Source organism: Pterocles gutturalis, unplaced genomic scaffold (assembly GCF_000699245.1).
Source record: "Pterocles gutturalis isolate BGI_N339 unplaced genomic scaffold, ASM69924v1 scaffold4382, whole genome shotgun sequence".
In the NCBI taxonomy this organism is placed as follows: Eukaryota; Metazoa; Chordata; class Aves; order Pterocliformes; family Pteroclidae; genus Pterocles; species Pterocles gutturalis.
The window spans coordinates 1-72,089 of record NW_010107715.1 but is presented as its reverse complement, the minus strand read 5'-3'; the positions used below and the strand labels follow the sequence as shown (position 1 = coordinate 72,089).

At 39.6% G+C, this 72,089-nt stretch overlaps 2 protein-coding genes across 2 annotated transcripts in view; one reads left to right on the top strand and one right to left on the bottom strand.

The window, feature by feature from the left end:
• The window catches only part of SULF1 (sulfatase 1), a 63,293-nt gene extending 33,338 nt beyond the window's left edge, over positions 1-29,955 (top strand). Inside the window, exons 8-20 of the mRNA XM_010088193.1 lie at positions 1-27; positions 272-328; positions 1,307-1,436; positions 14,768-14,984; positions 17,923-18,169; positions 19,950-20,046; positions 20,132-20,226; positions 20,640-20,705; positions 21,178-21,350; positions 22,759-22,901; positions 23,006-23,129; positions 24,025-24,058; positions 29,097-29,955. The exon at positions 1-27 is cut by the window's left edge and continues 102 nt beyond it. Of these exons, the coding sequence (XP_010086495.1) occupies positions 1-27; positions 272-328; positions 1,307-1,436; positions 14,768-14,984; positions 17,923-18,169; positions 19,950-20,046; positions 20,132-20,226; positions 20,640-20,705; positions 21,178-21,350; positions 22,759-22,901; positions 23,006-23,129; positions 24,025-24,058; positions 29,097-29,127 (1,441 nt within the window). The 3' untranslated portion in view covers positions 29,128-29,955. The remainder of the gene's footprint in view (positions 28-271; positions 329-1,306; positions 1,437-14,767; positions 14,985-17,922; positions 18,170-19,949; positions 20,047-20,131; positions 20,227-20,639; positions 20,706-21,177; positions 21,351-22,758; positions 22,902-23,005; positions 23,130-24,024; positions 24,059-29,096) is intronic.
• A 12,844-nt stretch (positions 29,956-42,799) lies between these two features.
• SLCO5A1 (solute carrier organic anion transporter family, member 5A1) lies at positions 42,800-68,193 on the bottom strand (the record flags this gene model as incomplete). The annotated part of the gene is made up of 6 exons (XM_010088194.1): positions 42,800-43,429; positions 44,674-44,738; positions 47,235-47,476; positions 50,720-50,879; positions 63,487-63,685; positions 67,968-68,193. Coding segments are annotated over 6 exons (1,338 nt in total), but the record flags the coding sequence as incomplete, so codon positions are not given.
• Between the last annotated feature and the right edge of the window lie 3,896 nt (positions 68,194-72,089).

Genomic DNA, 72,089 nt, shown 5'->3' with positions numbered 1-72,089 from the left:
TCTGGACTTGGAGAGACCAGGAAACAGGTGGGTCTCAACATCTTTTTCTTAGCCAGTTCAGAAACAAACACCTGAGTAAATCAACAACTGAGTGGAAAAAGCGATTCTGTGAAAATGGACTGTGTCATGCTGAAGACCACAGCTTTCACATTTGAAGAGTCTCTTGAGTAGCATATCTATAAAATAAGCAGAGGTGTTTTTTAAAAAATAAGTTATTAACACTAGTGCTATACATGGGTGCCAGCAATAAATATTACTGTTTTGCTTTCAGGTTTCGAACAAACAAGAAGACCAAAATTTGGCGTGACACATTTCTGGTGGAAAGAGGGTAATTATTAGGGGTGAGAGAGTTTTGGGACACCCTGCCTGCTGGGAACACTCTCTTGTACATACTTTCCTTTCTTCTCCCTCCTCTTCCTTTTTATGGTCAGCAAAGTAGTAAATTTTGCAAACAAACTTACAGGCCTGACTTGTTTCCTAGTTTCCCACCACTGGGTTTGCAAAATTCTGTGGTCCCAAATCCCTCCCTCTGAAGAAATTCGAAAGCATGCTTTTCTGGCAACTCTTCTACCCTGTATCTCCTCTTTCTCTAACGTTGTACTTCTGACCACTTATGTCATCATCTGACTCATTTTCTTTCCAAATCTCTGTTTCAAATCCAGCTGTGCAGAATCCTCTTATCAACTGATTTTGTATTTTCCATCACATATTGGGAGCATAGCTAAAAAGAGACTTACATGTAAATAAGATTTGTGACTATAAGTGCTTCTGTTTTCACTGGTACCTCTTTACACCCTCTCATCTTGACAATTACAGCTGTGAAAATTTAATCTGGGTAAAAATTTTACAGCAATTTCCTTGTGGCATTTTATGTCTTTACACATTATGGAAATCTTGTGTGCTGTAGTACAAAACAGTGCGTATAAGACATATTGTAATGCATAAGATATAGCCCAGCTAGTGCTGAATGAGTATGGAATCCCTGTAGTCTCTTCAGCTGGGCTTTTCAGTACTCCTTCCGCATGTTTTGCTTTGTGAAAGATACATTTACGTATGAATGGCGCTGAACTGTATCAGTTAGACATATTTCAGCAGCCCTTACTTCCCTTTGGGTAATTTCCAGCAAATCACCTGAGCCTTTTTTTCACTTCATGACCTACATTGAAGCTCAATAACAGAAATGTGAGGATTTTTTTCCCCTGGGAAGACATTAAATCTTCAAGTAGCTTTGCTTTTCTAGTTGAATTCATCATCTCCAGATTTTAGAAGAATGTGTCTAAAATATTCAACTTTATTTTTTTTAAAGCAAATTTCTACGCAAGAAGGAGGAACCCAACAAAACCACCCAGCAGTCTAATCAACTACCAAAATATGAGAGAGTAAAAGAATTATGCCAACAAGCAAGATACCAGACAGCCTGTGAACAACCAGGACAGGTAGGCCACAAGCAACTGCAGTCCTCTAGGTGGAACAGGGAAATACCTATCTTTCACTATGGGTGAAAAGAATTTGAAGAATATGGCATTTGGAATAGACCATTATTCTGAATATCTCCAGAGCAAAGAAAGCCAGGTGGTAATTGCTCTAAGACATGGTCCAATTTAAGGTGTTGGAGGGCTGGTCCTTAGTTTTCTGTCTCAGTACGGGGCTTATGGTAAAACTCTCGTGCTCAAATATAACATGAAATTACTACTTTTTATTTGATTCAGTGTATTGCTAAATACGCAATGTAATTCAATGATAATTATTAATAAGGGAGAGCTCTTTTTAAACAGTGAAAGCTTATACTCACTGGGCTAATTCAGAATTACTGAAGCAAACTGGTTAGTCCTATGGTTACACATGATTATGATTTTGTTTGCTGGGATGAACAACTGGACGACACACTTGGTAATCATCGTGCTTTATTACTTATTGAAACACCTTTAACAGAAGGGTCTCATTGCTCTGAAACACTTGCTGTTTAAGGTCACTGTAAGGATTCAGACAGTGATGACCATACCCAAGGGCTACTTTTTCTTCTCATAGCCTTAATGATTTCCATATAACGCCTGACTCTGACACAAAGGTCTAATTGCCTGATCATAGAAGCAGAAGTTACTGCACCCCTGACTAGTATGCTTACACCTGCAGCTCTGTAGTGCATATACAGGGAGGGAGCTAAATTAAGAAAAAGTGAGTCTGACTCCAAGTTCTCTTCAATCCATTCTGAATTAATGCTATACTTACAACAACATATGAAAATGAATTTACTGGAGAAGTGCGTAAGAGAGCTGTATGCCTTCCTACTGACACCATCTCCAACCAGGCACATGCTGGGGGCCCCAGGCAGCGGCTCACGCCTGCCCTGCTGTCCTCTCCCTCCGTCTCCGTCCCCACACACCTTCCATGAGGAGTGTGAGGTGATTTCTCCCAGGCATGCGCTTGTGCCTTTCCCTCAGAAGTTTTCTCAGACCGCTGCAGCCGGCTGTAGGCCTGGTGCCGAAATATTGGTAAGCTGTTTTGAACGGGGGCATAAAGCCTTCACTGTGCTCCTCTTCCATCTGCAGCCACCCATGGTGCTTTGCCCAGGGCAGGTAAAGCTTTGCGCAGCAAATTGGAGGATGCTGGGGAGAGCTCACTCACTTAGAGAAACGCTCCATCCCTACCTTTCCCCTTCTCATTCATTAAGGCATAATGTTGCAGTAAATCTCGATTATTCCCAGATTGGACTGGAATATGTTTTGGCTGGCACATCCCTGGTCAGGTCCTCTGCCACAGCTCTCACCTCACCGTGCTCCTTAAACACGGACGCTTTTGAAGGGATATACACAATATCACAATCTCACCCAAGGGCAAAGTTTTCAGGAGTTCAAACAGTGCCATTGTAAACAGAGATTAAATTTGAAAAACTGAATCTTTTTATGAAAGCTAAAGGAGATCAATGGAATAATTTAGACTGCTGGACGCTAAAGTTTTTAGTTTTAAAATACCAAAATATTTTCTTTGCAATTATTTCTTATATTTACTACTTCTTATGCCAAAATCCAGGTTTGGAATTATTTTACATTTCTAAATGTGAATAGAAAAGGTTAAGTGTCCTGACCAGATATCACACCTCTGAAGCAGTAGGAAACCCTGCTCACAGCCCTATTCCCAGCCCACTGCGGTAGAATTGTCTTTCCATCCCGTATTGGTGAATCCTGTTTGATCAAAGGGCAGAGGGATTTGAGCCGGCAAGAAGCCTATGAAAACCATGGTGTTCAATAGCAGCTTTCCCACCTACAAATTCCCTCTGAGGTCCTTTAAATGCAGAAGATATGTCAGCTCCAGCAGCCATCCCTCATGGCTGAATGAAGGATGGTGCTGAAGTGACCTTTTGATACTTCTAACATCCTGAAGGCTTCTTGCAGGCATGCTGAAGTTAAATGTGCCAGCAGAAACTTCCCATCAGAAAGAGCAAGAGCAATTTCTCTCTTAGGGATGGGCTACATGCGGTGCTCACAGGGAAGTCAACGTAGATCAGGAAGGGTGTGAACTTAAAGAGCGACATTGGAAATAACATGAACATCAGCGAGGCATTGCAATATGAGTGTATATATATAATATATAATACATAAGTGTCCGCAAGATTATTTCCATGTAGAAAAGTTCTTAAAGAAAATTAAAAGTTAATAGGCCAAATAATTTTACCTTAGCCTGGAGGGTTTCCAATGTGCAATTTGAGGCATCATAGTTTAATATGAGGTTCCTCCAGCAGATTTCCCCTAGTCATTTTGCACATCTTGGAAAAGAGAAAGAGAAGGTATTATTATGTGGGTCTTAACTTTGTTTTATCTTTTGAGATTAGTATCTTTAATTTAAATTATGTAGGTGCATATATAGAAAAAATCTTATTTTTAATTATGATGGTTTATAATACTTCCTACATTTACTCTAGTGGGTTGCAGTTAACATCAATTAAATTAAAATTGCCTTCACAGAATGAGTGACTGCTGACAGATTTTTAAATAATGAAATTACTGGTCTGTGGGAAGTTGCTGCTAAATGTCTGGAACTAAGAATAAGCATTTGGTGAGTTAATACACCAATGTACTGTCAAGTACATTTAGAGCTTGTTCTTCATTTTAATTTACTTTAGTCAATATCTAGTTCATTTGAAACAGAGAACCCAACTGGGAGTTGAAAAAGAGAAAAATTGTTTTTCCTGTATTAAAATGAGGTGTGATCCTGAGACCTGCTAGTTCCAAAATCTCCAAGGATGTGGTACTCAGGAAAATAATTGCTTCAGATTATTTTCTATTTAATAAGAAATGTCTACATAAAAAAAAAAAAAAAAGAAGAAGAAAAAAAACAAAGAACCTGTCACAGTAAAGACACTTTTTTTAATTAAAAGTTTCAAAATTTCAATTTTTTCTATGTTCAATGTCTATCTGAAAGTAGGTAAACATAAAGAAATTGGGAAAAAAAAGGAAAATACTAAATATCTGTATAGTTTCTATAGTTATTCCATAATTTTTTTAAGTTCTAAATGACTGTTTCATTAAGAAAAAATTGTTGTAAAATGCATAAGCAAAATTAAGTTAAACTACTTTCACAATGATTTTTTTTTCTAATTTAAATTTTTTAGCACTGTTGACAGATTGCATCGCTTTCATTGTAGATCACCCTCCCATTGCTATTTTTCCATAATCCCCTTTATGGGAGGACAGTTTCCAAAAGTTCACTCACCTCCTTGAGAACATATCTGAAATGAGATGTGCACAACTGCATGGATATGTTCACTTTTGAGTTATGTGCAGCCAGTCATTAACTTGGGTCATCAGTGAGCCCTTGCGGAGGAGAGGACTGTGCCTGCTGAGCTGCATTAGCAAGAGCACAGCTAACAGGTCATGGGAAGTGAGTACTCGCCTCTCCTTGGTGCTTGTGGGTTGCAGATGGAGTGCTGCATTCAGGGTGCGACCTCCCTTAGCAGAGGGACTTTGGTAAGCTGGAGCAAGTCCAGTGGAGGACACCAGAGATGGCGAGGAAGTACTGAGGAGGGACAGAGTTTTGTTTATCTGGGAGAACTGAAGGCAAAGGGGAAATCTAATTGTTTCCTTCAACTAACTAATGGCTAATTAGAGAGAAGACAGACCCAGGCACTTCTTGGAGGTGCACAGCAAAATGGCTATCAGCAAAAGACAAGCTGCAGCAAGGGAAAGTCTGACCAGGTGTGTGGAAAAAAATGTTACAGTAAGAGTGATTCAGCACTGGAGCCCAAAGAGGCTGTGGAAGGTCCATCCAGGGATACTTTCAAAACCTAATAATGTTGTTCCTACTTTGAGGAGGAGGTTGGTCTAAATTACCTCCAGATGTTTCTTCCAGCAGTTGCACATGCTCTTATTTTTTTGCTTGCTTAATAACTGGACTTGAGGATTTCATGTTTTCTTCTTCTTTGTAACTTGGGAAGTGCTGTTAATTTTGTCTGTCTTGTGAGCTATAGGTCACCTGCCCATATCATATTTGGATACAGAATACATTTTGGCTCCCACCCTGACCCAGCTGTTGACCTGTGTTACCCACAGCACAACCAGTCCCATCACACCCAGGTTCACTCCCCCTGCAAAGGGAGCAGTTGTGGGGTGGGCTCTCTGCTCACATTTGGGACTTGGGTCGGGGTAGAAGTTTCATTTGCAGTCCCTCCTTCACATCCCGGAGAACACTGAAAGAAATTACGATGGGAACCAGAGCTTTCCTTCATAGTTTGTATGCCAAATTTGTCACCAGTTTATGTGGTGTAACTTACTGAGGTCACCTGATGGAGCCCAGTTGGTTTAGTAGTGACTATTGATGGGTTTTAGCACTTAAATGGTTTGCAGGGGGTTTTTTTGTATTTCACTGATACATATTTCCCCTCTCAGCTTTACTGTACTAAGGTACACTTATAGAAATATCTATTCATCTGCAACATTTCTACCCCTGCTGTTGTTTTAAAATGGGAAACAATCAGTGAAAACTTTTAAGTAAAACTTTGTTAAGTTTCCAATAGAGCAGAAATAATAGCGTGTGAACAAATGTTTCTCTGGATTAATACAACCTTATCATGACATAAATCTCCTCTCAGATTTCCACTGAAATAACCTGAGATGAGAATATATGTTAGTTCAGGAGGTTTAGAGACAAGCTGCTCTTAAATCCTCTGGCAGGTTATTTTTGTTGAACTCACTCCATCTTCTCACCCATGAAATTCTTCTGGATACTTAGCAAATATCAAATAAAGCATGTTAACTGTTTTTTAATTTATACTCCTTCTTTCTCTCTTCCCTTACCTAAATGTGTAAAGAATGAGTCGAGTTAATTCATAAGTATTTATTCTTTTTCTCTCCACCAGTCTGAGTCAGGAATTTTCCTGAGGCATAATTTTGACTTCTGGGACTTAACACTGTTTCCCAGATACCAGTTACCTTTTGAGGTCTTGTGAGTGATAGGTGGGGTGTCTCCAGTGTACTGTTTAATCCATTATTTATAATCAGCATCAAATCCATAGCCAAACATGCATTTTTATCCTCTTACAAAAATTACACAAACCACAACCTTATTTTAAAATATTCCAAACAGAGGAAAAAAAAACCCCACTCTCCCAAAATGAGGACTGTGAAGCTTTGTGTTTATAATTTCAGCTCTTAGGTTGGATGACTCAGCAACCAAACCCAGACACAGGTCTGTTTATTTTATGGGCATACATCTCCTACCATCTACTTGGCACTACCTGCCAGTTTGTGAACAGCAAAGGTCTGAAACTTGTAAAGATCTGTGGTCTGCTGCCAGCTCCAATGAGCACTGACAGTGGGCAGAATGGAAAAATGCATCGTGCTGCTCATGTTTGTATGATGTGCGTGCCCATGAACTCAAACCGAGCTAGACAGGTACAATGCCATAGCCTCTAACCTTCCTTGTGTTTTTTTTTTTTTTTTTCATGCACCTCAGCTTCAGAGATGCAAAATACTGTGTTTCCTTCTGTAGAAGTGTATCCCAAAACCTCCCTAAAGAAATAATGTTCCCTTTGGAGAAGACGCCTGATGACTGTACAGGGAGATTTTAGCTAGATTAGGTCTCAACGTATTTTACGGTGATTTAAGGCTTTGCAGGTAGTCACTGGAGACATGTTGCTGAATCCAAGCATCAGCTCTGTGGTAAATGTGCAAGGTTCTTCTGGCTCTGATCCAAAAAGCATGTTATGTAGTCTATACGTATGTCTTATTCCTCACTTATCCTCTGCCATTTAAAAATCTAGCCTAAGAATTTAATTTTATTGTTCATGTTTATATTTATCATGTTATCACACCAGCATTGAGTTGAAAGCATGTCTATTTGTAATGCTAAAAGAACACTTGCCATCAATCAGCTTACAGATAATATTGTAAAGGAAATTAGAATAGGGCTTTTAGGTGTAGTCTGGTTTGGCTCAAGTATCTATGTTCTCATAAAATAAATATCACAGACCATACATTTGCAAAGGTCAGCTTTATGACCAGCTGTGGAGTACGAATAAAAACACATAAGCCGGTAAGAGCTGGCCAGAAGTGTCAGATGGCTGGCCAGCCACTGACAGCCAGACCCCAAGCACCCACTAAAACCCAACTAAAATTATGATATGACACATAAACATCACTCATGGATCCTCCTGGTTTCGGAACAACCTCCTTATGCTTGTAGGAGTAGAAAGGCACTGGTGATGAGCATGCAAGAGTACATTAACCTATTGCTATTCCATATGCTGCTTCCTGCCTCAGCTTATCTTTCTCCATTTTTTATCATGTTGCACTTATTCAGAGTTTCTTAAGGCATGCCTAAATCGAGGTATTAGCAGCTCAACCAGCATAGATCACTACAAGAAAGAAAAGACTTTTTCATAGTAGTAGCACCATTTCTTTCTGTTTAAAGCAGTGACAACTCATCCCCATCAACCTGTTTTACCAGAACATTGATTCAAAGCTGGCTCTTCTTTGCCATTTACCCATCAAGACCACTTTTTCTTAGTCATAATTCAGCAGAGTATCTGTACGCAGGCTTAAATGGAAGCATATGTGTTTGGGACCAGTCACGTGCTTAAAACTAAGTATGTACTTCAGTGCTTTTGCAAACAGCTCTTGCAGCTATTGCTCACTTTAGACCCTGCAGAGTCATCCATCATGGCTGACGGAAACATGCCTGCAACTTTGTTGCTCGAGAATTCATAGGAATTGCCAGGAATTATGATAGTCCTTGTTAAAATACCACTCTGTTGATGAGTTAAAACCAAATATGAAGATAAGTTCCTTATCTCTAAAAATAAGCCTTCAAAGCATGGTATTTCATATTTCAGCCTAAATATTTCACATTTAAGCCTAAATATTTAAGTTTCCTGTTAAACAGAGGGCAGCTCTTTCTAGATTTGACAATTCTTCAAACCTAAGCAATTCTTAATCTGGAGTACCAGCTCTATTCTGGATAAAAACTAGGAAGATCACTGGTTTCACCTCTTTCAGTGCATGACTGTGTTCAGCCTTTTTACCACCATCTGATCAGTGTTGTCTAACAGAAAGACTTTTTGGTAGAATGGCACCTTAAAAAACAATTTCATGTACCAAAAATTTTTAGGCAGAAAACATAGATTGTGTAAGAATAATTTTTAGCACTTTCTGTAGTAATCCTTTGAGGTTCACTTTTTCAGAGTTTCCATTTTAAAATGTCCAGTGAAATATAGTATAGACTAAGTCGTCTGCAAATTAAATGTGTATGACCCACTAGTAATGGATTATTGTCCATATTTCTATTTATAACTGAAAGACTAAATTCATCCTTTTCATTGGCTCCTATTTGCTTGCACCTGAGAGTGAACACTTATTACATTTATTGGATAATAACAGATGTCTGCTGATGTTGAGCTGTAACTACACACAAGCTAATAGATTTGGTAGAGAATGCCATGGAGGTGAAATACTTGATGTCACGACCTAAGTGCCTACACTTCTAGAGCTGACAATGCAGTCCATGCATTTTTTATAAACTAGAGAACTGCTATAACTGTGACACTTAAAATCAATCTTGTCTGCACATCAAGAGTGCAAAATTGTGTGGTCTATGCTATTTTCACTTTCTCCCATTTTTTAAACACTGTAAAGTAACTCAAAATTGGCGATTTTCATACAGTTATTTCTGTTATATAGCGATTAATTTCTTCATTCTTTTTTCCCTCCAGTTCTGTCCCTGTGCATTTAATTGAATGTATTTCTAAAGTCTGTCATACATTTCCCCCTATATTACATCAGTTCCTACAGGAGAAATTGCTTCCCTATCTGTTGAACCACTGGCCATTGTACTTTTCAGGAACACTTTCTCGGGGGTAAGGCAAAATATAAATAACCACCTTTGAATATATTCATGTCGGTAGACTCGGGAGCTGTGCATGATTCAATAGAAGGTGGTCCAGTTATGAGGGAGTGGTGTAAAAATTGGGATCTGCCCTTATGGTTAGCATCAACCTAGTTCCAAAATGAAGGAGGTGATTTTTGTTACACAAAAATGCAGCAATTCCAAATTCCTGGGTAAACCAGCACACCATCCCTGTTAAACAGCTGCGCTTGCATGCAATATTCAGTACTACTGAGATGTAACAACACAGTTTAATATTTCTATGAGCATTTAGGAGCCTCAGTCAGGACCAGGGTTCATGACTGCTCTCTGGGAATGCGTAGAGGACATGGCCTTAGCCCATAAACATTTCTCAGTATTCAGGTCCAGTTCGGCAGAAATAAACTGCTGCTGCTCTGTACTGCTTACCAAAGCCAGCTAATTACAGGGCAGTTTTCAATATGTTGTGTTACATGGCCTCTTTGAATGGCATAGAGAAAGCAAAAACAAGACTCAATTCTTATTGTGGTAGCACAGCCCTAAACTGGACTCCTTTACCAGTATTATCACGTCAGGTCCCCTGACACTCACCCAGACCTGGTTACTGCTGATAGAGGAAAATAGAACACACATACACAGCCTGTGACGGTATTTTCATCTAAACTGGTTTCAAATTTAGATCATACATTTCAAAACAGGAAAAAAGGGAAATGAGATCTTGAGGACATGTTTAAATTCATGAAGTCTTCCCTTTCATGCTGTATTTTAACATTCCCTAGGCTGAGCAATAATACTCAACCTCAGTCATGCATTAACAAATGAAAAAGCACCTGTAAAAATATTGTCACTGTGTTATATCTCCGGTTGCATGTTTTTCAGGGTTTCATAGCTTTGTGATAAAATCTGACAAGATATTTAACACTGAATTGTCTACCGCAAATACCGGGTAATTACTTTTCATAGAAATCCTTAGCTTGCCTACTGTTAAGACACCTATCATGAATTGTCTATTTAATTACCCCTTTATATAAGCAACTCTTTCAAAACTGTCACAGTCTATTAATAAAACAAAGTTTATTTGAAATCCTGCTTAAGTAGATATTTACAGTGCAGCACTTCACAAGAATTCACGCCAAAAGTATATTTTTATGCCTTAATTATTTTCAGTAATGAAATAGACTTACTTAATTTTAAGGCTGTGGCGCAAACTGATTAATAACAAAAAAATGAGACCCAAGAGAGTTATGAAATCATTTGCTGTTGTCTTGCACTTGTAGCTCGAAGTTGCAACTGGAGCCATGCCAGTAGCAATGCAAAGCCACCAAGTACAAACAATACCCTTTTAACCAGCCCATTTTCTCCCCTTTGCTTTTGAAATTACTTTATAAGGGCAAACTTCTACCCCCAGAAGAAAATGCATCATGCCAGTGAGATAATCTGAAGAACAGTTCTTGCTGCAGTCCTGCTGCAGTCTGGTGCTTGCCTCCCCACTGAGGAGCAGGCATGTGTACTTATGTGTTTAAACTTATGAGCTTCTGAATGGCAGGATAGGGTAGGGTAGGGTAGGGTAGAGGAGTAGAGAGTAGAGTGGAGTGGAGTGGAGTGGAGTGGAGTGGAGTGGACTAGAAGAATAGAATAGAATAGAATAGAATATAATAGAATAGAATAGAATAGAATAGAATAGTTTGTTTGCAAGGGCCCTACAATGATCATTGAGTCCAACTGCCTGACCCCTTCAGGGCTAACCAAAAGTTAAAGCATATTATTAAGGGCATTGTCCAAATGCCTCTTAAACACTGAAAAGTGTGGGGCACTGACCACCTCTCTAGGAAGCCTATTCCAGTGTTTGACCACCCTCTTGACAAAGAAATGCTTCCTCATATCAAGTCTGAACGTCCACTGGTGCAGCTTTGAACCACTCCCATGTGTCCTACCACGGGATCCTAGGGAGAAGAGTCCAGCACCTCCCTCTCCACTTCTCCTCCTTGGGAAGCTGTAGAGAGCAATGAGGTCACAGCCTCCTTTTCTCTAAACTAGACAAACCCAAAGTCCTTAGCGCTCCTTATCGGATGCTCAGTCCTTTCACACCTTTACCTCTCCTAAGCTGCCTCTGCAATTTGTCAGCCACCACACATGGAGCCAACCAGGGCCCCAAGCGCGTGCGCAGAACAGACCCTTCTCAGTTCAGGGCAGCTGTAAACAAGCAAAACCCCTCGCAGGGGAATAGTCCCACCAGCTTTCAGGTGGGGGGGCTTCAGGACTCTGTTGGTGTGCTTCCCCTCTGAAGTTAAATTGAGGCAGAAGGCAAACTGGAGGTGGGGAGCCGAGGTGAGAGGGAAATAGTTGCTGGAGGGTAGGTGATGAAATGAGATGAAAGAAGGAAAAGATGAGTCACTGACAAGGAAAAAGACCAACACAGGTTAAGTTTCTCAACATGGCTGTAACAATAGAACAGCTTGTTGCAGCCAAATGGCAGGGTCCTGCTTTTCCTCTCCCATTAGAGATTTTTTTTTTTTAATTCTGAGTTAGTCCTCTTTTCTCCTCTTGAGGAGAGAATAAATCAGCACAGGAGTCCCTAGTCAGCATGTAGCCAGAGGCAAGGACTATTCTATATTCCTACGGCAACAGTGAATTGTTAGATCATATTAGGTGTCTTGTGAAATATCACTGTGAGAAGTAAGATAAACATGGGGAAACTAAGAAAACATACACAAATTAAAATTTAATGAAGATGCATTTAGTTTGTGTATGTGCCAATGCTGGATTTTTTTTTATTGATGGAAAAATGGGGATCCAGAAACCAAACCTAATAGTCCTGGACTTCGAAGAATAGTTTGGTATTCATAGCAGGAAGGAAGGTAGAAAACAGGGGAGGGGAAGGGGCAGTGCATCAGTCAGAATCTTCTTTTATGTGCATTAATGCATTTTATAGATCTAAAAATGAGCAGAAGGACCATTATGACTTACTGCATAATGCATGCTCAGTGCCAAATTATGCTGGCATGGGCAGGGATTCAGGAAAGTTAGTCTAAAAATTCCAGCCTAGAATTCCAAAGCATCTTTAAAATTACACTTTTTAAAGTAAAATATATTTTTAAAAATAAGAGGAACATTTAATCCCTGTTTTAAATAGAGAACTCTTATTGGTTTGTACTAGACACAGACAGTCTTGTTTCAATGTTAGTCATAATACTGTTAAAAACTGTCTAAATTGCTATTGAAGCCACTCCTGGAACCTCTTGCTATAATTAATGTTAGACAAAGAGAAGACTTATTTTACTTTAAAATGGTGGTTTTGAGTCTCATTAAAAACTAGTGCCATATGTTTATAAATGTAACACATACCCAATAAACACAGGAAATAGAGTGGTGCAGTCAGCTCTTATCCTGTAACAATCTTCTCTTGCTGCAGTAGGACAAGTGCACATGCTGTTGGAGCATAAAATCCTGCAAAGCTTCATAGCTCTCGGATACCTTTACTTGTAGAAAGTCACTTTGTCACTTGTAGGTGTATGTTTACACTTAAAGTCTGGGCAAGAGTGTAATTTCTCAGGCAGCCATCAGACTTGTGTAAGTCTGTGTCCTTTTACACATGGTTTACTGTTCTGGGATCAGACTCAGGCCAACCCACGCACAAGGTCTCTGAGCATGGGACCCATCTTTTAGCTCAGCCCATGTGTTACCACAGAGAGTGTTCTCACGCTGCTGTGGTTCAGAACCACATCAGCTCACTGCTCAGGTTATCAGATCAGCAAATCTACCTGAGGCTAAGTTTTCTTTCTTCGTTCTTCAGTCAGCTTGACAGCCACCCCAAAACAGTCCAGAGCAGCCATTAGCTAATGGAAGAGACTTACTGAAACATGTATGCTCTGATATTAGTGTCCATTTCAAAAATTAAGTTGCAGACTCCATTAGGTCCGGCATCTAGCTGTCTTGCTATTATTAATGAAGCAAGAGAAAGCTACACTATTCAGTCCTGGGAACCAAAAAAAGGACACGTTATAGGGAAACTTATCTGAAACTGCAATTAAAAGGTTCCACTTATCAATAGCATTACTGAGTTTTGTTTTCTACACTATCCAGCCAAGCTTAACTGCTTTGTATGCAAACTCTGGTCGTTATGACTTAAGATGCACAAGTGAACAAAACTCACTGGGTAACAGCCATTTATAGTTATATTAAAATTTTAAATAAACATAGCTTTTACTAGTTCTCCCTGTTGTTATTCAGACTACAACCAACTTAAAATCTTCACAGGCTTCTTAGCTCATGTGTTCCAAGTGCCTTATATGGCAGGATTTGGACATGGACAAAGGAGCTCTGATCTGTCAACACCTACCCATGTTTTTTTAAAAAAATTGCATTTAGCATTTTTAAGACAGTTTGATGTGGAAAAGAAATTATAGTTCCAGTTGCTTTTAATTTGAAATGTGAAGACAGTGGGATCCACTGGAAAAATCCACCCAGGATCTTCCGTCTGGTTCAGTGATGTTGATAATCAAGTCAGACAGATATTGTGCAGACAAGCTGGAAAAAACTCTGTTTCCTCTCATTCTCCCACACTTGCTCTGATATTCAGCACATGTACAATGCCTTTTACAGGTACTCCTTCCAGACTGCTCCTTTTTCTCCTAAGAGTGATAGTTGTATGATTTGTTCATTTACTGTCCCTAAGGTTCTTCCCCTCGCTCGCACCTGCTGGGTGTAGGGAGGCTGGCTGGGCTTACTGTGCTTTCAGGCTTCTCCCTTTTCATGTAAAATAAAAAGAGCCAGCAATGTCCACAGGTCTGAGTGGACACAGGTTTGCAGGGGCATGTCTTAGGGTGCAGGTCCTAACTCTGGCCAATGTTAAGGAAATAAATTACATGTTGTTAGTGGTTTATGTATTTTTCTATAAATCACATCCCCAATTTGTCCTTCTCTTTCCAAGGAACCCTATGACTGAACCAGTTCTTCTTCATCTGTGGGGATTTTTTATTTTCCCCTGAATCATGTTAGAAATTTCAAGTCACAGAACAAAGAAAAGAAGTTTGTTTTTTTTAAAGAAAAAGAGTTGGTGAAAACAGCCCTGACATCTGACATGTGGCTCAGTAAATTAAGACATTTAACTTGCTCCTTTCAGGGATGTGTTTAGTCTAGATACTCTTGATTTATATATCTTTTTTGGCTGGGTTGTATTTTTTTATGCAGATTTGCAGTGATTTCATTCAAGCTTATGTTTACTTAGCATGAGGGAGATGTTGAGAAGAATGTGAGTGAATTTAGTGCCTTAAAATGTTTCCCTTCTCAGTTTGTTATTTAAGGGACTGCTTAATTTTTAAAGAAATTTGCCTGTGTTGTTTTACAACCCACCTGAAAGTAGCAGGGGTTTGGAAGGCTGCTGGGAAATCATCTTTGTTTCTCTCTCACACAGAAGTGGCAGTGCACAGAGGATGCTTCTGGCAAACTTCGAATTCACAAGTGTAAGGTATCTAGCGACATACTTGCCATCAGAAAAAGGACCCGCAGCATACACTCCCGGGGATACAGCAGTAAAGACAAAGACTGCAACTGTGGAGACACTGATTACCGAAACAGCAGGACCCAAAGAAAAAATCAAAGACAGTTTTTGAGAAACCCTAATGTGCAAAGTAAGTGTTATCTGATCTCTTGGACTCTGAGGCAAAGAGTGGTGAAAACGGATGGCAGAGTGTCGGTTTACCGAAGTGTTATCTGATCTCTTGGACTCTGAGGTAAAGAGTGGGGAAAACGGATGGCAGAGTGTCGGTTTACCAGTACACTCTTGTTTTCACCTCCGTGTCTATTGAATACACCTGTAATTGGCAGGTTCTACATAACTGCCGCTGTAATAACAATACTAATAACACACCGATTTTTATCCTTTGGATCGCAGTGAGGAATAGTCTTTACGGTGGCGGTGGTGGTGTTCTGGTGCCACCTACTGCGCTGCTCAGACCTGACAACCTGGTGGCATCTGCGGATGTCTCGGTGCAGTTATTTGCTAGATGGCCAGAGCAAATGTTTTCTTGCCTTGTTAACACTGAATTCACATGCTGTTTGGTGACATCCCAAAGACATCTGTCCTGGGGCGCTGCAGCACTGTGTCTGCTGTGGGACTGAAATTCAGCTGGGCTGTGATTTTCCAGCAAGTTAGTACTGAGATTCCCGCAGGTACACGAGTGAGATTGCAGTGTCCTCTAGTGGAGTATGGGCTAAAGGGCATGTACAAGAGGGTTTTGGGACAGCTGTGCTTGGATTTGTTTCTGCTAATGATTTCTACAAAAGAATCCTGTTTAAAGAAGCCATTATTGTAAACGGAACAAGTATTTTCATCTATCTGCCCAGCGAGGAGAGTGAAGTTCTGTAGCTATAGCAATACAAGGGGACCTGGATTTCAGACTTTGTTCAAGAGCAGGCTGTGTTCTCCTGCTCTTTATCTAGAACACTAGACTGGGGAATGAAATAAAGATGGGTCTTTAAAGCAGGAAGATAGTTAAGTCATATGAGAAATGCAAAAGTTAGAAGATGCTGCACAGATGTCTCCGAATGTCAGTATAATTCAAAATATTTCCTGATTTAAAGCCTCCCCCACTCTGGATGTGAACAAGAATCCCTGGTATTCTTTGTACGTTCAACCACAATATTGTCTGTCTTGAGTTGTCTCATTGTTAAGACTAAATACTGCCTTGATATAATTTCTTCCATTTGTTTAGTATGATCTAGGGAACTTCTCAGTGTGTATAGACAGACCTCTGCTGAAAAGTATACTTGTCACTGACTGCCAGCGTGATTCTCAAACTGGGGAATGTTCCCCTAAGTAATATTTTCAAGGGCAGATACCTGTTGTTTGCCTTGGAAAGAGAAGGTGTTGCCAGCATAACAGCAAGTGCTGAATGGGGATTTCAACTGGGGGTCAGGGGGAGTGACGGGGAGAGAAAGAGGGGAAGTATGGAAAACATCTGAAGGGGACACTAGAAAAAGTCCATTTGTTATGCTTTCCTTCTTTACCACATTCTTATTCCTTCCTTCCTCCTCCTTCAAATCCACCTTAGCAATCATCTGAGTAGCACGGAGAAAGGCTCATGATGACGAGACATTGCTAGGGGAATGACTAGTTCAGGACTCAATTTTTAGATGACACTTGGATAAGATGCTTTTATGTTCCAGGCTCTTTCAGTGACTTGATTAATAAGTATCATCAGAGACTGTTACAATGCCAGAAATTGTCCCATCTGACCCTATGAATCTTTCTGCATTATTCTATTAAAGAGTAATATGGTTATAAATCAGAAAGATGCTTTGAAACTAGGGTGTCTTCATTGACTTGACTGGGAAGCCTTTTTTCACCCGACAGCAGGTAACTACTGAAATACTTTAGGAGGACAGGGTGATTTGAATGAAGAGTTGAATGAGGCTCACTATCTGCACTTCTAAAAGATTCTTGTGGGAAAGGTTCAGTGTGAGCCTCTCAATGACACTAACATAAAAATTGCAGAAGAACTGACGCTACCTGCAAAAGGCAGTACTTTCTTAGATCTCCCATTTTATTCTGTTGCATGAATTATTACTAAGTGTTAAGTGACAAAGGTGTGCTCAGCATAGATGTGACAAATGGAAATGTCCTACAACTGATTTTTACAAGCTGAAATGCGTATTTCTAGGGCTCTGTGTGTGTGGTTTTGTAGATAGAATATGCTTTAGTGTGGTATTTACTGTGGGTTTTATCAGCTTGATTTGGGACAGGTGCATTTAGCAAAAGAAGTAAAAAGCATAAGATCTTCCAGATTGAGCCCAAACACAGCTATTTTTGTACATAACATAAAAAACCCTCAAAGAATTAATTGTCTCAGTTAATCTGACTCATATACACATCTGTACTTGCAAAACTCCAAGACAGTAACTAAAAGAGCTGTGACCCTACTAAGCTCAGAGCTTTCAACAGGTAGAAGTGACACAGTAAATCTCACTGTAGCTCTACAACGCAGCAAGTTTTTTGGCAGTTTATGACTTGCACACATAGATATGGATGATGTGTGTGTTGAAGTATTTGTACGTATATAGATATACTGATGTATGGTGGATTCGTGCCCTTTTAATGCCTGCCTTTAAAAAGGAAAGACTCTTACCCTTTTACGAAGTAATTTTTATTCTGAAGTCAAACTTATGTCACACGCTAATTTACAGGTGGTGACCTTCTTTCACAGTACTGAATGGTTTAATCTTCTAAAGTGGTTTCTAATCCTGTGGTCTCTGTTTTTTTGAGTATCTTTCTAGATATCTGATTTCTAAGATATGGATTTTACTTGTGGATATAGATGCTTACTGTGGCATAAGGTTAGACTAGCGTGAAATGCAAATCTTGAAGCAATCAAAATTTCATGCTACAGATGAAAGTGTGGGCCTCAATGTATCAAAAAAGCACTAAATAAGTTTCTGTAAAGCCACAGAGAAAAAAAAAAAAGGTGTTTTTACTGAACAGCATTCTTGCTCTTTGGAATATGCTGTGTGTTCATGGCACGTCTCATGTAGATATGTATATGCAACTGGGAATGTTTCTTTCTTCTTCAGAATACAAACCCCGATTTGTTCACACTCGCCAAACCCGGTCCTTGTCCGTGGAATTTGAAGGTGAAATATATGACATAAATCTGGAAGAGGAAGAACTGCAGGTGTTAAAGACCAAAAGTATCACCAAGCGTCACAATGCTGAAAATGAGGGACAAGCAGAGGAAACCGATGGTGCTCCTGCTGACACAATGATCGCTGATGGCACTGATGCCACAGGTCAACCCAACTCTGTCAGAGTGACACACAAGTACAATTGCTTTTTCTGTGGTTTTTTTTTTTCTTAAAATGAAATATTTGTTTTCTAATTGTATTCTCTCTCTCACCATTTTTTATGATTTTATGGTCACAATATTTAAAAATTTAGAACTTTCATTGTAGGTTTTAGTTAAACCTGAGTTGTACTTCTTAGTAGATGGAATAATTTAACTTCAGTATGTGTATTTGAAAGGGAGACAAGTATTTTAGGTTTTATTTCCGAGGAAGAGTAGGCATCTCCAGAGGGAGATTCATCCTCCATATTGAAGCATCCACCTTATGATGGATTAATCACCCTGTGAAGCTGACACTCCCGCTGTTCTTTATAAATTCTAGTCTACCAGCTTAGCGTAGAGGCCTAAATTTGAGACAGCTGAAATCACACTCTAAATAAGGACAGATTAGATCACTTACATCATCTTTCTTAATGCTTGGTCATTTGCAGCCACTAACAGTAGCTAAGATACATTGGACCCATTTATCCCTGAAGCGATCCACAATCATTTTCCCATCCTGGAAGATGCCTGGATTTCAATTTTTACCCCTAACCTAAATCTCAATGAAAAAGCAAAAATGTCAGGTTTTTATTTGTTTGTTTAAAAAAGCTAATATGATTGATCTGAAAAGCCAGGCAGATGTAGGCAACCAAAAATTTTCTATTTTAACATTTTTATTGTGTTTACAATATAAATACATTTCTCTATTTTCTTCCTTATTTTTTCCCCAAAAACATCAAGGAAAACATAAACATCAATTTTGAATAAGTGAAAAATTATCATCTTCTTACATTGATACTTTCCAGCGATTGCATTAATAAAGTCTTAAATGCTTTTCTGGAAAAAATTATCATTTCTCCATGAAGTGTTTTGAGTTTTACTGAATACAGTATTGCTTTCTGAATTCTTTGAGTGAGGAAAAAACATAATATGAGAACCTGGGAAGAAATAAGCATCTAAATCTTCCTTTCTACTACTAGTCTCAAAAATTGAAAGAAGGATTTTGATGAAGCAGAACCCAAGAAAGGTTGTGTCTATAAAACTGGAATATTTTCTTAACTGAGGAATTTCCATTTGTCAACCTGAAAACTTTGAAAGCCCAGCCTGTAATCTGCTGGATTTTCTATCTTAGTCTGCTTCCTTGGCCTTCCATGCTTTTCCAGTCTTGGTACAGCTGTCTTTTCAAGCTCTAATATGAATCTTTTGTAATTTCAGCAGTTTTTGAGTGTTCTGTTAGCGTTTTTTTTAACCACTTCTTTGAACTCTTTTCTCTAACTTTGGTTCTTCTTGATCTTTATTGATTATAGTGATCTCTAGCCCATTGGCTGTCTATTCTGTTCTTCACTGTTTTGTATATTTAGAAGATGTGTCACATTCATGTGGCAAGAAGAATATATTTCTCAGCAGCTGGTGGTTAAATAAGAAATGGTGCATTTGGTTAACAAGAGGCTTTAAATTCTGAACAGATTTTTATTTCTGTTTCAATTTCATTTCTGATTGGATTAAGAATCTCCAAGATGGCATTGCCATTGCGTTTTTACTTAGTGGGCCCAGAGCATCTGTCATGAATGAGGATTTTTTTTTATTTTACAAAGAAAACAGATTGAAGTAATTATTGATATTATGAAGTCAACATGAGAAGACCTTGTAGATTTTATTTCTTAACAGAGTATAACAAAGAATTGATTAGGAATGTTAGAAGAAAGAGAAGAAATAGGTTGGCAGTTGGGAAACCACTGACCTTCTTTTTCCTATTTTTTAAACTCATGTCTACAGATGTTTTATTCTTCCAAATGACACTATTCACTGTGAGAGGGAGCTGTACCAATCTGCCAGAGCCTGGAAGGACCACAAGGCTTACATTGATAAGGAGGTAAGAGGTATTTTAAAATCTGAGTGAAGTCTTTGCACTCCTAACTTTTCAAATAATAATTCTGACTCAGAAATACTCTCTACAGATTGAAGCTCTCCAAGACAAAATTAAGAATTTGAGGGAAGTTAGGGGACATCTGAAAAGAAGAAAACCAGATGAATGTGATTGCAGTAAACAGAGGTAAGAGAGACGGCATTCAACACTGAAAGCTACACTGATTGCTAAGGCTTACATGTTTTCCAAGTTTTTTGACATGGAAAAGAAAGAACATAAGCTTTACTGATATTTATAACCACTCATTTTAGTTAGATCCCTTTCAAGAGTAGAAGCTACTATGAATCAAAAGAAGATAAATGTTAAAATTTTAAGATTAAATATGTTTGTATTCTACTAACATATTTGAACCCAGCTGTGGTTTTGCTGTGATCTAGCATAGGACCACTCGCACAGATATAACTTCTTTAAATGAAGTTAAAATCTTAAGTTATTCCATGTAGTTCCTTAAGAAAATGTCAAAATTGGTATGTTTCTGGTTTGTTTTTGTGCTGAAAAAGGTTTCATGACTTGATAACTCCTAATAATTTTCCCCGTAGCTATTACAACAAAGAGAAAGGGGTAAAAGCCCAAGAGAAACTCAAGACCCATCTTCATCCCTTCAAGTAAGATTGTTACTATCCTCTCACTCTCTCAGCTGGCTTTTTAGTGACTGGAGGAATACAGTTTTGGGGCTTCAGGGGTTTTTTTGTGAAGAGGGGAAGGGAGGAGGTGAGGGAAAGAAATGATCACGTATAGCAAGCTCTCACAAGAAGCCTTCAGTAGTTTTGGACAGACTTGTGAAGGTTTATGGATAATATTTATAAAACATATTGATAGAAAAATAATCATTTCAGAAGCTGACTGACCATGATGGTTAAAAAGATCCATTTAAACCTAACCACAATAGTGCATCCTTTCTCATGCTTACTGACCAGAACACCTTGTCATAACAGCTGAGTGGAAGCTGAGCTAGAAGAAGGGCACAATCTCATCCTCTCATCTTTAAAAAAGCTAGAAAGATGTAAAAACTGCTAGTGCTGTTAACCAAATTGAGACTATTCTTTGTTAGCTGTGCCCAACTTTCTTTCTGAACAGAGAAGCAGCACAGGAAGTGGATGGCAAACTGCAGCTGTTCAAAGAGAACCGGAGGAGGAAGAAGGAAAGGAAGGGGAAAAAGCGCCAGAAGAAAGGAGATGAGTGTAGTCTTCCTGGACTGACGTGTTTTACCCACGACAACAACCACTGGCAAACAGCACCGTTCTGGAACTGTAAGTCTTTATGTCCACGTGCTGATATGATCTAGGTTATTCTGCTGTGTTACAGAGTTTCCACTTAATGCAATTAGAGCATTATTTTGAAGAACTGGGATTTAGTAATGCTGCTGCTGCTGGTATTCTGAAGTATGAAGGAAGAATGGCACTTCACTGTGCTTGTAATTCTTGCACTACTTATTTATATGAAATTATTACAGGAGGCTTGATGCTAAACACTGCAGAAACAAAAAGGAGAGTTGGTCTCTAAAACACAGACTTCTGTAACCAGACAGTGAGATTTGTGTCATCTCTTGAAGATCAAGATGACCAAATATTTCACAGGAATTATGTTTCACGGAAAGAGGGTAGATTTAGATTGGATATTAAGAGGAAGTTTTTTACTGTGAGTGTGGTGAGGCGCTGGAACAGGTTGCCCAGGGAAGCCGTGGATGCCCCATCCCTGGAGGTGTTCAAGGCCAGGCTGGATGAGGCTTTGAGGAACCTGGTCTATTGGGAAGTGTCCCTGCCCATGGCAGGGGGGTTGGAACTCGATGATCTTCAAGGTCCCTTCCAACTGCAACCATTCTATAATTCTATGATTCTCTGAAAAGTGAAAACAAGATGTAATCCAGTTACACTGCTTGGGATTGTCCTACAAAGGCCTGACTGAACAATTCAATTTCCCTCCTATTTGTGTACCAAATAAACAAAATGAGGGATTGCAGTTCAAAATAATAGTTAAGTGGTTACCCTAGGAAAACTCAAGCCACTAAGGGAGATCTGCTTAAAATTAAGCATAGGATTATCCACTGGTCTTCCTTCCCACCTTGCTTCTTTCATTTTTCCTGCATTCAAGTGCCAGGCAAGCTCCCTGCTTGCAAACCCTAACTCTCTCACTTTCATTGCCTCATCTCTCTCACTTGCCTCATTCCTGTACACTGCCTCATGCTCTTTTGACTGCTGTGACATTTCCATCTCACTGGCAATCTGAGTGCTTACACTTCTGTAATTTTCTCTTGTATCTCAGAGGTTCTACTTGGTTAAGGTCACTTACTGTTGGGGGAAATGGTACTCTTATGTATAGTAAGCAACTCCAATGTATCTTGTTTTGTACAAATCTTAAGGATCAGGATTTGTGCTGTTGTTTTGTAAAGTCAGAATTCTGCTCAGTCCCCATAAATAGAAAGTGTCTCATTAACTATAGGATTCACTATCTTCTGCTTTCTTCAACTGCATGTTTGTGAAAATTCCATTAGCAACATTTATTCAGTTTTAGATGAGAATCTAACATTATTCAAATTTAATATTTTTTTATTTGATCTGTAATTTAAGTACATGAAAATCTATAGTAAAGTTTCACTAGCAGAAGAAACAAGCATATTATTTTTCTCTTAAAACTAATAACTTGTTTCTTTAATTACAGTGGGCTCTTTCTGTGCTTGCACGAGCTCAAATAACAACACTTACTGGTGTTTGCGAACAGTTAATGACACCCACAATTTTCTCTTTTGTGAATTTGCAACTGGCTTCTTGGAATATTTCGATATGAACACTGATCCCTATCAGGTAAACTCCTTTCCCTGTTACAAAATGTTGTTCACAAGACTCCTCTAGGTTTTTTTTTACTTTTGTTAACAAGTATTTTTTCCCTCTGTTCCTCTTTTTCTCAGCTGACAAATACAGTACACACAGTGGAAAGAGGCATTTTGAATCAATTACACGTACAGCTAATGGAACTGCGAAGTTGTCAAGGTTACAAGCAGTGCAATCCGAGGCCAAAGGGACTTGAAACAGGTACAAGAAAAATAGAAGAGAGTGTTTATTTCAATTCTTTGAATTTATTTTTATCTGCTTAAATACTAATTGTATCAATGAAGCATTGCTCTCCTAAGTGTTGCTCTGAATAGTTTGGAATGATCCACATACACCTTCCTATACAACCGCATGACCAGGAAGCTTCCTTGCAAATCTGCACAGTTTATTTTAGACAGATATTCATGGCAAACAACAAGATTTGACAGAAATGCTGCAGAAAGGTGGTAACTCAATGTTATTTGAGCTAATCAGTAACAAGCATATGCAGGTCTTCATAGTCATAGGACTTTTCTCTGTTGCAGGATTTATTTGGTTAGTTTTTGCCTCCCAGTAGCAGATGAGGTATTCAATCCTGTGTTTATTCCAATTGCTGTCTACCTATATGAACAGCCTCAGGCTCTGCACCACAAGACTTAACATTGCAAACTTCTAATCAGCAGTAGTCCCCTCCGTTTCTGAGGAAAGCAGTACTTCGCTACAAAAGTACAAAAATAGCTGTTACCTATACTTCATAAGTCTGGAATTCATTGCTTGTAAATTTGGTTAATTGAATATTGTGATTTTTTTTACAGGAATATTCTCTTCTACATATTTTGTGTTGTTGCATCTTTGTATCTCTTTCTTCACCTATAAATATTTCTCTTTTTTACAATATCTAATTGTTTGGGGGTTTTATTATTTTTGAAAAACAGTGGTTTTTCAGTTCTTTTATATAAAACTTCCAGGAAATCTTTGTTGGACTGCAGCTCTGTCTTCATTTAACACAGTACATTTCTTTTTAGGAATTAGATGCTGTGCATGGAAAACTACATTGTGAATGGTTTTACAAGTTCTAAACACTAACAAAAGTTACTCTTGTATTTTCCTATATCAGGAAATAAAGATGGAGGAAGCTATGATCCACACAGGTATCCACACTTTTTTATTCTCCTCAGCAGCTTCTTTCCAAATAATTGCATGACTCCAGTCCATTTCAACTAATGTCTGTATCCTGCCATGTTGCGCACACAGCATAGCTTTTGATGCATGCATTTTCTAACTACTCTACACTGAACTTGGTCATTGTTTTTTAGATCTACCATTCTGCATTTAATGTAGCTCATTGTCATAGCAAGATTTCATACAGCTCATATTTCATGCCTGTATTTCTTAGATGTTTACAAAGGGAAAATGACACAAAAAGCACCACCTCTTTTGGGTTGTTTTCCTGTCATTGGGTTGATTTTGGATGGTTGGGTTGTTTCTCTGGTTTTATTTAGGAAGTCTGTACAGCTGCTTTTTAAATATAACCCAAATGTGCTTAAAAAGCTTTCTGAGGTATGTGTATCCAAAGAGCCTACTCAAACCTTCTCACTGGCTTTAGGAAATGTTGGTGGGTGCTACTTTTATCAAAAGCAGTGCTCAATGTGAGCAGCATGTGCTCAGATGCCAGCAGGAGACAGTTAAGTGTGGCAGAAAGATGAGGCATGAAATTAAACTTCTTAAAAAGCTTGTAATATTGAACTGAGGAAGGGCACCAAGTGAGGGGTTTTATATCTAATGTTTGAACTTGAGGAATACATGGAAGACTACTGTTTGCAAGTATATTTATCTGCAAGTGTACTTGTCATGCCTACATGCTTGTCATGCAGAGCCCACTTCCTCCTGGCGGAGGAACCTGGCAAACATAAAGCAAAACTCAGGTCTTAACAGTACTGTACTTGCTGTTCAGTGAGCAATGCTTGAACTCAGGGGAAAAAACAGATTAGAAGAAGTCTCTCAAGTGTCATATTTAGACTTGATGTCTTCTCATGGTATATCACTTTTATACATTTTCATCTCACTTTGGTGGAGTAGCTTCTTACATACATAATTTGCCTGAGATGTAAACTGGATCCAAGGAGTATACAAGTCTACATAAAACTTCTTTTTCACAGGGTCTTCTGGAAAGAACCTGTCCTTAGCTCCCAGCAGGCAGGGAACAATTATGACAATGTAGTTCAATATTTTATAGATCTCCAATTTAAGCAGCTAATTTTTCCTTGCAGACAATTTTGTATTTTCTCACTTGAGTAGTTTTGGTACCTAGGAAAACTATAAGCTTTCATTTGGTTATATCCCAGTTGTTTGCATTGCTCGCTACAATCTGGTGGGAACGGGTTACTACAATGATAGAAATTAATCCCCATAATTATGCTTTTAAGTATTTCATTACAAGACATCCTTGTAAGCATTCGGTTCAACTACAGATCTAACAGAAATGGTATTTTTGAATTGTAGGAATGCATGAAATAGTAGAGCACACAGGATTAATCTTTAGTACCTTGTTTAGCAATGAAGACATTTTAACTTCTGGTACCACCAAGTCAGTAACCATTCTGCTACCAGGATAAATAGCATGTATAGTATAACACAAGTGATATGCTCTGTGCCATTACATTTCAGCCACCCAGTTTCTCAGTATATGCAGCTGATCAAGTTCAACATTTTAGTTCATGCCCCATCCTGGTGGAAATTGCTGGGTTTTTTCTAAAACTAACAAAAAACATCTATAAAATTAATAGAAAACGTTTCTCAGGAATTGTTAAAAGGATCCCTTAGAGGATCCTTTTCTTGATGCCTGCAGAGGAACCAATGGAATAAGAAAGGAAAAGCCCCATGCCACTGAGTCATCTGAACTACACCTTAGGCTTCCTTCAGACAGTGTAGGTTCTCCACTCAGACCTGTTTCCAGCTGAAAGCATCCTGAGTTAGTACAGCGCTGCAGGTGTTACAAGTATTGGGACAACAGCCCTGTATGGAAACAGCCAGTATAGTGCTGTGTGCTTAACACATAGGGAGAGAGCGTCCACAGGGAAGAACCTGTGGGTTCTTTGACAAATGGAACATGACTCTGCAGCCATGGCTGATAACTGAATGTGGGAATTGCACTCTCCTATCTCTTCTGCATGTCTGAGGGTCTTCAAAGCCACTAAGGAGATGATTGTACCTGCTTATCTGTAGTGTCAGTGGAAATATATCCAGATCCCTTATTAGTTTTGGGACAATGCAGCCACAGATGGCATCATGGGACTCTGAATTACGATAATTGGAGAAGGAAGCTTAGCTAATGCTTGATTTGAAAAAACAAGATGATGTTTTACTGTAAACAGTTAGCAACAATTTTTCTCTCTGTTGGGTTTGTGACATAGCTGAGAGATTCCAAAATACTGATCGAGGAAACCACTGCCATGCTGTTACTCAAATGCAACTCATCTGCACTTTCCCATTTCATACCTATTTGTAATGAGATTTCTTACAGCAGAAATCCTTTTCTCTCCTTACTCCTTCCCCCTGTATACTTTGATTTCAGTGGGAAACTTTTCATGCTTACTCCTAAGTTGTGGAATTAAGCTGTGAGGTGACTTGCTCAGTCAACCAACATACAACCAGCTCTAGGACCTTAAGATTTTGCTTTGCTATTTGTTTAACATGTATGAATGCAAGTTGCCTCTGCCCCAAGTGTTTAAACATTTTCTTTCGCTTGACATGAAGATCACAGAACAACTCGCAGCACCTTCCCAGCTGTGAAACTCCTCTGAAGCTGCAGAAACAGTGCCACATTTAGAGGGCAAGTTACAGATTCAGCACAAAGGACCATGTAGCTCTGACATTCCTTGAGCTGTTTTGCTGGAATACACCAAAGTCTTCGCGAATCTTACTTCTCTGCAGCACAGCCCCATTGCCCTACTGCTGAGGCTGATGAGAAAACCTGCTCCTCCTCACTGGTCCCCAGACCTTACCACCACCCACCCTGACACTCAGGCTTGCCTGGCTCAACCCCCTGTCCCACTGCCTGGGACAGGCAGCAGAGGCTCCTCTGGGCCTAAAGGCACCTTTCTGGCCCCTGCTCTGCCCCCCACTGCCCTGGCCCAACACCAAACCTGTTACTGACCAAGCGGCAGCACTCCAGTTTCAGTTTCTGCCATCACATACCAAACCACTTTGGTCACTGACTTTCCTACAGCAGTTTGTTTTCCTATACAGGATCTGATTTGGCAAAGAAAAAAAAAACATGAAACTATCAATACAAATAATAACAGAACAAAATTTCAATATTGTGTGGTTTATATCTTTGAGGGTTTGGTGACTCAATTCCTCAAAAATTCAACCCTTCCTATGATGTTTTCTAGGGCCCTTTGTTCCTCTAAAGGCTGGAATAGTAGAACTTTTTTTTTCTTGAAACCTCTGCAGTATTTAATTATTTTTTCTTTCAGGAAACAAATTATCCATAATTTGTCTTATGAAGATGGCTCTCATGTGGCCATGCCATGATTTCTTTTCTCTTGTTTGCTTCAGGAAAAGAAAGAAGATGCTCTGCCATAGCTGTACTATCAGATCCAAAAAGCTTGTGTTGCCTCCTGTAAGAGGGAGTTCGCCAAGTGTCTGCAAAAAAAACCATTTCTAGAACTTGTTTTTTTAAAAGTATTTACATTTGAAATTGCAAAATATTTACAGCTGTCATATTAGGTGAAGAAATATCAATTAAGATTAAAGATTCAGGTGTTTCCAAGTAAGGAAAGAGGTCTCCCTTTGGTGCAGAATAAGACCCCTCATCATAAGAAAATCTCAAGTCTTTATCTGACCATAATGGTATTTTTCTGACTTTCCATATGATGGGGTAAATAGTGGAGAAATTATTTCCACTGTGAAATCCCAAGCTAGTAAGTAAAGAAGCAAAGAATATAAGCTATGACAGACAGAAGTTGTGTCTTCTCTTTTACTTGAACAATGTTCATGCTGTTGGACTGTAGCCACTTGAACTTCTAAGGTAATTACTCTTAGCCTGCCTGCCTGTACAATTTCTAAAGACAGTAAGTCATCTCAGTGAACTAATTACTAAATATTGCCTACAACATAATTTGTAAGGACAAATTTGCCACTTTTCCTGTCAGGCTTTTGCATTACCTGATTAGTTTTTCCTTATAGTCCACTTTGTTGATAAAATCTTTGGACTGAACACAGTCTGTGCAATGAATTAGATGAAATAGTGCTATCCAGTGTTACTTGTCAATATAAAATTTCATGCTACATTTGATAATCTGGGTCACTCTATTCACTGTAGTGACTTTTAAAAATCTTTTGGAAATGGGTTTCCTTCATGTCTTTAATTTTTCTGGCTGTCATCAATATAAAATGCAGCTCCATTGCTACTTACCAACTCATATGTATGCCCTTTATTCAAACTTATTATTTGATAAGGCTGTTAGAGATTTTCTTTGAAAGCTTTTTTAAAAAACAAAAACTATGTATATTTTAACATTATTTTACAGAGTGGTGCTGTCCTATAAATTAATTCACACCAAGTTTTTACAGCTTTTATTTCTCCTAATTGGTCCATGTAAATTAAATTGAATGTTTACAAAGTAAATAAACTACCTTTGGCTATCAGTTATTAAATAAAATGTGTCTGGTTGGTTTGTAGACCATATGTCTCAAGCTACCCAGACACCAAATTCCTGTGGGTGTTGTTAAAAGTTCAGGTCACTAATGACTTTCAGAGTTAGTCCCATCTTTTACACTTAAGCATTGTTCATTTATTCCATATTTTGGTGGAGTGTTCAGGAAAGGCAAATGGATTATTCATGTATTGAAGCACTTTTTCTGCCTTGAAATATCAGAGGGAAGATTTATCTCTGACAGTCATCACAAAGCCCCATTAGACCAGATTTTGCTCTTTTTCACTCAGTCCAAGGATGTAGCAGAAGACAGGGAGCTTCTTGCTGTGTGTTTAGCAGAAGCTGTGGATACACCTGAGCCCAGAATCATTAATATGATGACAGAAGACGTGGAGCATCTTGCATCTTGAGCTACATACATTATGTATAGCAGTGCTTTCAAGCAAATTGGAGTAGAAACACATGTGGAAGCTTTGCTTGCACTTCTAAGCTGGTATTCACCATTAGGCTTTATTCTTTCTTTCAACAGAGGACAGTTATGGGATGGATGGGAAGGCTAACCTGCCCAGTTTCACTGGCAACATCGAGTGGCAAGGACTGGAAGACTTGTACAGTGTGAATGAAAGCATATATGAATACAGACACAACTATAGACTTAGTCTGGCTGACTGGACTAATTACTTGAAGGATGTAGATAGAATGTTTGCACTGCTGAACAGTTACTACCAGCAAAATAAAACAGACAAGGCTAACACTGCTCAAAGCAACAGGGATGGGGACGAATCATCCACATCCTTTACCTTGGTGGAAATGACTTCTGCTGAAGAATCGAGCGGCCTGCCTGCAGAAGAGTTGCAGCTTATTGTGCCAACGGACTTTGCAGCCCTCGCTTTGAGCACAGTGAATTTAAGTCAGGAGAGGAAACTTGAATTAAACAATGATATTCCTGAGAAAAGTCATTTGAATGACGCACACTGGAGAAATAATCATCAAGCTGAAAAATGGACAGAGGATAAAGAATCGGACCTTTTTGACATGGATTTCAGTGGAAACGGTTTGATAGAGTTGGAGTCTCGGCATAGTTTCATGCTACAACCCATCAGCATTTCTGAAAAAGACACTCATCAGGACAGTGATGCTGTCGAAGATATATTTAAAGATCAAATATATCTTCCCGTGAGGTCCAATGAACCCCTTGTTCATCAGGCTGTAAACGTATCCGTTAGGAATTCATCTATCAGTACCCAGAAAACAGGAACTTTCTTAAAAAAAATGGAACATAGTCTTGCAAGGGAAACTTCACAAATCCAAAATGCAGAAGGCAGTGCCTCAGCTCCACTCTCCTTGGATTAGATCAAGTTGTAAACCATTAAATAAGTTCTCCTTTTTCATTCCATGTTTATTGTAGATACGTTTTGCAGCTTAATTGAGCCCAGTTCAGTATTTGTGCATTTGTTTTATTCACACACACCTATTTTCACAATAATTCTCCCCACTGGAAGCAGATTTCCAGTTTTTGATGAAAAGAAACAGTGTTAACTTTCAAATGCAGCAGCACATTCTCTGAAAACTAAAAATTATCTTTGAAGAGGATGTTCAAGTTACTTTCTCTATGTCCAAATGATCCAACCATGAATAAATGTTTCAGTCCACCCAATCATCTGTCTGCATAATGTCTTTTCCATAAATTATTTTAACCACTGGAAATTCCTAATGTCAGACTTTTGAGTAAAATGCACTTTTAAACTCTGTATGCCATACCATTTATGAATCTAATACCTTACATGTTCTTAGTTTGCTCATTGTTTCATGTAATTGTAAAACCAATAAACAGATTGACAGGAAAGAAGTAAACAGCATCGATTGTGGAAGCAGGCTCCCTGAATATTATTTAGCAAAAATATTGCATGTTTGTGTTATTTTGATTTAATTAAATTTACTCTCAGAAAGGTATGGCTAATGATTGTTAACTGTAGGAGTATTTGTTTAAATTGGATTTTTTCCCTATATGTTGATATTGTCAGTATTAAAAATCCATGAGGTTTTTTGATTTTTACTTTTTTGCTGATACTGGTAGAAAGGTTTACATCAATACATATTACTTTTGTCACCACATCTGATTTTTATTATCCTGAACAAGATCTTGAAAGCATTATTAGAATTTTGAGACTGAAATTCTTTTTGTTTTGTTTTGTTTTGTTTTGTTTTTAACAGGCATTAAAGGGAATAATACAATCACATTAGATTTACATTATTCTAGATATCAAAAGGCACATCAGGTAAAAAACAGTAGTTTAGAAAATTTTTGTTGTTGTATTCTAAATTTTTTCTTTAGCTTTACCAAACATTAAATTTTATAAAGTATAATGCAAAAATTACTTTGAAAATCTGTATTACTCAATCTCTTCCCTGACTTTTTAAATAAATTTCTAAATAATTAGCACAACAACATCAAAAGAGAATTACCTCAAACAGATGTAATTCCATAGTGTCCAATTCACAGGTGTGTTTTCTATCTGTTACACGTTATTTAGTGTAGTGAGCATCTTTTGTCTATTGCAAGCACTGCAGGTTAAACTTACATTCATTGCATTGGATTTTAAGTTGAAACTTTTTAAAAAGGAAATTCTTTTAGTAGGATTTTAATAATTTCATGAAGCAGTCTTTTTGATGGACTCTGTACATATGTTTAAATTACTAGCTCTTTATCTTATATGTGTGTCATGGGCTGATTGATAGAAAAACATATTTATGGTCATGAATGGTCCTATTTGTACATAGGTTTTAAGTTACTAGGATACAGACTGTGTTTTTAAATCTTGTATAATATTTCTGTGATACTTTTATAGAACAATTCTGGCTTCGGGAAAGTCTAGAAGCAATATTTCTTAAAATAAAAAGTGTTTTACTTTACCTGCTTCAGAGAAGTCCAGATGATAAGACTTATTTTTAAAATATATTAAGAGTTTCATTTTTAAGAATCCATGCACATTTAAAGCAATGGTTAACGAAATAACACACTACATTCTGTTAGTTATAAATTATTCCTGGAGATTGTGAATAATATATATTTTTTTAATTTAAGATATGCTGTGATTTTTTTTTTTTTTTAGTTCTCAATTCATCTGATCTTTTTTTCCTTAAAGGCAATACAAGGAGCTGCACAACTGGTGGTTCCCAGAAGTAAAACAATGTTGCACGGTTCCGCCCCCTGCTTTGCCACCTTCCCTTCTCCCTGCAGAGCTCTCCCTATGACAGCAAAGCGCAGCAGACCCAGACACACAGGGCTTAATGAGGGTCGACCCTCTAGTCAGAAGTACCTCCTCACACAAATCTTCACAAAAAGGAATTTAGCTTTCAAGGTAAACTCTCTTTTACTTGCAGTCTGTTTCTTTGGGGGCCTATGAATAAGATTAGCTTCCTAAGGCTAAAATCAGCCTCTGAAGCTATGCTTCTTGAACTCTTCTTCTACACAGTCCTTGGAAACTGATGCTCCTGCAGACATGAAGTTACAGGTGATGTTTGTGGGAATCAGGAAAGGGGACCAATGGTTCACCTAAGTGTTCAAAAATCAGTCATTGCAACAGTAGATATACCCCTGAGAGATGTCTACCCCTGGAAAGCGTGCTGGCAAACAAAGGATGTATTTCAAAACAGGGTGCTGAGTAGGCTGAGACAGTAAGTTTGGGAGGACTTTAAGGACAAAAACAAGTTGAAGCAAGGTCCCGTACAACCACCGCTCATATCTTTGTGCAGGGAATTATCCAGGACCAGCCATGCACTCTCCATTCTTTGAAAGTGCATTTCTTTGAAAGAACCGAGCAAGATGCTTTCTTCTCATGTAACACTTGGGTAGAGATAGAGAAGGGAATGGTGCCACAGTGTGCTCCACCCATTCACCCCACTAACCCTTTGTCCGTACATGACATCCTGAAGTACTCACTCAGGAAACGGAAGAGATTGCACTGTACCCAGCTTGAAAGTGGTCAACCTTCCCTCTTCCAAAACAGTGCCATATCTTCCAAACTATCAGATAGCTTAGGTGGGAGCCTTTTTTAAAGCTCTCTTACAGGAGTGTAGAGGGAAAAAAATAAAAAAGACTTATTCTGTAGCTAAGAGGTACAGGGAGCAAGGAGCTCTGATCCTTGCTCTCTGCCAACATGCATCAAGTATTAAACCAGCCCAAAGGTAAGGGGCCAAAAGCTGTCATATCCCTAAGATGTCCTAAGAAGTGTGTTGCTATCCCAATATATTTTGCATTTCCTTTTGTACGCTGCTTCTTTTTCCATAGCTGAGGTAGTTGAGTCCATGAGCAGTGCATGGTGTGACTGTCAGAAAGCTCTTACAGGTATCAGGCAGTTGCAGGCTTAGGAGCAAAACAAATGCCTAAATCAAGTCAGATTGGGCAAGGTCTTGCAATGGGCAAGGGCTCCTCACAGCAAGCAAGCAGATGCCCAATAAGAGGACCTTCTTGGCTTTTTCTGATGTGCAAAATAATGCCAGGTGTGTCTTTTGTGAGAGGCAGTACATCGTTATCTACTTTCTGAAGAGAGCTGCCGCTGGACAGGAATAACTTTAAGGCTTGCACATCTTTGGGAGGTGTCAAGGTTATTTGAAATGCTTCCTCTGGGATTTAAAAGAAGGCAGCCAGTACTGCTCTCACACCCTTGGACTGTGTGAGACACTTTCTGAGACCTCCTACCAAATAAAACCCTCAAAAAAAAAAAAAAACAACCCCCCAAAAAAACCCCACCAAGTCTCTAGGGGGCCTACTTGGATCATAGCATCATTCTGGAGCTCAGGTTTATTTGACAGCTGAGTGAAGGGTTTTTCAGAGTGCAGGTCTGGACATAGACACCCCCCAGTCTCCCCACCAAAATCCCTTCACATGCCTGCAGCTGGCTGCATTGGTAGTCACTGAAGCACAGTGGAAGAGGATCTGTGTGGTGGAAAAGTCAGGGCTCAAAAGCCAAGAGCTGCAGCAATCCTGTTCAGGGAGGACTGGGCTGGTGCCCACTAGATGTGATGCTGTAATAAAAGTTCCTCCTTTAGTTTCAGCAAAACAATCCAGTTTGTGTGCTCTGACATCCCTTTGCAGTGAGAACCAATGTGCAGTAAGAGAAGTACAGGCAGGAGAGTAATTTCAGAAACATGTGTCCTGTCTGAAGGGACACAGTCACACCCTGAGCCACCTCGGAGCTGCCTGGGGTGATTTTACTCCCGCTCTGGCAGCAGATGTCAGTGCATAGCCATACAACATGCCTCTCTTTGGCCCCTGCACCACCCAGCTGGACTTCCAGCCTCTTCACAGGTAGCTCATTTATTCAGTTTTCAACTACCAACAATACCATTGAAATCAGTAGATGAGAATTTCATCCACAGCACACTTCTAGTCTTGGACACTGGTGACATTCAGGGGGACCTGCAAGATGCTTTTTTGAGTGGCTATATGTATTGGAAATGAAAACAGTTAAGTCTTACTTTGAACTTGGAAGTCAGAGAGGATCTGAACCACATAGATTTCTCTGCCCAAATACATTTAGATACCTCAGAAAGACAAGCCATGTCCTGAATCAATGTGAATTCATCTGCCTTGTGGCAGCAAAGTTTTGTTTGGTTATTGCTGGCGTGTGGGGGCTCGCAGTATTCACAGTACACCAAGCAGTGAGGACATTTCTTAAAAACAGGCCACAGCTTATCCAGCCATGAAACATGCACTACAGGTCAAAATACTTTCAGAACAAAGGCTCAATAACAAAACAAGTCTAGAAAATATATTCAGCTTCAACCTGCTCTTCTTTTGATCTTGAAAGACCAGGCTGCCTTGGGGCAGAATTTCCATCCATGGATATAACTATACTTTTAAATAAAAGTGAGGCCAGAGAGTGAAAACCTAGCTCCAAAACCAAATTGTATGAACAAGGTCACATCCACACTGCCAGACCAGGCTGGCCCCATCCACACCACACTTAGCCCTGGGTCTCCCCTTGTCTCTGTGCTGATATTCCTGTGGCCCCAAAATAAACCAGTTTCCAATTGTTTGTATTTTAAATGTCTGTGGTAATACAAGACCTGTGTTGCAACCACTGGAGCACTGACAGCGTGGTACTGCAGTGGGTGTTGCAGCCCCTGCGGTGTTACATGAGGACACATGGGTCCTCAACACACACAAGCTCTGGGTTTCAGTGTCTGCAGGAACTGGGAGAACCAAATCCGGCTCAGCCACTTCTGACATGTGGGAGGCCTCCGTGGCATAGTCCTTCCCCACAAACCACATGGAGGTAGTTTGTTGGTGTGGTTCAAATCAGAGCCAAGGAGCAAACTAAGCACTAAGCAGTGTGGACATCAGGAGTCCAGTCCTTGGGCTCATGCCCTGGCCTTCTTTTATTAAACAGTGTAGATGCACATAGACTCATACCCTACGTATTTTTTCCAACTGTCAATATCTATTTCAAACACATTTGTGTTTCTTAGAGTGTAACTAATATCAATCAAATTTAGTGCAAGAGGAAACTGTGGAATTTTACAGTTTATTTCTGCATGATCAATACTTAATTGTGATTTGGTGGTCACTGAATTCAGTGGAAAGATTTGGTTTTGTCTGACTACACACTAAAAGACCAAATACTTCATCAACTGATCCAGAATTATTGCACAGCGACCCACCTAACCTTTTTGTTGCTTTCTTTTGTTTGGCAGAAATGAAACACACTTGATATGGTATTTTTTATTTCCAAGTATCAAGTATTCAAGAGTTTGTTTTGTAAACACATGTTTACAACAGATGCTGACAACAGATTTCATTAAATGATGTGTTACACAGCTTTCAAATTATTCTAAGCTCTGCTGAGAAATAAATATCAATTTAAAAACCCCATACCGGAGCCTAAAGTATGCAAAACAAACGACATAAACCAATTAGTCTCTTTTTACCACAGCACAGCACCCACACACTCATACAGTCAGACATACTCTACAAATTTCCTTAATACTCTACATATTTGCTTAATAATGTGCTTTTTAAAAACTAAACAGTTACAGGCAGTGTGCCCACTCCATGCTCCTAACATACTACCCAGACTATTCTGTTGCTGTTCTGCTTAAATCATGTGGTAAAGGTATGCACTGCAGCCAAGGGCAAAACTCCCATTCAGTCAACTGGGGAGAAGAGCAGGTATTCTTTGAGGAAAGTTTTCACCCAACCATGGATCCCATTGACTTAATTTTTTTTTTTTTTTTTTTTTGGGTACCAAAACTCAGTTCCAGATTATTTTGTACTTTTTTTTTTGTTTTGAAATTTCCCTCCATGTTTTCAAAGGTGGAATTTGTTAAAAAGGTAAAATTTCTGACCTACCAGTTGGAGATGTATCTCTTAGTGCTATTTAGGAAACAGATGCCTTCTCTGCATGAGCCGTCCAGGCACAATAGCACAAAATAATTACCTTTTAGAATTCAAAATGGAAGGGAAAATTTTTTCTTCAAGGTTCCAAAAACAAATCCCTCTGTTTTAAATTGTAGTTCACTTTAAAGTTGACCAGATTTGGCCCTTTTCCATTGCTAGAGCTAGAACTGGCTCTTATTCTACTCTTGTCTTTCTGGTGTTCCACAGAAGAATATTTCAGATCTGAATCTTCCATTTAAATCAAACACTTACTAACATTGCTTGGCTATGGGGTCTCAGAATTTAGCCCAGTGTTTCTTGTCTTTACTACAGAATTTATCTTCAGCCTCTGCTTATGCAAAACCACTAAACAAATAACACTCTACAGCAGGATGAATACATGAGATCTCTGTGGTCTTTTACTTTTAGTAAAGCTTTTACTTTAGCTGTAAGCACTGGGTAAAATCCTATACTGCTTCCTGAAATGACTTTCCTATAGAAGAGCTAGGTAGGAATTGGCCCACCAGGAATTACAAACACTGTCTTTGCTGGAGCAGTCCAGACTTTAAGTACAAAAACATATGCAGTCGTATCACTGACATGCCTCAAATATGTCATTTAAGTCATAGTGAATACATCATAAAATACTTCAGTACCTATTAGCACCACAGTGTTGTTTAGTCATTTGTCCAAAGAATATCAAGGTGGCTCACTCTTCCTCAAGGTGAACAATGTTTTGGATGCTTTTTGTAGCCCTTCATGAATTCCACAGCTTTTCACCTATTCTATATCATGAAGAAAATGTTGTTACAGGATAACATTGTAACAACTGGTCTGAGATAGAAAAAATAAGAAATTACAGTACACACAACAGATAATGTAATAACTAGAAGAGTAAAATGGAACCTGACTAAATAAGCATCTATTTCATGACACCTGAAGCCAAGAAAAGTTGGGAGCTACTTTGAACTTGCAGAGCTAGGTCTGTGTTTAAAAGGCTGGATTAAGTCAAAAGAAAATAGCTTCTCTGAAGGACTAGAAGGGGGGTGCTAAAAACTACTGTTATTAACTGTAGTTAATCTAATGGGTATGACTATGGGATATGGATAGTGATAGCTGTCCTCCTTAACTTAGTTAATATATTCTGTGGAAACAATAGGGAAAAATTCCATCCTGAGGTTCAGGCAGGCTTTCAAACCTTTGGCCACATAATAACGTGTATTAGTAATATTCAGTGTAAAAAAGAAACATGTGAACCCTGGCCATACCTAGTCCCCACAGTGAAGGCTCCACAGCTGTATTCTGCAACAATATGTACATGTAACATATTTGAATTGTTATTTGTAAAACAAGATGTTACAAGAAAAAAAGAAAGCCCTGATCCTGTACCAAAGAACGAATCTACCACCATGATGTCGACTGTCCGATCTTCTAAGCATTCTAAAGGATAAAAAAGTCTATAAAATCAAGTCCAATACATGAACATGAAATGTGCTAATACAGGTTAAATCTTCAAGGGGCAAACACTCTGTCCAAAGTGACGCCAGTTCAGATTGCAGTCCAGGTAATCTTTGTTACGAGGTGTTTTAAGCCCCTGGAAAGCAATCACAGTGGGATGGCTTCAGCTGGGGGAACCCAGACACTGCAGCATGCAGCATGGCATCTCCTATGCCATTATAAAAGACACGCTATTGAGAAAACAGAAAAAGATAAACCTGTGTAGGAAATATTCTGTCTTTGATCTCCAAAAGCAGTGGTAGTAACCAGTGAACAGAGTATAAAAGACAAACAAGCACTTGATATCACTTACTTCACACACACGTGTGAAAGCACCAGCTTGTTAACGTCCAACCCAAAGTCCTGGCCCAGTTCTTCAGCCTCATCATCAGACTGACAGAGCTGAGAATCTGGCTCCAAAACAGCATTAAGACACTTTGGACCTATTTATCATCAGTTTTGTGTCAATATAACATCACAAAGAGCTGTAGTATTACACACACAGAAAATTAAATAAGGCAGCAATAATTCAGGCATCTGGGGCAAAAACCCACAAGAACAGTCCAGAAGGTGCCGACCCCTCTCCCAGCCATGCCATCTGGAGTTACACAGAGCAGGCAGAGCTCTGCTCTGTTTGTATGAGATACTGGAAATTTGTCACCTGAACCTCTAGGTCCATTTTCTGAGACAGAGCACAATCCGAACCGACAGCATCACTTGAGTGATTCCATGGGCTTCAAGGTCAGAAAGATGTGCTCATTTATCTTCCCACATAATGCACAGATTTTCAGTCAGAAATTCATAAAATAAGTGAATGGCAGGAAGAGATAGAATGTGTCTTTGAGCATGTCCACAAAATATTTTTAATTTTAACTGTGTTTGAAAATGAAAGCTTTCCTCCATTGCCAGCTATATAACTAACCACACGTGAATGCCACAGGGGAGTACTCGAGTGCTACTTGGTGCTGTTCTGGTTACAACAATCACTGAATCCATGGGGAAAAAAGCTCAGCATGGAAATTACTCTTTGGGTAAAGGAACTCCTTTTGGAATGCAGGTGCAATTCAGTCCAATACTTACATACATGCATTACTTTTAAGTGCATTACTTAAGTACATAAACTTACACACATATTTAAGTGTTTTGCTGGATCAGAACCATAATGAATGGTTAATACTACAAATGAATAACCTATATTTTTAAAAAAGAAAATATTTTTTTTTGAGAACACTACACTCGAGTATTTTTAACTAATTTAGGGGCTTTCAAAAATTACATTTCTAATACCTAGGAGGAGATTTGTGCCTCTTACTGAACAGCAAGTTCTGAGGAACTGCATGTTACTGCATTGCACTTTTAAAGATACAATGGCTGGTCAAAGAACTGGAAGGCTCCAATTAAATATAAACTGCACCGTAATATTCAGCATGTTTCTTGCAGCTGCTTACACTGTACTAAAAGGATATAAAATGCCACCATTTTCAAATTATACCATATCATATCCAGTATGCTCATGGGGAAAAAGGGGAACCAAAACCATAGGGCTTTTGCCAAGAATTAGAAATACAGAATCCCACTTTCCAGATATTCTAGCCAAGACCACAGCCCCCAAAAGCTCTACGAACCATCTCCTGAGGGTGCTACACTCATAAGCACGCAAGGCCATGGCTACACCCTTTCTGAAGTTTTCCCCTTTCTGAGGAAACAAGGATGCACGGGAGGCTGGGCAGGGATAATTACCTCTTCAGTCAAGTCCATGTATCAGGGCTACTTCTCCTCTCATGTCCCTCACTCTAAATCAGGAATAATTTGTATAAGAGGAAATTAGTCTGTCCTTGTGATGGCATGATGGCACTTTGTAATTAATTGCAGGGTGTCACTGCTCTATGTCCTGCCTCCAGTCCTGGCTGGTTAACTGCAGGTAGACAACTTGGGTTTGCTACCGATAGCAGCCGGCAGGCAGGACCCCTGCTGTGCATTTCCTTGTGCTCACTGCTATCCAGCCTTCGGTGTTCAGGGATAGGGAGGGAAGGTGGCAGGAATTACAAGTTAATGGAATTTTATATTCGCTGGTCAGAGGATTTCACAGCAGGAAGACAGCATGGCCACCTTCACTAGGTGACAGATAATGCTGCTTTTTTCTTCATGTGAGTTGGTGTAGCACCACACATCGATCATGACTATGGTAGGGATGCACACAACTTCTCTGGTGATTCTGCTTCCTTCACCAATGACAACCTCAGAAAATAGTGCTTGCTCAGCAGGTCCGGGTCCATACTTCAGTCAATGTTGACAATGTTGGAATTGACTTCTTTAGGAAGTTAATGTGTTTCCCTTGCATGCCTTTATTGGTGCAGTTAGATGGTTACAGCTTACTCACAATAAAGCCTCCTTCAAGAATCAGTCAAAAACTGGCCAGAGTTTGGGTTTTCTTGCTTTCAGAGGATGCTGATTTAATTCAATTATTTTGTACACATATATTCATATTGTCAAGATTATCTATATCCTACTAACAAACTTGTTTGAAAAGTACTTACTTTTTGTTTTGCATAAAATTTTGAAAGGAAAATTAAAAGGCTATTGAAAGTATGTAAACAAGGTTTTTTCGGTATTGCCAAAGTGACCATCTTTCCTTCTACATTCCAGTTTCTCAAACACTTTAAAAAATTAATGTTTTTAAAAGTTGAAGTGTCAGGATTTCCTAAAAACCAGGTGGTCTCCATTCCAACAAGCTCCAAATTCCCTTGAAATGAGCTCAGAAGCAGCAGCAGTTGCAGGTGTGTCACTTCTATCATTCTCCTTCTCTACCATCAGTGTCAGCTCCCGACAATTCTACAAGCCTAATCTGCTCTCTCTTGTTATTCGTATGGAACAGAAGCACACATAAGGCATGTAATAGAATAGATCAGGATAAACGATTAATCTCCAGCCTTTTACAATTCCCTAAATGTCATGTTTCTGAGGTATTGGAAAAGATTGTCGCTCTTCACCTCATCCCATGCTGATTGAAATGGCCGAGTGATTAAAATGGATGGGTGATGGGCTGCAATTACACTTTGTCCTACTACTTTGCCTCAATTTTTGCCCTGGCAGGAATTTCTTGGTGCAAGAAGCATTTGAGACTGGAGCAAAAGGAAACAAGTTTATCATCTATCTGATCTCCTATGAAAAAAAAAAAAAAAAGCCAGATACCTTTGAGCCAAGGAAATTCATTCCTCGGGATGAGAAGTGTAGAAACTAACATCTCAGGTGGCACATGCTGACAGGATGCAGTGTGCCTGGTGGCTGCACAAGACAAAAATCTAATTCACAGGCTTGACCCCAAAAAGTTATTAGTATGTACAGAATAGCAGGAGGTGATTAAAATTATATTCCTCTGTGTTGAAGTTTTAGGGTAAAAGCATCTGAGTTTGCAGACAGAGAGAGTAGGAGTCATTACAAGCCACATAAATGGACTGACACATTCTGAAATACGCAGCCACCATTTCAAGCAGGGGAACCAGCCCAGTGGGTAGCCCCATGTGCTGGTCAAAGAGACCCAGGAGATGAGGAAAGGCAGCCAACAAAGGAGGAAAGGGAATCTGCTCTTTCCAGGACAACTCAATGGATGCCAAGGAGAACACTGCCTTTAATATCAAGAACTTAGTTTCATATAATGTTTGTTCAACTTACACAGTATAAATTAAAAATTAAACCAGGACTAACTGCTCAAAGATGTGTAGAAGTTCTGCTCCTTCTGATTTATTTTCAAGCCAGCTCTCTACATGGCAAAATCCAAACCTGACTATCACTGAGTCCTCTTAAAAGAGCATTTTTAATTTCCTAAACTTGTAAGACTTTCCCTGCAGGGCAAAATACAGTTCTGACTTCCTAGTGTCCACCTGAAGTCATTCTCTGCCCTTTGAGACATCATTAGTACATCATAAGCATGGAACTACAAAGCCTCCAGAGGAAGAAATGAAATGCCAAGTACATTTGATTAGAAAGTCTCAGCATCTCCTGGGGATAAAACACAATACAGTAATTTGGAATAAGCAAAAAGACACGTCATGTCGCATGGGTCCACGCTTGACAGACAATTTCTATTCTTAGCTCTTCCCCTGGAAGAGAAAAGGAGAAACAACCCACCCTTTGCCTTCACAGAAGCTTTCAATGAAGCTGAGAAAAGGAAAGGTGGCCACGTGTGGGACAAGCCATACAACTAGGACCTCCAGGCCTGTCCCACCAGCCTGTCTAGCACGGGGCAGTGGGAGAGGCAGAAGTGGGGCAGAAATGAGAGGGACCCAGGGTCTGAGCCGGCACCCCTCCCCAGCTGTCCTCACTGACAGGGAGCACAGCACCCCAGCGGTGCCAGGAGTCATGAGGAAAGCCTTGTACCGGGCAGCGGGCCAAGCAGGCTGCTTGCAGCCCACTTGAAGGGTTTCTCTGCTCCCTCCTGCAGCAGCCAGTGAGCGGTGCCAGCCCCAGCCCTGCACCATCACTGGCTGCAGGGTCCGGATGGGTCCCAGCCAGCCGCTCAGACATGAAACAAGGCCATTAGCCCTCCTTCGATATCTTTTCACCAAAGCTGAACTAGATTGGCATGCATTTCTGTAGACAGCCAAGATCTTCCTATCAAGCTATAACTGATTATTTCCTTCTTCAAGAAAAGTATGGATTTGGCGCTAGTGACGGCCACCCAAATAGCATTACAGAAATATGCACATACCCACTCTAGTATGTGTATACAATTCCTACAACTTAATGTTATTATAAATTAATACTGAAGTTTTTTACTCCGAGCGTTATACTTTCTTAGCCTGTGTACTTTGTGAAGAATGACTACATCCCATCCAACGAAAATTAATGCACATTTTGACAGGATAAAGATATTAGGATTCAACGTTTGCAAACGTTACCTGATGCATAACTTTTGTATGGCTTAACGTGTTATTAACAGTACTCTAAACCTTATGTTCTTTTTTAATTTAATGCTTATGTCTGAAAATAGCCCCTTTCAAATTCAGTTGCAGTAATGTCTTTAAAAGCAAGCTTTAAACTTAATTTGCTGCACATACAATTATCCAAATAAGTTGCATAGTTTAAACAAGTTCACTTGTGCTTTGTAGCAGAACTCACAGTAATTACTGATCTTTTAAAAATACAATTTGTGGATATGAAGTTGACGATACATTTAAGCATTTTTGTGACGTCTAGACATCAACGATATGAGTTTTTGTCACTCTTCCACTGACTTTTGCTGTTCATAATACCTCACCCTTACATTGACACTAGATCAGAGCATGGACATTTAATGGACACATCTGAAATAATTACAAACACAATTTTTAAAACTCCATTGTTGAGAGGGGAGAAATAAGAACTTGGGTTGGTTTGAGGTATCCAGCCCTCAGGAACATACTATGGTTGTTTGCATTAAGCTTTGTTGGTTTTATCACGTGTCACATTTAGATTAAAAACAGAAGGCACAGGTGTTTTACAAGGCGCCATAATTAAGTCAACCAACAAACCTAAATATTATATTACCAAGCCAGGGGTCTATATCTCAGCAGTGACCTCTTCCAATGCATTTTCATTTGAGGAATTTATTGCTTCTGAAAAAGGGCCAGAGTATGTCTGTGCCATGCATTTCATTCCTTGTGCCACACTGATGTCTCCTCTGGAACTGAAGGTAGGGCAGGATCTAGTCCGTGCATAGTTTTGTTGGGGTCCAGCTTGGCCAACCATCTCACTCACAGTGTTCACCGGCGAAGCCCTCCATCTCCGTCTCTGCAGTTGCTCTTCTTTACACTTAATGGAATACCAGGCCAGGAAAATAAAAAAGAATCCCACAAACTTGAGAGCAGCTGCCAACCCAAAGTAGACAAAACGAAATGAGGTGACATCGTATTCCCAACAAGATCCTTGTACGCCACAATCCTGTTGCCAAAGCATGCACGTGGTGTCAATAACAGCCCCAAAATAAATTGGAGTGGGAATGTAAGCTGAAATAAAAATAGCAACAGAAATAATATGTGTTAACATATAGTGCAAAACATCTAAAGAAACTATATGCCTTAGCCAAACAGTGTAGGTTAAGAATTTTTGAGATTTCTGCACCGCTGTTCTCACATGAAATGTAAAACATGGAAAACTGGTCAGCCAGTCTTCCCACCAACACTGCTTATTCCACACATAAAACGTACCACAAATGGGGAAGAATTCAAGAAAAGAAGACAATGGAACAGCACGTTACAACAGGTACTGCTTCAATCTGGCATCCCCAGGCAACTCTTCTTGAACTACGCATCCCCCAAAAGAAAATCCAATGTTGCTCTCAGGAAATAAAATACAGGAGAGGAACAGAATACGACATTATCTCCACAGTGTTACATGCTGAACACCCACTACCCATGAGCTGGAAAAGGGTGGGGGTTGCTGCTTTAGATTAAGGAGAAAAAGCCCCAAAGACAGCAAAACGTTTCTGTCACTGAAGATGGAAGGAAGTGGTGAGACCAATAAAACTGTAAATTTTCTCTTGGATAGATCTCCCTCAGAAACAGACTTCAGCTTCTAAGGCTGCTAAAAATGCAGCCAGCCCATTGAATGCTCCTACTTCCTCAAGAAATGCGACACCTTTAAGACAAATCAGAAATGTCCTTCCTCCAAGAAAACTTCTAGATGCAGCTATCCTGGCTTCTCCTCTTGTTCTCTTAGAACAGTCCTTGCTTGCACTACTCATACTTTTTGTTGTAGCCAAACACCTGGAGCGTTCTTTATAGGCAGGGTTTTAGAAGTTCAAGAGCTTGCAAAAAACTACATTTTGGAATAAAGACTTTTAACATGTACTCTTTTTGCTTTGAAATGTCTGAAATTAGACATTAAGTAACAATTGCTTCTTATTTTAAAAATGCAAAAAGCTGTCATTATTGCTGAAATCAATAAAAATATGCTTCTAAAAAATAAAAAAATCCTTATAAAATAACACTGTGACTATTAATCTTTACATAGAATTTGAAACTGTAAAAATATCTCTTTCTGGGATAAAAATGTTGTTCTAGAAGGTCGGTTACAAAAAAAAAAAAACAACATTCTCAGCTACAACATTTTCACAAACTATTAATTTTAGGTTCCTAATACAATTAGTCAGGTAATTAATTGGAGATTTATGGAATTTAGTACTTTTATGGTACACTTAAGTCAACCGTGGTGAGCCATTATGGAAATGCTGAGTAACTATAAGACTTACCAAGAGTTCGTAATAAAACAAACTGCATTCCTAGTGCAAAGGGCCGCTCCCCATCTTCCACAGACCTAGCAGGCAAAAAGAAAACTCCTCTGAAGAAATAGTCATAACAGATAAACATCGTGGTATGTTCTGGCTCTACCTCCTGGCTTTTTTCTGAGCTATAAAAAATCTTTGTCTAAATTTCTTCTGCTTAGCTTCCAATATTGTTAACTCCTACCACTAGGAAAAAATACAGCCAGCCTCTCTTGTCCCTGTTTAATCAAAATCTCAATTATATCTTTTATCCTTTCTTTACCTGTGTAAGGCCTGAAGAAGTTGATGCAAACCCATTACGGAAATTTACAGAATACATCGAAAATGTTCATGGCTTCTCATGATAGTTTCCTATTATTTCATATAATGTTTTGTTTTATTTTCTTAATCTTTTTCTGATAGATTAGAATCAATGGAGAATTAAATTGCTGAAACCTGGACTCAATTTCTGAATTTAACAGATCTCTGCATTGCATAAGCACTTTGGAGCTACTTTAGGAAAAACATCAGTAGAAACATCCAGTCTCTTTAAACAGTGTTCCTTTTCAATACAAGTAATACAAGGTTTCTTCCATTGGTTTCAAAGGAAAAATGTCAAGCTTTCAAAAGGCTAAATACAAAGTAATGATATTCTACAATGCAACTACAATTTTAGTAAACCACAAATTTTCTTCTGATTTAGAAAACATTTTTAAATCTTAACCTAAAGGTCTGAAATTAAGATAGGCAGCTTCTAACGACATAAAAATATAAGATAAAAACACACAAAAAGACTGCAGTCAAAGGCGTGTAGCTGTAAAATCATGGTTTTGAAGTCAAGCATTCAGAAATTGAGAAATCAGAGAAACAACCTGGGCCAGAAATCTTGGATAGATGTGCTGTGCAATATATGTGGATTGGGACAGTGGATGTCACTGTTCATGTGTGTGGGCCACCCTTTTTTAACTGAACATTACAAAATCCTGCTCAAAATGTCCCTTATGCACCTTGCTATTGTGAGGCTCACTGCAATATTAATGTTCTTTGTAGTTTACTTTGCATAACTGCGGTGCAATTATAATGGGGTTTCTTTATTATTATTCTTATTGGACAGGTGGAAAATCCAGAGACAGAAGGAATAAGGTCAGAAGTTTCTGAATTACAACAGTACTGCGCACACAGCGTTGGAGCTTGGGCTGCACGAGCAACTGGAAGTCTGATGTGCCCACTCCCCAGTGGCTGGCTCCACAGTCCTAACAGTGAACCTTGCACCCATTTTGTAGCTTTTTTGAAAAGCAAACTGGAAGACAAATTCCACCACATGACATGGCACAGTCCTCCACACGTCAGCAGCAGGCTCCTGCATAAACCTCAGCCACTTGAGCTGAGAAAATGGCAGCAAGAGAGTGCTCCTCCTTGCTGGGGATGGAACACAGATGCCTGCCAAAGGGTTTCAGAGCTGTGCTCACAGCTGAGCCTAAGGAGAGCAGAGCTGAGTCCTGATCTGCCTCGTGTTTTCTAAGGCTCCATGACCTATTACAAAGATCATCAGAGTGAAGAGACAAAGACAACACTATGAGAAGATCTCACTTGGCTGGGATTGGCTCACTGAAAGAAAAGGCCCAAGACTAGTTTAAAAAAGCTCAATTTGGAGAGAGATTTTACACAAAAACAGGTCAAAAGATGTCTCTAGGTGTCCTGGTTTCAGCTGGGACAGAGTTAGCAGTTAATGCCACACCAGAGAAGCAGATTTAAACAGCTAAACAGCTTGTGCTGAGGACCTGACATCTACACCACAAGTATTTCAGGTTTTGTAGGGATTTACTTCAGGCCAGCTCTAACCTGGTCCCAGGGACTGAATGCCCATTCACATCTGGATCATTTTGGGTGTGCTTCTGAAGAGCATCTCAAACACTGGAACAGGCTTCCTAAAGAGGTGGTTGACGCCCCATACCTGTCAGTGTTTGGACAATGCCCTTAATAACAGGCTTTGATTTGTGGTCAGCCCTCAAGTCATCAGGCAGTTGGACTAAACGATCATTGTAGGTCCCTTCCAACTGAACTATTCTATTCTATTCTATATTATTCTATTCTATTCTATTTTTTTCTGTCTTCCAGCTCATATCTGTCTGAAAGGAACTTACTTCTTGAACTCTGAGAGCTCTTCAGCTTCAGATTCCAAACTGCATCAACATCTTTAAACCATTCTCTTTGTCCTTCTGTTACCAGTAGAATCAATACCTATGGGTGTGCTTTGTAAATCCTAGAAAATAATTATCTCATTTTCTTCCTCCCCTACTTTTACCTGTTCTCTCTTTTGAGTGACTGGAAATCACTGGGCACTTCATGTTTCCTAAAGTGGATTATGATGTTACATACTATAAATACAAGCAAGTTCCACCCTATACATGTCAGCCCTATTCTATTCACTTTTTAAGGATACACAAGCTTGAAGAAGTTTGGCTGCATCGCCCCAGCCTCTTCTGACACTGGCACTGGTGAGAGCACGCACAGCAAAAACACTTAAAAAACCATAACTGAGTTCTCACCTGAGTGTCACTATGATTGCTGACGGCTGGGCGCATGCTGTTATAAGGGTAACAATGAAGAGAAATATCAGGAAGGGGATAAGCGTGTTGCAGGTTCGATCACACTTCCCAGAAACAGCATAGCCATTCTCATTCAGGTAGGTTTTGACAATAACCAGCCGGAGCTGACTGCGCTGGCCAACCGTCGGTGGAGTGATCACTTGGCGACTCTGGACACAGGCACATTCTGTGTAATTTCTTACCTGGGGAGAGTGAAGAGGAACATTTTCACATGAAAAACCCAAGCCAGAAAGACATTGCACAGAGACATGGTACAACAGTCCCATGGTACCTCTCTGTCTCCAGTGTCATTATCCCAAGTACAATTGAGGTTACCGCTCCAAGTATTTTTAAAACTGGCCAGGACCTTCTGTGATGAGACTGCCTTTCCATTGCCTACAACTTCCACTGTTTAGACTGAGTTTAGAAAAAATTCTGGAATATTTTTGGAAAATTCTGCTGAAATAATTCATCACTTCTGACAGGGAGGCTGGAGAAAAAGATTGTTTCCACTGTATTACAAAAACTGTGAGGAAACACTCTTTAAGAAGCACTGACTACGCCATATTCTGGAATTTGGCAGGCTGTCAGCATCGATCTTCAGGAGATGTCTTCTGCCATCTCAATGAAATGGCAGATTCAGCTGCCAGATTCGGCTAAAGAGCAACAACCTACAGTTGACTGTGGATGTGGATGGTATGCATACAGGAGAAAAAAAAAAACAGAGAAATAAGGAAATTTATATATAAATAACCCCAAATTAGGGTTATTTGTCAACTTTAATGTACACCTCTGTATGTGCTAGTGTTATGACATAAGCCTCACATTTTTTTCCATGAGATTTAGCTGAATATCTCAACAATGTATCAATTTATCCAGTATTTTACCTCCCATTTTCAAAATGTGACTCCAGGTATTTTCTTCCTCATACTAAACATATTCCACTACAAAGACAGAATGACTCATATTTCATATGGATTCTTCTATCACACTCATTAGTATACTGTAATTCTTTCAAAAAGGAGTAATTTATCTTCAAAACAGTTATGAGATGAGGTACTGATGTTGTTATCTCTATTGTGTAGTTAAGTAACTCAAACAGATCAAAAGTTTCACAAATGTGGGTGGCAAATTTGAGGCAGCCAGGATCCTTTTTTTCAGAATTTTTTCCATTGTATACAACTTAATATGTTCTAAATTAAACTTTTTGTGCCTTCAGATACAGATTCAGGCACACAGTGCTTCTACAAATGGCACTTCTGGTTATTGCTCATGTCCATCATCCAGAATATGAAGAATACAAAATTAATGACCAACTGTGAGAGGTCTCGTTTAAGTGACATTCCCAACATCACTTAGGAATGGAGCCAATGACAGAATCCAGTTTCCCAAGGCAGCACTACACTGTCCTGTCTAATATCACATGAGTATTTGCTTTCTTCCGACAGTCCCTCACCTTAATCTACTTACTGCTTCCAAACAGGCATCCTACAGAAAATAGACCTTTTTGCTACACAATCTTAGTTCATCACCAGATCAACCAAGTCTGTGCACTAAAAGACACAGATATGAGACAACAAAAATGCTAGAGTGTAGGAATATATATAAAAAATAGGTACGAACTATACAGAGGCATCTTTTTCTCCTACTTTCAATTTTTAAGTGGTTAATTTTGAAAAAAACTATATGTTATAAACTTTAATCCAAATGTTATAAGTTAGAAACATTTTGTGTGTTACAGAGTGACACAAGCTTACACTTATTGTTTTTAGAAGTGTCTTACATAAAGCATTATTTAATGAAGACGTATTTTCCTACTCATATCAGCCCTATTCTATTCACCATTAGCTACTGAGTTAAAACTTCAGGCCATGAAGGATCTTTTCTTAAATCATACGAGGAAACAGTATGTTTCAAAATCGGTAGTGAAGAGTACGTACTCTCAAATAACCTCCCAACTGAATGAACTAACTATTAGTGCCAGTTTGACATCAGGTGAAATGTAGCAAAGATCAAACCTATGTCTCATTCCAGCAAAGCACAAATAAGATTTATATAGACAATGAAAGTTAACCACAGGCTCACATCACAGGCTTTTCACATTAGGTCAAAGCAATTTTGTATTAAAAACCAGTAAGATACTCTAAAAAATAAAAACCAAAATGTAAAGGAAATTAATCTGGTCTAAGTGGAATCTACGTACAAACCTGCAATTTCGACCATTTTCCAGTCAAACCTGAGAAAGCGTGGTGCTGGACCTAACATCGTCCTGCTTCACAGGCTGGCTCAGGACTGCACATCATGAGACTGATACATTACAAATAAGCTTTCTGGAAAGCATAATCAAGTCCTGAGGAAATCAATGTTTACATTACTTCCTGTCTTTCTTAATCATCCTTTTTTAAAGGATAGTTCTGAAACTGAAGAATTTAAGAGTTTGTTTTTTATATGAAATGAGCACAACCACAATGCTTTGCTGAAACTTCTGTCAGATTCTACTTTTCAACTGTTTTCTTGTGCCTAGTCCTGGAAACTGACAAATTTCCATGGTGTGATTTTACCAGCAGGATGTCCTCTCCCAGTCCAGCATAACTGGAAGACTGGGTTGTAACAGGCAATATATTTCCAAGAAAGAAAGTGGATTATTAACATCATTTAAGCTCTGGTTACTTGAGTTCAATTACAATCACTTCATTTAGCCTAGAAAAGCTTTAGAGAAAAACTATGAGAATGGCCAAACTATTTAACAAGAGCAGAATAAATGGGCAGTCTTTATTTAGCCATGCAAACAAAAGATGTATCAGTGCAGGTGGAACAGCAACTTATACAAAATGATGAGGCTGACACAAACACCAATGACTTTAAACAGCCCATAACTAAATTTAACTAAATTTAAGCAAGAGTTTAAAACACTTCCAACTACCTAGTTCTTCCTTCCATTCAAAGAGGGAGACAAAAAAACCCCAAAATTTCTCCTAAGAGTAACACTGATGAGCTTGCGGAAAGATAGCATGACATGGCTGCCTATGTTAGCAGAAAGCTGAATTAGATGACACAGACTCAAGGTCCCCTCTCCAAGCTCTGCAGGAACAGCAGACATGCAGGCCACTGCTATCCGGGACTTCAGAGACTGGACAGTACTGGAAACACCATCCCTCCCCACCCCGTGGTGTTTCTCACTCACTTGGCTGGAGGATTCACTTGGTACAAATGAATCTGTGCCTCAAATTTGTACGAAACTGAAAGGAAGAGGGGTGGGACCATGCAATAGTAGCATTACCAGCCTTTCAAAACATGGAAAGACTCACACAGAAGTTAGCTGCAGAGCAACTTCTTTGAAGCTTAGAGGGGGGATGCTTGTGCTAGAAACAGAGCAGTCTTTGATCTGCATCAGTCTCGAGGGGCTGTTCGGGAGTTGTGTGTGAGTGGGTGGGTGAAGCACTTACCCCTGTGCTATGGTTTCCACCATTGATGCAGCCAGCTAGGCAAGGATTAAAATATGTTATTCCATCTGATCCACAGACAGGCTCGTACTCATGAATCTTACATCCACAGTTAACATTACAGCTCCCAGTCAGATTCCTGTGGGCCATGGCAAGAGTGGGACTGAAGAAAGGAAAAAGAACATGCTAGTAGAGCAAGCACAGATGTCCTGCTGTTCAGAGGGAGAAAACATCCTACTCATTAACTCTGGAACAGAGAGTTGATTATCAGAGAAAGACTGCATTAACTCTAGGTTGTGTACATGATTTAAATAATATAGTAGAACACCCAAGGCATCCCTGCCATCAACTAAAAACACAGTACAAAAATAATACCAAAGTTTAAAACTTGTATCCTATTTTCCTAGGTAATAGTTGTATTTTTGCCATGATTTTTCTCCTTTAAGACACCACTATTTTATATCTCTGTCCTAAAATGTAGCAATTTGTTATTGATTGCTAGTGAAGGGCTCAGTGACAAGATGTATGCATCATGTGAACTAATAGGCATCTCTTCCCACATACAAACAACAGTCTAGAAAAGTTAATGCTTGTATGATTTATAATTATATGTGAAATCTACAGGAAGCTCTCTAGATCTGCCAAAGCCCAACCTCCTAGGTCCTCCCCAGAAGGGTCTGGCAGTATGCTCAGAGGGAACTAAAGGGAATTTCAAAGCTGAAGGACACACGCACACCAACATGCAGGCTCTTCACTCTTTCACAGCTGCTCCAAACAGGTGGCTGAACAGATCTCAGCTGCCACAGCAGGGAACTGCATCAGCTCTTCACTGGCAAGCGCCATGCCCGCCTGGGCACATCCTCACCAAGGGACCCCAACCAAGGCAGCAGCTCGTGACACTCATCTGAGTTCAGCAGCTCATGGAACAAGGCCTGAATGAAGCACTGCACTGAGGCAGCTGCAGGTCTCTCCCAACACACCCTCTCCTCCAGCTAACACTTCTGCATGGCACGACTGGGCCCTGTCTGGAGAGAGCAGCTCATTCGGGAGCAGATCTGGTCTCCCCAAATGGCACTGCCCTGGGTGCTGGGGGTCCCAAAGCGGGACAAACTCCTAAGACAGAACAAATAACGGATATCCTGCTGCCAAGGGGCGGCCAGTACAAACCACTGAGGGCCAATGTGCAACTCATGGCTGGAATTGAGATTTTATAAACATACAATCCCACTGTGTCTCAGCTTTACCATATCAGTTGTACCACTGCAGCTCAATCCAGAAGCGACAAAGGCCTTAGTAACAGCAGAGTCCCTATTTGTAAAATCACAGACTCTTCATCAGAAGATGATGGGAAAAAACCCACTGTTCGGGGTAGGGGTAGTGCTTTGTAGTGCTCTTTGCTATCAGTTGAAGTAAATGAACTCTGGTTACAACTAACTGCTGGCTGTCACCATCACAGGTTTGACTCAAATTGACTAAGTCACACAGTCACCAAACTAAACAGCTCCTGCCTTACTTACTGTATCACTTCAGGCCTGCTCAAAACAACTCTCAGGTCACTTAAAAATGCCCAGCTTTGGGCACAAACCCTAGAGGAGAAATCCAGCTACTCGCTGCGCCCAGGGTGACACTGGACTTTTAGCATTCCGGGGGAAGGTAAGGGCTTGGAGTACAAAGCAAAGGAGGAAAAGCATTAGCAGGCACAAAAGCAACCTGACAGAAGGAAAAGAATAGTAGAAACCTGCACATAACTGTAGATACAATTCTGATTATAGAGAAACAGACTGGCACAACTGGACCCAGTGTATACAGAGCTAATATCAGGGGACATAAGGTGTCAGTGTCTTTTATCTAGACGCTCCTCATGAATGAGGAAGCAATGGATGATCATATCATATTTTTCTGACAAATAACTGGTTTGAAAAGCCATTTACTTTTGATGGCATATTTTCTTGAAAACTTTAGACTAATTTATACAGAGCTACTACACTACCTTTGGCCCTTTCAGTTACTGGGATCACTCAGATGAGTTTTGTATTGCTTTTCTTCCTTGGCTGGGTAAGACTAATTGAAAATGTATTTTTGTATGTGTACACTTTCTGTGAAAACCTTCAGAAACATGGGAAAATGGCTCTTGAGACCACAGTTCTCTGCTCACTAGTATCCTCCCTAATAGTAGCCATAAGATGACTGTGGAGGAACAAGAACAGAGCAAGTAACTTCCCCCAGAAAAGTATTCTCCCAGCCTCTAATGAATCACAGCCCAAAATATTTTCTGGGTCTGATGTGTCTTTTTAGTTAACAAACCCCAATTTTTTTTTGCCCTGTACTTCTCCCATTGAAACTAAACTTTTTGCATCTACAATATCCAACAGCAAGCATTTTTTGACAGTCTACAGCCTGTTACATGAGCTGTTATTTGTTTTGAACTTAGATCTTACTAGCTTTATCTGGCAGCTCCCACTTCTACTCCTTTGCTTGTAAACTCTGAATACATGAAGGCTCCTGAAAAAATAAACTTAAGGGGCTCCTATGGCAAATATGAAAACATTTGCAAACTATAGTGAAATCTTATAGTTGCAACTAAATAAACCACATGTAATATTAACTAATCTAGTCTAGTCTAATCTAATCTAATCAAATCACATCTAAGATTAGCTGAAGGTACTATGGCAGAAGGTACCTGAAGGTATAGACATAAAGTATTACCTTTTATCCATGTTATTACTGAACATGCTAGCTCAGGTACCAAAAAGAAAGTAACTGTTCTGCTTGGATATATATGCAGACACATCTTGAAATACAAGTTACTTCTGCTGACATTATGCAGAAAAATTATAACAAGTATGAACCTTTAAACAGCCCATATTATATTTATACCTTTTTTTACTACACTTACCATGCTCTCTGTCTTGTTTTAGTTTGCTAGATTAATTTAATAAGTGGAAAAGCAGAGTCTCCATTGTGGTTTATTGCTGGTTCAACTTGCTGCATCTCATTTGGAATTTCATCTGGGTTTAAAATATTGCCAGCAACATGAACACATTAAGCCAGTGGAAAAGGTACCTGAATTACCTTATTCATACCAATGTATTTCCAAGTGATAGGGTTGGCTGAGGCTAAGGACCCCAGCTGTTATTTCCTAAAAAACCTTTCTGTCTAAAATAATCACAGTTCCTGAATTCTGTGTAAGGCAATCCCAAGTCACTGAAAATTGAAAAGTAGCCTGAAACTGCTCCTGTTACTTAGGAAAACCCCATTTGATTATATTACTTTCTGACATTGCTGCTCTCTAGGCTTGTAAGTGCTATTTTGTGTCTCAAAGTGCCCAAATGTTAGGCACTGCAATATTCACTATTGCAATACACAAGTTTTTCTGAAGATAGAGGGCTAGTTTCAAACCACATATTTTATGGGTTGTAATTTGCAATACCTAAACCTGAAAGTTTTTAGTCTTTCCAGGTGCCAAAGTCAGAAAGGCCGGTTCTGTAAGGAATCACGACAGCTGGCACTTCTGAAGATCTCCAGAAATTCAGAACATGGAAGTGAAGGCCTGACCTCCCTCCTATGAGTTTTTAGCTGGGACTCCGGCCGGGGAAGATGAGGTGGGAGCCAAGAATGATGGCAAGACCAGATCAGAGTTGGGTCTAGAGACAGTGATCACAATGATCAGTCCAGTGATCACACAGCAAGTCCAAGAGAAAGGAAGGGCAGGCCCTCGCCTCCAGCTTTCTTCACCACAGCTCTCATCAGCGACAGAGCTGACCCTGGCCTCAGCCAGCTGAACTCCTTAACTCAGGTGACCAAGCTCCCTAGAACAGGGGGACGTGCTCTGCTCTCTGACACTGTGTAGGAGTATCGGTGCCCACTCAGCTCAGTGAGTTCCTACAGAGAGAGCAAAAAGCTGCCTCTCTGTGCCGGATTTATAACAGATGTCTTTTGAAGTGGAGGAGGAAGCTTCCTCTTCTTCATCAGGTCTGCAGCTGCCTGAGGTGGGAACACTGGGGTTCCAGGTCCTCCGCAACCTGAAGGCATTGAAAGCTACATGTCCTTGATGGTGTTCTTATAAGCAAGCTCCAGAATGGTGCCTTCCACCCTTTTTTAGCTGAACGTGATCCCAGTCCTGTTCATGTCTTCTCATCTTTACTCTTTACTGCCATATCTATAAGCAAAACCGGGCGCAGGGACCAGGACTGAAGCAATTTCTTCCAAGGGAAATCTCCTTTCAGAAGGTTTTAAAGTTAGGTTCCTCTCTTGCTTAGTCTTTTTTCTTCTTCTGTATCTCTATCCATTCCTCACTTTTTCTCCTTTCTCTTCCCTTGTGCCCACCATCCATTTGTGCAGTGCTTATGGTGCTTGAAGGGACACCAGAAGTTCAGGGTCAGATCTTCTCAGACTAAATTGCTGGATAGAGGCTACCACACACAGGTGAGCAACTCACCTTCTTTTGTAGCAACCAATTTCCTGACTTCCTAGCGAAAACACACTATCGGGCAGCTGTTCTCCACAGTAATTGTTCAGCATAGTGGCCAACGCTAATAAAGTGTGTATCAGTGGGAAACACACCTACATCCCTTGTGGATTTGGACATATTTCAAATCCTTCCTTCCCATATTTGAGTCACAGCAGCTTAAACACCTGCACTTACCTGGCTCCCTAAAACCACATAAGAGGCTATGTTTGGTCACTTGGAGAACTTTGGACAAAATATAAACAATAGCTCATTTAACTTCAGTAGTCCTTGAGAACAGGTAACTATACTAATCTCTGAGATTGAAGAGTCCAAAATGTGCTTAATCTGGGTTTTGGAATGAATTCACATATTTCAAACATGTCCCAAAGTCACTCTTCAGCCAATGCACTCCTTTACCTTCTCCACAGTGGTCACAATGGCAGGAGATCTAGGTCAGCTCAGAAGACAGGGCCATGTAGTCTGTCATCTGAATGGTTTTGTGACTCTTCATAGCTTGAGCGCATGGCAGCTGAACAGTGAAGACCGGTGGTGCTTTGAGAATGCAGTTTTGGAAAGTTTCTTTTCTTGTGAGTTTTATTACGGTGGTCATTAGCTTGTCTTGAAAGGTTACTTTGAATACTCCGTGCGCTATCATTCACCAGTGTTTCACAGACTGCAAGAAGCTACAGCTCATGGCTACAGCCACTCTGGCCTCAGTCCACAGAAGGGCACAGCTTCTGGATCCAGAAGAGATCCTCCAAGAGGCTGGATCTGCCTAGCTCCATGAAACAAGGCTGAACCCCCTTCCTCTTCCTGTCTGATACTTTTAAACTAGTTGATGTTTTTTTCACAAATGGAAGTGAAAAGTGTCCTTCATCGCATTGTTTATCCAGTAGTCCACTGGTTAGATATAAAAACACAGTTCCAAAGAATATTGAAGCAATCCATGCAAGGTTGAATGTGATAAAGAGGAGAGGTTGCAGGAGTGAAATTTAAAGGCCTCTTCCAGAGACTAGAACAGATGTATGAAAATCCCCAACTCCAGGGGAAGACTGTGCCCTTTGCCTTCTCACACCTGAGTGGTAAGCTGAGCTGCAGACACCATCCTCTTGCTGCCTGTGGTCTGTGTGCAGTCCAGTCCAGAAGACCTGAATTTCTGAGAACAAATGCCAGTTTGACCCCTGCAGAATCTGCAAAATGAGACAGAGCTAAGTACTGAGTTCTGTTGGGGCATGAGTATTTGCACATGCGCCATAAGCAAAAATCTTGCCTTGGGAATCATGTTGGTATGCACAACCTCTCCACACTGGGCACTGCAGCGTAATATTGAATTAACTGTGCTGCCTTGTTTGTCCTGCTCTCAGTATTGCTCAATGGTGCCACAGAGAGGCCACTGCTGTTTAAAACTAGCTCAAGAATCTCTGCTCTGAGCAGATCAATAGATAGCCAGGGAATTTTATCACCTCCTCAGCCAGGCAGGAGCTGAACAGGAATCTGGATTGGGTTTGCAACTGCATCCCCAGGATCCTGTACACATGCTCACAGACTACTGGGGTTGCAGAGCCTCACAAGGGCTGCTGTTTGCTTGCCTTCACATCTGTAATCTGCGGGCAGGACTGCTGTAAAGCTAAACAGCTAGCATCAGACCTACTGCATCCCAGCTACACCACGGTCCACAGGGGATGTTCTTCTCCTCCCATCTTTGACACCTGAATAGATCAGAGACTCAGTTCAGGAGCAGCTCTAAACACAGCTACTGTCACCTGTCACCTCACCTGTCATTAGTGACACTAAGCAATATGACTGCTTCTTAGTGGTTTCCACTTGACTCATTTTTAATGTATTTATACACCACTATCTGCTTTTCCTGAATATGCTTGTCTTTCCAGCTGGGCACTTTTGCAGTCGATCAAATTTACTAAGTAGCTCTTAAATATTTATTGACTGTGTACTGATTACACAAATCAGGCTCACAAATTTAGCTCTTGGAGCTACTTTGCACTTTATGGTCTAGTTGGATGTTAACCAAAGCCTTTCTGAGTGTTTTCTTTCTTGCGCCATAAACAAACAAGGCACAGTTTTAGAAACAAGTTGCAGCTCGAGTAGGAAATTAAATATCATTGGTTCTGCTGCCTTCTCAGCTATCAGCTGAAACTTGTCTTATATCATGCTGGATTCCAGAAAGTTATATGCAGCAACACGTCATATAGCAACAGGCAGACTTTTCCAGTAATCTCTCAACAGAACCTTTTCATCTGGTGGAAAACACCAAATCATCAAAACATTCCTCGGAAACATACTGATTTCAGCAGCATGGTGACAGAATTTCTTCACGCCAGCAGGAGAGACAGCATTTTTGGAGTTTCACAAGCTCCTTGGCAGCCTGCTGAGCTGGATGTCCCAGATGCCTGAACACTTGGGATAAGCAGGGGCTCCCCAGCCTGCCTGAGCAACCCTCACACCCACATCCCAGCTGCCAGCAGGGGTCTGCCACTGGAAAAGGCACGTCTTGGGTTCCCCTCTCTAACCTCTCCCACCCTATGACATGCATTCTTCTGACCTCTTATCCCTCCATCACCTAAAACCCTTCTCAGCAGCAGATGGGTCATGTTGTTCCACAGGCAGGAGAGCCTGCTCCCCAGCTCACTCCACTTACATAGCTAACTTGCTTCAGCTGCATTGCTGAACATTACCATGACACAGAGGTTAGGAAATAAGCTTAAAAATAAAGGTGAATTAAATCAAGCATGCAAGAAATGAGAAGCATGACACTGGAAACTGAACTGAGAACACATAGATAATTTAATCTCAAGAACATTTTTTTTTTTGCCCCTGAAGAAGCCTTAAGTTTACAGATACGCAAAGCAAATATGCTCAAATTAATAACAAGCTACTGCAAGTTGTGTCTCTCCAGCTTTCATCACCTTTTGTACCTCAGCAAATCACTGTGAGGTTTATTTGGGGGAATTTTTTTTTTTGCTCACAGCAAATCCCTTGCACGAAAAGAGATTTTTTTTTCATCCTTTCAAGAACGTATGATACACAAAATCATCTATTAACTCTGTTTCCAAAAGTTCATTATCAGAACTTCATGCTTTCTTCTTTATTACCTTCACTATTCCCTCATTGTTCACTCCTCTTTCAATGATGGGAAGCTAATGAAGGGTGAAGGAATTCATATGCTGGGGACGGACACATACCTATGCAACCCCATTTTCATCACATGTGATCTACCATACAGCACATATTATAACAGATTTCTATTAACACTTCTCCCAGGAGGAGATCATTTTTTCTTGAAGGTATGTATTTTTCCAGCAGCAAGCTGAACCAAAGTACTCTACTAATCCTGCCTCCTGGCACTGGGAGGTTGCCTACTCTCCACAAAGGAAAACAGAGCATTGCACAGCATATCACAGATTTACCTGCATCAGTCAGAAAAAACAGGGTCTTAAGAAAATTGCACTGAACCTAGTAAGTCCTGCTCATGAGCTGGTCTGTGGGAAAAGCAGCTTAGTTTCAGTGGACCCACTGCTATAGACCCATGGGATGTCTGAAAAACAGCAGCCCCGTTTGTTTCAGCAGGTACAGATGCTGCCAAGTTGCAGCACTGCTGCACCTGAGCTGCCAAGGACACTCATCATGCACGAGCATACTAACAGAAACCAGCCCCAAACAACTGCATTTCTTTCAATTACAAAGAATGACGCTGCTTCTTTCATTAAGAAGATTCAACTGCAAGTTTGCTAAACATGTGTGCTGGGACAAAACCCAGAATCACATCTGACAAATTGCATTTGTTCACTTCTCAGGGAGACTGTTCTGTGTCTCCATAACACATGCTGGTAAAGCTAATAAAGAGGAGACCTTTATTAGATGTGACTAATGATAAAAGGGACTCTAGTTCCTAACATGTTTTTTCTAAATCTTGTTCTTCTCTCCAACTAATTCTCTGTGGAAGGCTTGTGGTATAGGAGTGAAGTAAGAAAAAGGAAAGTATAAGGCAATATTTATTACCTGGAGTTTTCAGAGCTGTGACCTGTTATTTCAGATACCTGGGCTTGGACTGAAATCTCATTGAGCTGGCAGTCAATGCATACATATTGGGAAAAAAAGGGTGGACCCTCTCCCCACGAGACTACAATCTAAATTAAATGCATTTAAACAAAAAACAATAACAAAAAACAAAACCAACCAAACAAAAAAAAAAACCAGTGCCTGACTATATTTTGGTAACATCTAAGCAAAGAATTAGTTTGCACATGATTTCATTCATATTTATTTAGATCGCTGTAGTAACCTACAGGACCAAGGAAATACAAAGAAAAGGAAATAACTCCTCACCACATAATTTCTATAACCTTAATATTGGGCTATATGATAAAAAGGACTACCTTAATTTGATAACAATATTTTTGGTTTGCTACTGAAGGACATTCTGGATGGCAGAGATCTGCAGTCTCCTTGTTGGCAAGCAGCTGGAATTGCAGCAATGATGCAATTTTGTGTAGCTGTCAAACAAGGGACCCTCTCACTGTGATAGCTGGATTCCCTCTTTGTTGTTATTGTTCTGATCCAATTAGTCACTGCTTTCAAGCCAAGGGATCCAAGTGGCTGATTGGACTGAAAGAGATACAAGAATAACACAAACCCAAACTAGTGGTACATGAGGAGGAATTTTTTTTTTCATGTGAAGTGCCTCAGTAAGTCAACTGCACGCTTTAACTAAACCTTAATTGCACCAAAACAACAGAAAGCAAACAAAAAGGGTTTGTTTCAATTCATTACATGCCAGAAATGTGAGAGACGGAACCAAACTAATCCAGGAATCTGTCACTATGAGTAACCTCCCCATGGACCGTTCTAGTTGCCTTATATCACAAAACATGGAAGATACAGGTCTACAAACAAACAAAGCAGCTGATCTCTGCTATTTGCCCCTTATCTAGCACTGATGAGGGCCCACCTGCAGTGCCAGGACCAGTTCTGGGCTCCCCAGTAAAAGAGAGACATGGACTCATTGGAGAGAATCCAGCAAAGGGCCACTGAGGTGCTGAAGGGACTGGAGCATCTCTCCTCTGAGGAAAGGCTGAGAGAGCTGGGACTGTCCAGCCAGAAGAGAAGGCTCAGGGGATCTCATCAATACCCGAAGGGAGGGTGCAAAGCAGACAGAGCCAGGCTCTTTCCAGTGGTGCCCAGTGCCAGGACCAGAGGCAATGGGCACACACTGAAACACAGGAGGTTCCCTCTGAACATCAGGAAACACTTTTTCACTGTGAGGGTGACCGAGCGCTGACACAGGCTGTCCAGAGAGGCTGTGGAGTCTCCATCCTTGGAGATATTCAAAAGCTGTCTGGACAAGGAGACAATTCACGGATTCGGGACTTCCCAGTTGAATGTTGGTTGATGGTGCAAGAGAAGGGATGCCACATCGTGGCTTGACATAAGGCTCCTTACACTGTTTAAATGTCAAACATGCCTTCAGAGACAAGGCTGGAGCATGGAACAACGGATTCTAAAATGCTTCCTGATAACAGAACTGCTGATAACACACCAGCAATGGCAAAACTGCTTGTGCCCAACATAAAACAGCAGAAAATCCCTGCAAATGTATTCTAACCTGTGCATGCCTCCAGGTCCCATCCACTTCCTCGCAGCTGGTTCAGTTAGAAAAATACTGAGTTATGAAACCTACTGAATTATGAAATATCTTTGCCTATTTTGCTGAGTACTGGTATGCACATATTCTACGTCACCTAAAACCCAGCTTATCCTTCTCCTCTGTATCAGTTTACAGCTCAGTTCTTCAAAGAAAAAAAACTACTTTTTAAATGTAAAAGAAAAGAACAGCAGAACTGAATGTGTTTGTCCAGAAAAGATCCTCCTGCAGGGTATGTCCGTACTGCTCAGTGCAGCTGAGCAGGTAGCTCAGGCATCAGACCCAGCATAGCCATGTCAAGGCTATACATCACTCAAGACACTTACTCTGAACCAAATAGCTGTACTGCTTCTCCTATCCAATTTAACCTGTTGAAGTGGCTTTGATGTCCATACGCTGCAGTGCATTGGACCTACAGAATGAAGTATGTGTTTTATTAAATCTCAAAATGAAAGCATGCTTTTTTGTTACACGAATAATAACATTCTTTGATGTCTGAGTTAGAGTTGCCTTCCAAGTAAATGATTTGAACTATCAAACGATTGACCATGAGGATTAAGAGAATGTTTATCATGTCAGATATTAAAGATTAAATTACATGTAGTGCTGCTTCTTTATTATCATTTTGATAATACATTTGGATATGATCTCTGCATTAAAAAAAGTCATACAGGGCTGGGGCTGCAAACTCCTGAACCATGCTGTATAACATGCTGGTAATGCTCAGTTTCTGATGACATTACAGTCTAAGCACACCGATTTTTATACTGATTTCAAAGAGATGATATAACACTTCCGAGAATTTTGCTGTTACCATATCTCTCCTGTTTTCTCAATAAGAACAATTAGATGAAAGTGCTAAAGAAGTAATGCTACTGCAGACTTTCAGAACAGCTGTGAACAGATGCCTATTTCAATTCATGCTATGTATTTACTGCAAATGTTTTTACTTACTGCAAAAAAAACCTAGATACTCTTACAATTCCGGTGTGAAGGGTACGTATTACATAGCAATAGTTTGCCTTGTCTTCAATTTAGAAACAGACTTAAATTAAACAGCACTTTTTCACAAACAGAAAACTAGAGCCTTCTCATTAGCCAGCCAGGGACATTCTGACTTGGCACACAGTTCAAATAGCCGCTATCTGAAATTTATGTTTTAATTCCTAATAATTTTTGTTTCTTCATCCACACCTACAGGCTGTCACAAACATCTGTAGAAGGTGGAAAATCAAAGGTGGACAACAAATCAAATCCATCCCCTTCCCATCCCTGTTCTCTCCTTCTTCAGCCCACTATGCTCAGAGGAGGATATATCACCATGCTACTTCCCTCTACAGTCAGCCCCTCAGCACCAAGCTTTAACTCCAGGTATTAAGAATAAAAAGGAGTAAACCAGTTTTCCATCAGCTCATGACTTGCAGTTGCTGGTTTTCCTTACTCTAGGATTAGGGTTTGACAGCAATGTAGTAACACCCAGCAACACGCAATGCAAAATATTCTGTGTGTAAACAGTGCCTATTTTCTTTCTCCCTTCCTTCCCATTTTTCCTCCTTGTTTTTCAGTTGGCTTGCTCACTGCCCCACTGCAGTTCTTTTTTTACCATTTGTTCATCTCTTTTCCTGCTCTGCACTTCTTCTACACTGTCTTCCAAACCTCAAAATGGTTTGAGGTAAGAGTCCAGAGCTGAGCCTTAAAAGCAAGCTATTCAAATGGATCCAATACTCGGCACCTGGCCATAAATAAAAGGCAGACGTTGGCTAAGATGTAAAAGCAAAGGGAAAAACATTGCTTCAGATAAGTTCGCACTCTTCAAATTCATACTCTGTTCTTGTGTTTAAGCTACATGAAGAAGGCAATTTTGGGGAAAAGTTAATGTACAAAACAAGACAGAAAACAGAAGCTCATGATCAGGCTTCTGAGAAATTACCTTCTAGTGAAACACCTTCTCACAACTTTTACCACACTGTCTTCCTTCCAAATACCCCTCATTTTTTTTAAATGCCCTTCCATGTGTTTCTTAATGTCACAGACTAAATCTCTCCCTCTCAACACCTTCCTACATCCACACCTTCCTCTTCATAACAGCCTTCTTCATTCTCAATATATCTTTAAAGGTTACAATCTAGTAACTGTCTTGATGATGATCCAGCAAGCGCTGGAGGGCATTTATACAACTAGCAACGGGTTCAGAAGCAGCACACACCATGTCGATAGCACATGCCCAAGTGATGCCTCTCAAGTAGCGACTGTAAACCTAAGACATTATTATGGTGATAATAAACAAACCTAATCAGGAATAGTCTTTATAATCCCTTTACCATTTTCACAATTTTCATGAGCAGAAAAGAAAACATTTTGAAACTCTGAGCAATCTACAGAGGATACCCTTCTTATTTTCCTGTAAAAATCACTGAAGTCCATTCTAATGCATTTTCCCATCCCTCAAAAAGGTGAGTTATTACATAAGCTTCATTATAAACTAGATGTAAACCTGAAGGGCCACATAGTGACAGCATGTGTTTATATCACAATACTCACCAAATTCTCATTTGAACATGTGGCTTCTTCAGCACATGAGCCATCCGCATTTTTTATATTTCTTTATCAGGCTTATTGAAAAAAAGCTGGTTTTGCCACAGATAATTCCCAGATACTTACCCAGTTGTGTAAGGTATATTTATTCCCCCTAGATTAATGCTTTCACATCCAACAATGAAGAGAGTTGAAAAGCACAGCAGAGATACACCACTGCAGATCATAGCCAACTTTGCAGACTCTCTTGCACCGAGTTTCAGTTTTTTTATAATGTAGCCACCTAGGACAATACCAACACCAGCACTTGGGACAATAATCACACCTGCCAGGAAGAAATTTGAGCAACATTAGAACAGGACCTATAGAAACAGTACAAAACATAAATATTGATTTAATTCTCTAATTAGATGACTGCAAATGCTAAACTAAGATCTCCATTGTCTGATTCTCTGCTAGCAAACTGAGTCAGACTTTTCAAACCCCTGGAGTGTTGTCAAAGAATTAATAAAAGCCTCCTTATGATATTACCAGCACCGAAAGCACCATAAGAGAACTATTGTACTTACAAGTAGAAACATTGCTTTGTATTTATTTTAGAATGGGGAGAAGGGATACATATTGCTCCAGTTTAACTACTGAAAATCTGAAGAAATCCAGATTTGGACATGAATCTTTCTACCCTCATGATTAATTCCAGTGAAGCACAAGTGCTAACCTCAGGCAGGACCCCAGAAGCCTGACCATCTGGGAGCGCACGCCTGAGCCTGGCTGCAAATTCTGCCTTCCGGATACTTTACTCAAGCTGAAAAGCCCTTTCCTACATCAGCACCCTGATTCATCTCAGCACAGCCACATGGAGTGGAAACTGATCAAACACAATTAAAGAAATTAAGATACTAGAACTAGTATTAGGGTAAGTTTAAGACACAAAAGACATGCCTATGAAATTTCTGTTGCTCTGCTGCTGCAGTTGTAAGGTGTCAGTTCTGCAAAACATCAGCAGGCTGTCCTCACTTGTCTGGCCTGAGGTCATGTGAAGTCAGCAAATGTCTTGCACTTCCTCACTTCACTTGGCTTTTGCTTCTCACTGGCATGTGAGAAGGTCTTTAAAATAGGTCTTTGCCAATAAAGATGCATTCTACATAAATATGGAATCCAAACAACTTTTGGCAGCTGCATCTATGGAGAAGGAGCTAAACTTTATAATCGAAATTCTCAAAGATGTTGGACTTCTTTTTAAAGAAGCCGGTAAAACCATCAAGTGCAAATATCTTTAATATTATTGCAAAGCATTGTCATTCTCTGCTAATTTGTCTAAAGGTGAAAGGGACATTATATTTACCAAAATGTTGAGATTGTGAAAGTAAAAATAAGAGGTAAAAATAGTTGCCACCTTACACTACCATCACCAATGGCATTATAAAATAAAATGTAATTTCATGAGGAAGATTCTTAATAATAACCCTTCACTAAATTAAAACCAGTCTTTCTCATAAGAGCAGAAATTAAATGTATAAGTCCTCCCAGGAGAATTAAATTATTCTTTCAAAGTTCAAAGCTGTTAACTCTCAAGCTGTTAAATCTCTCACTTTCAATGTCTGAATATGAATGAGGGAAAGAAATAATGCAAATCCTTTCACTTGCTCTGAAAATGTTCTCTCTGGGTGAAAATGGTAACTCAGCCACATGAGTCTGCCAGGCATGTCCTGCTCTATGAAATCTGTGTAAGAGAAGCCCACATCCACACCAAAGGCAGACCGGGATCACTTGCAATGCCTTCTAAAACACCCCTGTCAGGTGAATCAAATTCCATGGACCAAATCTTCATCAGTTATATGAACTAAGGATCTAGCCCACGGTAAGGGCTTGCTGATGATAAATTAACCTCAGTATTTTCCTTCCACCTTACAGCTTAGCTTTGAGTTCTTAACCTCTTTCGGACCTCAATTTATCTTTTCTTTCTTATTCTTTTGAGTACACAGATATTGGAAAAGCCTTTCACTAGAACTGAGACTCTGTGTGTCTATGTCTAGTACCTTGTCAAAACTGAGCATGTAAATATTTTGTGAGGCATTAGGTTAGCGGTTCTTCCATTAGTGAGTTATACTGCACTGCTGTTTTCATCCATCCTCTGCCACATCATGAAGATTAGAACATTAAAATGAGAAGAACATGGGCAAATTGCCCACCAAGGCTCAGTCTCATTCAGAAGGATGGAAAGGTAAAAGAAAGCCTACACAGAAGAATTATAAAGACCAGTTTCTCCACGCAAAGTGGAGCTGGGGATGGAAAAACTCTGTCTCTGGGAGTAACTGGAACGGCAGGAGCAGATTTAACTGTTTGTAGTGAAGGCAGCAGAGAGGAGCACTCCTAAGTACAAACACTTCATCCTTATGTCCCTCTCTTTCTGCAGGGGATGTGAAATCAGAAGTGATGTACTGTTAAAGAAACAGAGCTACTACAGTGCACTTCCAGACTAGCTTCCAGGGCAAAGCAAAGCATGTAGATCTAATAAGGACATGTATTCTTCTTTTTCAAAGACATTTAGAGGCATAAAGCTTAAGATCTGATACTAAGCTATTGCAGTGCACTCTCTTTTACTTTATAATGATATTTTGGCTTACAGGAATTGTGCGTGTGCTAAATATACTCCTGGGTACAGTGCTCCAAGCCAGTATCAGCTTTCAGTCAGCAATTTTCAAGCTTTGTCCTTTTTGCTGTTGTCAGGATGCCGTGTCACTTGAGGCTTCCACAGAGGGAAAAGATGATCTTAACAGCTACTAATAGTCTGGGAACAGAAAACTGCAGTATCTGCTAAGCAGGCTACATTTCCAAAGGGCATACTGTGGAGATCTTCAAACCAATTCTGTCTGAGATACATGTTATATCTTCTAACACTATAGGTAGATCCAGTGTGTTTATAACCATTTTAGCAGAAGTTACTAGAGCAGTGCTTTATAATATATAGTATGCAGTTCTTCCAATTATAAATTATTTGAATTGTAACTCTTTTTCACAAGTAAATCCACTAGCAAAGCACCTGAAATTTTAACCTGTATTTGTCCAAGATCTACCTGTAACCAAAAGTCAAAGTTCCTATTTTTTTGGACTCAAGAAAGCCTGGAGGCTGAATGCCACCTGCTCTACATGTGGAAAACAAAACTCTAAACAAGGCAAGACAGCAGCACAAGCTGTAAAAGTGCAAGACATGAAATTTGGCACATGGCATTTTTGCTGATGATTAATGCCAGCTTTGTTTAAAAACAGAAACAAGCTGAGACTTAAATAAAGAATTCTTGCTTATGAACTGAGATGGAAAATGACAAGAAAAAATTTAGATCAGTAACATAAAGAGATTCAGCAAGCACATATACTCAGCTGGTGGTGTACATATGAAGTATAGAAGTAGTAAGATAAGTAACATGTAAGTCCTCCTTTTGTTATCCAGAAGTTTGCAAACTGGACATGTCTTTTACTAGATTAGCCAGTAGCAATCTAATACAGAATATTTTCCATTTTTCCTACAAAAAGAATTTATAAAATTAATAACAACTTTTTACTTTAATGCTAAGTTTAGGACTTGGCGTTGTGGAAGCAGTGCTCACTTGCCCATGTTGCACATACAGCCTGCACTACTTCATCTTCTTCTGGTTCATTACAATAGTCTTAAGTAATTTATAACAGGGAAAACAACAGATGTTAATGGCTTCATACACCCTAGATAGGGTCACATCATTTTTTCCTCTTCTAATGTACTGGCTGTTGAATATTTTGCCTGGCAAGAGTGTTTCTGGTTTATCCTGAGAACAAAGCAAGTTACAGAGCAGCAGTCCCATCAAGACTCATCACAGCAAAACTCCGATGCGTGTGTAGCTACACTAAGCTTCAGATAGAATCACGATCCCATCAATCAATGTTTCCTCCTTATATACAGAACACAGGGATTTTGTGCCCTCAAGTAAAACTCATCTCAGCAATTTCTCAAACAGAAGTCACATGGTGCTTCTCTGCTGCTTCCCCTCAGCACTCTAGAAAGATGGCTTGCACCTGTGATGATAGGTGGGAGAGGATTTGCGGAGCTCTCCTGACACAACTAGATCGCTATGCACTCAGTGTTAATAAGTAAATAAGGAGAAAACCACCAGCCTGGAGGGGAGAGATATAACTGAAGGATGGGACAGATAAATAACTTGTCACTGGGGAAAGACCAGGATATTTTAAAGATCAAAGACAAAGTAAAATTCACGCAAAATAAGAACAGCGTTAAAAGCTCTTTTAAGGCACACAAACCACAGCAATGCCTGTGGGTTTTCTAGTTTGCTTTTGTTGCATTTTTCCTCCCTGAAGACCATTAACACATTAGAAAACGTCTGTCTAGGCTTATGTAAAAAACCCCAGCCCTTTAACAATACAAATGAGTTCACGTTTTACTAAACACATACAGCAAACATCAAAGAACAGCCTGAATATCTAACCAAATACACAAAGCTGGATCCAATCACCTGTTCTAACAAGCACATTTTTGGTTCATTCCTATATTGATTAATTTAATTAGTCAAAGAACGCCAACCCTTTCAATGTTACACTACGTGGCAATGCCTTACCAGTGTAGATGCTGGCATTGGAAGCTGGGATGCCAAACTGTGACTCGATGAACTTGGGAATGAAGGTAATAAAAGCTGTGACAATGGCACTCTCAGCTGTGTATGACAAACTCACAAAAAGGAATGTCATGTTGCTTAAGATCCTGACAGCTGCTCTTGGAAGCTCTATAAAATGACAAAAATGACAAACGAATGTTATAAATAATGAGCGAGAAACAAAAGCAAACTGAAACAAAACAAATTTCTTTTCTTTGAGATGGACTGGCAATAATGGCTTGCTAGCATCTGGCTACATTTGCTAAGAGGAAGGGAGAGTGCATATTTGGAATTGCAATCTTTGCTGTCAGCTCTCACCCGATCTCACTGCATCGCCCCAGGGCTGCAGTCCCGCTTTTCTGTTTTAACAAAACTGTCTGGAGAAACAGGGTCTACATAGTAACGCTATAAAGGAAAGAAAAACAGCAATAACATGTAGCAATTCTGGAATTATTCTGATGTCTTATTTTAATTTTTCTATGAAATAATACATATCACACTGCTTTTTTTACTGAGTTTTGCACTCCACAGGAGGAAAACAGGTCACATACTCCTTCTGTAACTCTGCTTCAAGGACCACACTTGGAAAGCTGGGATAATAATACTATAGTTTGAAAAAGGAACCAAAAAAATTTTAATTAAACATTTTTTTACATGATTTAAAAGCATTTACAGTAGATGCAGACAAGGCATATTGAAAAAATGATGTCAATGACATCGATGAATCTCAACATACCTCAATACAACTCCTTTAACGTTCTCAGAAGGGATAAAACAATCAATGAAAAATGAGAGCACATCATTAACTTAAATTGAAGAAGTATTCATAGGTGTTGCAATTATCCTCAAATCAGATATCAAACCCCCATAAAATTCAGCACTGTAGTTAAAAGAAACACTTAAATACTTCTTCTAATTCACTCCTGTAGTGATGTCAAATTATCATCACAGGATGATGATAACTCTATTCAAGACTTAATTTTTTCAGATTAGATGGCATGATTTTAAACTTTTTTTTTTTCCTTGTGGCTTCTACCAAAAAGAGATTTTCTGTTCAAGTATTATATTTAACCTACTACAGTTTCATTTTTTTCATTGGCTTTTCACTTCTTACAGAAATTGAACACTGCTTGAATCAAGGCCCATTGGATTCAATGACAAGAGCATCCATTAGAAATACAACATGTTGAGTAAGAACTCATGTGTGAGAATTTTATTGATGTTAAAAGTTGTCAAGTTAAAAATCTGTCTCACTTTCTCCATTGACTCGAGTAGGTTATCTGTATAAAAGCAAACAGAATTTAGACTCTTGTCATGTCAAAACTTGTCAGGCTGCAAATTAGCACCTAAGTTGCTTGACTGCATCCAGCCTTAGCTTATGCCAGTCGTCAAAATTTATACAGCATTCATTATGAGTACAGGTTTTATCATTTTAATGTAGTCAAATGCTCTCTTGCTGCCTCTACGAAGAAACAAATGTTAAATACAAAATTTGGTGGAAATAAGTAATGAATAGATCATATTAAGAAGCACTCATATATTTGAATCTTAATTATTTTTACCACCTACAGCTTTTTTTTTTTTTTAAATGTGACACTGTTTGCAATAGAAGAACAGAAAGACACAAGATAACAGGAATATGATACAATATAATACCAACATGAATGTATGGAAACTGTAATGCAACTTTACACATTCAGAAAACATATTACAATAGCAAGTATGAAGATAAAATAGGATCAGTATTTACTGGCAAATATGCTGCATGTTCAAAATACAGCTGATCAAAATTTATCTCATTGTTCAAAAGGAAATGAAAGAGTGAAAAAAATGAAAGATCTACAAAACCATCAGCTGCCAACCCTCAAACCTCATCAGCTTTGGCTTTGTGTCTGGTTTTGGGTTGGCTTGGGTTGGGTTAGCTGATGGGGGTTTAGATGCAAAAAGAAATCAAAGGGCAAGATCTAAGATGCTCTAACCCAGCTTTTGCTAGATGATGGGTTTAAGATAACGGCTGCCACAGGGTTGCAATAGGGCAGCTGCAGCAGGAGAGTTATGACCATGCTCCTGCCGCTGTGAGAAAGGAGTCAGGAAGCAGAAAGAGGGGGTGCCAGGATCGGTCCCGCTGGAAACTGAGCTATGTGGTGGCAGCTGCTCACCCGTGCTGAAAACACATGGAAGAAAATAATAAAATAGTAACTTTCAGAAAACCAGACATCCAAGAGAGAAAAAACATTTTAGTAGGATGATGAACTAAGTGCTCTTTGTAGAAATGAACTGGAAGTCCTTGGCCAAGGGCTGAGTCCAAGATCTTTGCTAAATCCATTATTTTAAAGGGCCTGGTCCAAATATCATAATAGCTGGTAAAGCTTAGGTCTTCCTGGTAAAACTTAACTTCAGGAAAATATCTGGTTTAGATTTTTTGATCTAAAGATACTGAAGAAATAATTAGGTAAAGAACTGCAGAGCTAATGAACATTTTGCTCTGGTGTTCAGATGTAGAGCTGTACTTTCTGTTGACTCCTACTTGCATCTCATCTGAGCACTCAGTCTAAAGGTCATTATTAATTTAAAAACTAATTAGTATTTTCAAATTGGATTTCTACTGATAAACAGATAAAACTCAGTGTCTTGGAATAAGCACAAGTTCTCTTACACCCATGTGAAGGACTCTTCAGGGAACAGCTTTGCTGATTACTGTGATTTTTGGTATGAAATAAACCAGCGATTAATCCTGCATGTTGCACTAATACCTATCACCTGGAGCAGTTGAGGGTTGAAGCTCTTTGTGATTTATAAGGAGCAACTGACTGGCGTACAAGGAAAAGTTGCTATATAGTAAGAAATTTGCAAATAAAAATACACATTCATAATTAGGTTTTTCCTTCTTTCCTCCTATGATTATACTCACAACCTGTGTGACAGAATCTGTATGACACTTCTGAATTTAAAAACCTATAATAAAAAGGCACTATAAGTATCTCATATCCTTCAACCCCACTAATTCTAGTAAAAAACAAGAATGCTAAAAACTTTAAGGATCCTTTGTACTACATAATCAATCATGGATTTAAAACATTTCAGTGTCACATTATTTTTGGGTGACTAGCCATAGGCCTAAGCTTTGATTTCAAGGTCATTATTAAAACTGCCAGATTCTGATTTTTAGGAGGTCTTCAAAAAATACCTCTTGTTTTTGCAAGTGTGCATCAGAAAAAAACCTATGAGAACTTGTAGTTTCCCTCATTCTGTCATTTGAACAAATAAATCTCTATTGATTACATTCCTAAAACTGAAATGATCTTTTAGTCTGGCTGCAAACATGTTGACTCGTCTGTGCAGTAATTCAAATCTTAAACATCCTCATCTTCTATTTTATTTTTTGTAATAACCTAGTATGCAACTAAGAGTAAATTGACACCTGCCTTGCTGGATTGGTTTGCTAGTCTACTGGCAATTTTCTTCCCTTCATGGTCTTTGACAATATTTTTTCTCTAGTCAGTATTCATTCTCTTTCACTAGTGTGCTGGACTGCTTGACCCATGGTAAAGGGAAAAGCATAAGAAAAATCTGCAAGCAATACAAATATTAGTAAATACTGCCCTAAGCAAAACACTTAAAGCACTGTAAACAGAATTTCAATAAAAACTCTAATAATTCTGACTTCACCTCCTTTTTCATAATTTAATATATTTTCTTTTATCCCTGCTCCTGTGTGTCTAGCCCAAGGCAGTGCAATTAATTCAACCAGGGGAATAAACCATCCCAGTCTACAGCATTGTCCTCTTGTAGTCTATCAGCAAAGCCGCTTGTAAGGGTAACAGATATCAGCCAAAGGACACCCTTTCTGCTGGTGCTCCAAGCCTGGACAGCACTATCCAAGTCTGCAGCTTTGAAGGAAGCTGCCTCCACACCGAGGTCTCAGGGGCAGCTTCTGCTCTCATGCAGTATAAAGCAGAGCCAGGATTTGAGAACCGCCAGCTGTAGGAGAAGATCAGGTTCGAGACCATCTAAAGAACCTGAAGGTGCACAAGTCCATGGGATCTGACGAGAAAGGTCCGTGGGTCCTAAAGGAACTGGCAGATG